This window comes from Pimephales promelas, chromosome 15, assembly GCF_988280905.1.
Source record: "Pimephales promelas chromosome 15, fPimPro1.hap1.1, whole genome shotgun sequence".
Lineage (NCBI taxonomy): Eukaryota > Metazoa > Chordata > Actinopteri > Cypriniformes > Leuciscidae > Pimephales > Pimephales promelas.
Window position 1 is genome coordinate 15956862 of NC_142783.1, and position 61351 is coordinate 16018212.

Sequence of the window (61351 nt, forward strand, 5' to 3'; positions counted from 1 at the left end):
CAGGATGTATCTAGGATGAAGAAACTATTTTTCAGGATTATTTAATGAATAGAGAGTTCAAAGGAGCCGAAATTATATAAAATATATAAAAACTTTTAAGATTATAAATATCTATTGAACACTTCGCACACTCTTGCATGCTAAATAAAAATATTAATTTCTAAAAACGTGCGAACAGTGTATATAGTAGGCTACTATAAAATACATTTTTGGGTCCTAATGGGTTGGACATTTTTTTTTTTTTAAATAAAATAAATAGTTAATTTAACTTTTAATAGTCAATAGTTAATTTTCTATTTCATTTAAATAGTCTCTAATAAATCAACGTTTCAGCATTTTTGCTTCAGACCAAAGCAGTGAACCCCCATGTAAACACCCAGATCTTAACCTCTTCTGCCACAGCGCACCAGACGCCACCTTTGCAGAATGTCATTGCTACGTGTTAGACATGTGACGCAGGCCTCATCTCTTATCCTGTGGAAAAGCTGCACCTTCCTTGACCTGACATTTCTGTTCAGAGCCATCCATCTGCCATAACCAAGAGGTGTTGACAGCGCTGAATGATGAGGGTCCTCTGCATCTTCTGTCGACTGACACCATTTCTGCTCTCTGCAGCTGTGAGAAAACAGACCGAGAGCAAAGACAAACAAGAAATACCACATGATCTCTTGCGCATCCTGAGCCCTATTCCTTTTTAAAACTGTGCAATCATTTCCTACATTCAAAGCAAGCATCAAGTAAATCCACAGAGAGTGAGTGATAAATACTCTAGAGGTGTTTCGGGTTTTATAGTGCGCTACGCAGTATGGGATAAAAGTCGGCCTTATCCTGTGCTCAATTCATCCATCAGTGATGACTCATCATTGCACTGACACCTTCTCGTTTATTATTGTAGTTTTATTGTGGAGGCCGCAGTGCTACCAGGGCTTACGCTGTGGAATCGCACACTTGTGCCCCGGCATGTGATGGGCAGAAGGAGACGTGGAGCCATGCCAAAGACAGAAAAGTCAAGTCCAGGGAAAACACAACCAGCACACATTCCTGTACGCATCCCTTGGTTGTTAGATAAGAGCAGTGTGCTTTTCAAATATTTATCCAATGCTTGATTTAGGTTCTCCAAAGACTGCAATGCTCCTTAACACAAAGGAGTCTCCGAGTCCGCATGGCCCTATTGTTGTTGTTTTCCTTTATTTTCATATCCCCTACAGCAATTTTCAATTACTGTTGACATTGGTATGAGCCCCAAAAGTTTAGCATAAAATCACTCAAGCAAACAGCACCAGAATAAATATGAACAAACATCATCATTTACATATGAGGAACTGTCTTTACATTTGCATGTTTCACTTACACTTTTGTTGTGACATTTATTATATTTACATTGTTTCTTTGGGTGGTAAGATAATTTTTCCCTCTTGTTAGTATTGTGCTATAATATATTCATATGAGGACCACCAATATATATATATATATATATATATATATATATATATATATATATAAAATGAGCCTATTTCCAAAAAAAGTGAAGTATCCCTTTAATGACGACTCTTTTTGGCCTCTTTTTAGGAGACAATAACTTTATTTATCATGCACTTCTTTAAAACAGCAGGCATTTGACATTCACAAACAGCTATATTACACACTGCAGGAAAGGGAATATTAGCATAGTAGAGATGAATGTAATATGGCTAAAATAATTTATAATCTTTATGTTCTTATAGACAGTGATAAATCTTTAAGTAATTACCTTTGTATTAGTCATATATTTCATATCTTTATTTGTCCTAACAGTCCTGCTCTATATCACTCTCTATTTACTATAAACTAGAGTTTGGAAGGAAAATGATCCAGCATTGACTTCCTTCATCAGTCGTGTGTCATCACAACAAACACTGGATGGAGGAGTCGCTACAAACAGGCCCGTCCTGTGATCTTGAGATGGGGATGTGTTCCCTTTGCATCTACCGCCCTCCCGTTTGTTTTTCCCCACCCCTTTCAGTTCCTCCTATAAACTTTGTAGCGTGTCCCGAGAGCCTGTGTTACGACATCCAACATTTTCCTGCTGGTTCACACTTTTCCTTATATTTGAAAAGGACTGCTTCTTTCTTTGGCTGCCATTTAGCGGGTAAGAAAAACACTTTAAATCAAGTACATCTTCCCTTCAACTATTCACTATCACAGCTAAAATAATATTTAAAAATTAGGTAAAATATTAAAATATTAAGATTTGCTAGTCATTGCATGTGGTTAGCATCAGAAAATAGAGGAAGATATGAAAAATATCAATGCCGAAGGACATTGAGGATGATCCGTAGCAAGAACACCGAAAACATTTGCATCCTGTACTGGAATCCTTCTCTCATAAAATTTGTTTGCATGTAAATCAGTAAACAGAAAACAGTCGGTCAAAGTCAAACAATAATTTGATGTAGAAGAACTGTAATACGCCCTTAAAAATAAAGGATCTGTAATGATAAGAACCATTTTGGTCCTTCAAAGAACATTTCAGTGAACAGTATTTAATAGTGTTAATTTTAATAATGAAAATAATCTTTTTCCACTATAAAGAACCTTTTGTGAAATGGAAAGGTACGGAAAAGAACCTTTGTTTTAAAGAGTGTAGGTTCATGGGAATAAAAATGTGCGTTGATGATATTGTATTTATTTTAACTGCACCACTTTTGTATAGTCTTTTGAAATTGAATTGGCAAATCTAGTTGCTTTTTATTCAACTTCAATACAGTGAGACCACAGACGCTAGTGTTTACTTTACAGCTAAGCGGTTATAATAGTCTCTGGATCACAGGACTGGAATGCAAGCCCTCCCCTGATAAATACTGACTTTTGGTGTCTTTAAAATGAGATCAAGTTAAGTCTTGACCCACTCTGCTTTTGTTGTGATATTTCTATTTTTGTCATCTAGCTAATGTTTGTTTATCCAAAGGGCTGCACTTGAGGTCTCAACGGTGATACAGGGTCTCTGTAATTCTAGAGAGACAGATAGAGACAGACACCACCATGTCTTTTTAATGGTCAATTAGCTTTTTTAACAAGAATGTTGTTCCTGGAAAATTATTCAGGACTGTCTTATTTGGAATTTAATAAACCCATACATCAGTACATGAGAATGAGCACCCGAAAGAATGTACTAACAATCTGTAATTTAAGTGTCAACATTAAAGTGACGCGATTGACTGCCTGTAAATTTTGGCCACATCCAGATCATGTGCATTTTGTAATTATTGAGCACATTTATCTGGAGACAGTTGATAAGAGTATATCGTTAGTTGTCAGACAAGTGGCTGTCACTGACGGATACATGTCCTTCACACTTTTAACACGAGTGCCCTAAAGAGGGTATAAGAGTACAGCAGTGAATGCTCTTTAACAGTCGAGTGCTGCTATAGTGTGTTCATGCTAATCAGATCACTTTGGCAAATGGCAAATATGCAAGACAATTATGAATAAAAACAATGACATAATCTGATTGTAAGGTTCCCATTGTTATTGTTATTAAAGAATCCCTTATGAATAAAGAGCTACGTGGTAGCCTATTTGTGATATCTACAAGGCATTTTTAATTTCCTTTAATATTTTTGTAGAATAATTACATTACCCCCTCATACATGAATTATAAATTGTAATGTTAGGAATAAAAATAAAAGGGAAAAATAAATGCTTTATGTTTTGGGAAAAAAAATTCAGTATGTTTTATTTAATAATTATATATATATATATATATATATATATATATTAAACTTTTCTCTTTTTTCTAAAAAAATATTTTGATATTAAAGGAATAAATTCATTAATGTTAAATAAATAAAGTACAATTATATAGCACAAAGAAATAATTGAAATTTATTATAATTTAATAAAGATAAAATGAAACAATATTTTTTTGATAAATAAATTAGATTTTCTCTTCCCAAAAATATGTATTTTAATCTTATATGAAAAAAGTAGCTTCATGCTTATATAAAAAATACAGAAAGATTATTTATTTTATGGATGTTTTTACTTTTTATATAAAAGTAAGCTATTGTTTCCGCTGCATTTCCTCAAAATTATGTATTTAAAACATGTCTCTATTGAGTGGCAGTAAATATCTCAGTGGTTTGATGCATCACTTTCATCAGCCATTTTGATTATATGTGTGTGTATGTATGTGTGTATGTATGTGAGCGTGTTCTGCAATGGGGATGTTCTATAGTCTCACGCCTTCATTAGGGGCCAAGCAACGAAGGTGCGGAGGCACCCATTTTAATCGTTGGCATTCATTCTGCTTCTTCCACTCGTATTTGTTCTGGATTGTGCTAGATTATTTATTTATTTTATTATTTATTTAGTGTGATAAAAGTCATAAGGTCTTGGACCACTCCAATGAACACTCAATTTAAAAAAATAAATAAAATATCTCAAATTAATCTCGGGTCAAAATGACCCAAGGAGAGGATGAGGGTAAAAAAATACAAAGAGCATGAGGGCAGTGATATAGAATTGTGGTAAGGCTGTAACATCACAACCTGAAAGGTTTCAAAAAGCTTGTCTACTGTATGAACATGCATCAGAAGGTTAAATAAAGACAGAGCCTCCCACATCAGGACACAGATAACCCTTACAAGTCAAATCAGCTGTTATATTGTTATTTTTAAAACTTATATCATCCTCTTAAAATAGAATTTCTTTCTTTTCCCATAAAGCACCACAAGAACGCCACAACACCACCATCTCCATCCATCTTTGTTCCACTACTCTGCAGTCTTTACATCAGGATGGAGAAGGTGCAGCACATGACGCGGTCAGCGATTCGGAGGGCGTCCAACATCGAAGTGAACCCGCAGACCAAGCGCAACCTACAAGATCTCATCATCAACTTCTCCCTCATCCTCATCTGCCTGTTGCTCATCTACATTATCGTCTTGCTCATGTGACACCAAAAGATGACAACCGGCCAATCACAAGATGAGCTGTTCAAGATCTTGGACGATTTTAAGGAAATGAAAATGTCCTACCAATGACGATGTCAATTTCCTGATGATATGAGGGCACTGTTCTTTCTTTTTTTTTTTCATTTATGTTTGTTGCATTCTTCCTACAACAATAAGCATATATTTTCCCAATACAAAATTAGGTTCAGATTCATGTTTTGTATATGAATGTAGACCTCCCATAAGGAAGCAGTCATCTGAACTGTTCAAAAAGACACAAAGAATTAACATCAAAATGGCTGTAATTACAGGCTAAAGTTTTTCCCAATGGTGGGCTACAAGAGGATAGCAATTCCTCAGTCATTTATGTAAATATCCCCATAAAAAAAACTAAATTTTTGTAATTGTTGTGTTGAAATGCAAAATTTATAGGTCAGTCCCAGAAATCATATATTATTCACAAGCAGAGGAACAGAGCATGTTGGCACCGAGGTGAATTACACTTAAACGCTCTGTCTGTTTACACTTCCTGTAAACATGATCTGGGAGAGAGAGAGAAAATGGGGAATTTTAAGGATGTTTTTAAATGTGGACAACCAATAAAGAGAATGTTTGTTTTAAATGTTCTAACTGACTGAATTTTTTAAACAAAAGTTGTGAGAAATAAGCCATGTGCAGATCCTGTTGAAGTCACTGAAAGTACAGTGGAAAACCATAAAAAGTGCCGTATTAAGTATTTAAAGTGCATTTCAAGTATTTTAAATAATTTATACTCTCCCTCCTCACAAACCTGACTTGAGACCCCCCTACCCCCACCCACCTTCTCATACACCGATAGTTCATCTGTTCCCATGACTTCAGAATAATTGAAATATAATGCAAATATTGCTGGTACAGAAACAAATGATATATATTTTTTTAGAAAGACAAATAAATTTGTTTGGTAAAATATTCCGTTAACTCTTTTCCTACCAACATTTTTTCAACATTTGTTTTGTTGTTAAAAAAATTGCAGCCACCACCAGCATTTTGATCATTTTCACAAACTTTTCATCACTCCCAAAATACTTTGTCATATGAATATTTGAACATACAACATATTTACTGTATTCTGGCTTTCAGTGTTTTCATCTATTAGGCATTTTTTGAAAGAGTACTGAATCCCCGGATTAAAACACAGGCAAACACGAATCAGAAACAAGCGGTAAAAACTTTCAGTTCAGTCCTGTTACCCATACAATTACTGGGTAATAACTAGTACTAACCCTGAACCTACCCTTAAACCTACCCCTGTTCCATGTACTTACCTTATATTAGCCAGTACTTTCTAGGTAAGTACACTGTAAGTACTGTACTGTAAAAGGAAGCGTTACCAAAACTTTTTGGGGGGTTCAAAAGCAGAGGATGTTTTTTTTTTCTTTTGATATATTGCATGTTCAGATATTCATACAAAAAATATTCTGGGGGCCATGATATTTAGGTGAAAAGTATCAAAAATGCAGGTGGTTGGAAAGAGTTAAACAAACGAACAAACATTTTATTCAAGCTTCATGCAATCGTTTTTTAAAATCAAACCTTGAGAAAATTTCGCTTTCGTCAAAGACAACGTCCGGGTTGGATTTAGAGCATTAATGAAAACAGACCAACTATATCAACACCCCCAAAGCTCGCACAGTCCTATACCTCTTCATGGGTCGACACATCATTCAGTAAACTCAGGCCGTTTTGATTTATATGCTGTTAAATGTTTGATGATCGTGTCTTAAATTACGGAACGTCTCGTATGGTCAAAAGACATCCCAAGATGACGTCTTGGGACGTCTTTTGACCATACGTCAACATCCGCCTTTTTAGGGTACCCTTAAACGTTGGTTAGATGACGTTATCGGATCCTAACCCTACCCCAGACCTAAACCCCTACCCCGTCACCTACGCTGTCACCTAACCGACGTTAAAGGTAAAGTGTCAGTCGTATGACGGCCCGGGATCGTCATGTAACCGACGTTTAAGGGTACCCTAAAAAGGCGGATGTTGACGTATGGTCAAAAGACGTCCCAAGACGTGAGTTAAATGACTTCTTGGGATGAGACTGTGTTAAAATTGCGGGAAAAAAGTTGAAAGACATGCAGTCCTGTTACCATGCTGGGAACGCATATATTTATAGATACACTTATATTTATTTAAATTCTTTTTTTTTCTTTTGCAGTTGATGACGTGTTATTTCACAACAAGACAGTATAATACAAAATATATAAGTGTCTGTGCAATTTATTTCAAAACTGGCAAGACATTGGTATTCCAACAGTTTTAGTCCATCCAGAAAAGACTTGTTATTTATGAATAGTATATGAAATGAATGTGCATCTCATTTTAAATCAAGTATCTGCCCATATCAAAAGGGAAAATAACAAACTCACAGTGAGATATCAAGAACAGACGAATGGATTATTGAAAACTGCAGTTTCACATGCTCTTCAGTCGAGTGTCTTGAAAAATTTAAAAGGAGAAGTACTGTGAAAATAGCTCTTGTGGTTGCTGTTCTTTTGGTGCTACAGTTGAATCCTCAGTCTTACGAGGGCTGCACAAAACACAGAAAAGTCAAACACAACCAGTTACACTGCAGCAGCATTAAAGGAAAGTGTAGTTGCAAATCCTAATCAAACACTTCCACATTGAGTCGCCACTTTATTGCATGAAGATACTATCTAAGAAGAGCTATACTTGTGTACAGTGGCCGCAAAAAGTATGTGGACACTTAAGCCACACTTTGAATGGCAATGCAATAGATTAGTGGTGGGATTTGTACTAAAGAAAGATTAAAATATATTCTAAGAATGCTAAGTTAACATTCCTTCTGAATGTTCCCTTAATGTTCAAAATGTCCAGTATTTTAAAATGTTTTTTTTCTTTGGTATACACATGAATTTTTTTAGAAAGAGAATGTTACTTTTGAATGTTGTGAATGTTGAAAAAAAAAAGTTAGTGGAAAGTCCAACTAAATTCAATTCAATTTAATTTTATTTAAGTATAGCACACTTAAAACAACCAAGGTTGACCAAGGTGCTTCACAAGATAGATACACCACAATGCAAGACTCACACGATAAATAATAAAGCACTAAAATATTCTATAAATAAGTAATAATATTTGCATAAAAGATAAAAACAAAGATTATTATAAAATTGTCAAGAGGGTCAACTAAAACGTTTCAGAAAAACATAATTCGATGTACAATGCATAAATTATGTTTTTGTGCTAACATTTTGAGAACATTATTAAAGACCTGATAACTTTAATGAACGAACATTCTATTAATGTTACTGAAAGAAGGTTTCTTCATATTAGAAAACCTTGAATGTTTTTATGAAATGTTTTTTGAATGTGTTTTTACAATAAATAAGACACAAATAGGCCATATTAAATACATTCTTTAAAACCTTAACTTTGGGTCAAAAGACATTGCATACACTATTTCTGAAAAATAAGTTAATTATGGAAAAAAAATATATAATTTCATTTTTTTCATCTGTGATCACATTCAGACAGTTAAAAGTGTGGCAATACATCCAATTGTTATAAGAGTCTAAATACTTTTGGTGGCCACTGTAAATGTGTATTTCCATTATTTCCATTTGGTAATCATTGTTTTTTTGTTGACATCAAAAATAATTCTAAAATTTGACATCTGTAACTACCACAGCACACATTGCAGTGTCTCTTGACCAATAGGAAACTGCCCTCCTTGTTCAAGCATCAAAGAATCATATGCCAAGCTGAACCGTTTCCTTATAAATAATAAATTAAATATGCCCCTCTACCAGAAACGCTCTAATATTATCTCCCGTCTCTCAACTGTGCACAACACCTTCCTATTCCTGATTTTAACGTTTTCATCATAGGAATAGCTCATTTTAAAACCACAAAACAACTAAATGCATGAGATGTGAAGGGCGGAGTACAGCTAATGGGCGGAGCCATACTCGTGACTGCTGATGACGTGATGACATCAACCGCATGCTCGCGTTGACATTCCAATGCCATTGTGTGATCACACACTGCAGTTTACGTGAACTTTCAGTCCGATTTGTGATAATATTCTTGCCACAATAAGGACATTGAAACGCACAATTGATCATGCACACAAAGTAGCATAAAATTATGTGTGCCTTTCACAGGCAAGATGCATTAAAGAGTGAGACGAGCATACCCACAATTCACTCCGGACACAAATGGCTGTGTTCTCGTATTGAAACGTCTAATCAACACAACAGACTGACGGTTTGTCTACCATTACTGCAGGACAGGACTGAGACTGTGTGATCCGACCAATGGCAAGACAGAGTTCTGTGGTTTAAGCATGTCTCTCGTGAGGACAATCTCACCTCCGGGTGGAGTCGGTTGGAGGGGGCTGAGGTTTGTTAGACCTGAGCTCATGGTGGTGAATGGGGGAGTTGGGGACAGACTCTAGGCAAGCAGGCGGGACGGAGACGCCCGCCATCCCTTCTGCCCCAACAACGCTTAGGTTCGGAGAGCTGGCGAAACTGTACGCAGGTTTTCTATACTTATGCTACATTAAAAGGACACACACAGAAAGGGATTGTGGCGAACTGTAGCTTCAAGCTAAATGATGATAAGGTAATGGACATCATTTTGAATGTGGACAGGAAACAGAAACGGCAGATTATAGCCCTGTTACAAAACCTAGTGAGCTACCCAACTGGACGGCATTTTAAAGCATCACATGTAAGGTAAGTTAACCAATTTTGCTCAAATTTGATAACTATTAAATGAATCAGTTTGTTTTGTTTTACTGTTGGCACTAGTACCAAGGTCATGGGTTTGATTCCCAAAGAAATTGCTAAAGTGTGTGTCAAATGAAAAAAAAAAGATGATGGATTAGGTGAAATAAATGTTTATTATAAATAGACTTATGTTTCATTAAATACAAAAAGCATTTGTGGAAAATAGAACAAAATAGTTTGATATAAAAAAAATCCTGCTGTTATAAATAATCTATATATCTATACCATGGATTTCCACAAAATTTTAAGCAGCACAACTGTTTTCAACATTGATAATAAGAAGAAATGTTTCTTGAGCAGTAAATCAGCATATCAGCTGAAGGATCATGTGACACTGAAGACTGGCGTAATGATGCTGAAAATTCACCTGTCATCACCAGTTATTTTAAATTGTAATACCATTTCACAATGTTACTGTTTTACTGTATTTAGATCAAATAAATGCAGCCTTCATGGTGAGCATAAGTAACTTTTATTCATTTAAAAGTTTGGGATAAGATTTAAAAAATAAATATATCAAATATATCTCTCTCTATATATATATTAATAAATAATTGACTATCACAGTGGAGTGTTGCAGCGTTAAAAACATGCTAATGTCAATTTCTAGTGGAACTGGGTAGATGCTAATGGATCATTTTCTCAAGGTATTATATAGATCTTCTGTGTGGAACAATTTTTGTGTGTAGCTCTGAATGGATCATTTGTATTGTTTTATCTCGGTTAGGATGGATGCTGCCTATGTTGAAAGCACATTTGATTTTGGAACAGAGCTTTAGACTTGGAAAGCAGGGTAGAACTTAATGTTTGAACATGGATATAAGACACAGACAATGACAAATGCACAAACACAACTAATGCAACAGAAAAAAAAAAAGTTATAGAAACTAAAAGAACAGTAGAAGGCTATTAATAGTCTTTGCAGAACATCCCATTCCAGCGGTACCTGTGTAAAATACACTTCCCATATGGCAAAACCTTTGAAGAATTCTTTTATTATATTCATGGATTCCATGAACTGTATAGACGGAGTGCTTTTAAAAGGTTTATGGTTTGTGCTTTTTTTTTTTACTATCAGATCAAATCCAGTTTATGTGGTACTTTATCAGTGTGTCTGTATCTCTCTCTAACCTTTATAAGGGGGTTTATGACTCCAACATTGGGATTGGTGTTGAACACCTTGTTGAAGCCAGGCTCTCGATTCACCAGCTCCAGTTGGTAAAACTTCTTGTCATCCTGGAACAAAGGAGGCAAACACAGTCAGAAAGGCCCTGTCCAGAAAAGTCAATCAACTGATATTGCTTTGGGACAAAAAACAAACAAACAAAAAAATAAATATATTAAGTAGTACAGTAATACACATATCACCTACCACAAGCTTCTTGACCAGGGTTTCTCTCTCAGACACCATTTCTCTGAGATCAGCAATCACCTGGAGGTCCTCCGGTCGGCTTTCTCTATTCCTGAACTTCTCCTCCGTACCTTCCAACCTGCTCACCCCGCACACACACATTAATAATTATACTGGAGCAAAAACAATGGCTCTGGCATTAAACCTAGCAAGCTGCCCTCCGAGCCAAAATGATCAGGCACTTCTGGCAACAGTTCAATCTACTTTAACATAATATTTTAAGTAACATGCTAACATCAGACTCTAATGCAATCAAAACGTCCATCGTTTGTGGGCCAAAAGTGACCCTATCTGTTCCTCTAAAAAATGACATGGCCAATAAGTTATAACAAATTTATTTCAAATTTTTTTCACATAACTTTAACTTTAGCATAGCAATTTTCAACTTTTTGTTTTTGTATGTTATACAAGATGCAACTCATTTTTTTAAAGTCGGTAATGTAATTTAAGTTGAAATGACTTAAATAGCCAAGTTGATTGTACTTACAAATCTAAGGCATGATTTGGTGGCTAAACTAATGGCTCAATACTATAATAAGCATCAATAATACTTAGAACTTCATGTGTGAAGTGCTGAAGTGATCTCATGTATAGCGGTTACGTTTGAGGTAACGTTTTAGCCTTAGACGACCTTCACTGTACTAGACAGCAAGGCAGCTCGCTTGGGTTTGGAACAGAGCTATAGTGATTCATCAAGCTGTCTTTGCTTCTGAAATATTCATAAGGATATTACATTAAAACGATGTGTTTTGAAATTCAATTTAATTTGAAATTCAATCTGAAACTGAGATAAAGGGACTCACAGAATCTGCAGAGCAGAGATCTTGTCTTTTAGCAGCTCCTGAGCTTTGTTAAAATCTGACAGCATGATCTGGGTTTCTCTGTTATGAGAAGCGTTCAGCTCATCAATCTCCCTCTCAAATCGCTTAGAGAGATCCTGTTCGTGAGCCCTGTGTAGAAACAAAAACCTTTAACACATGCAAAATAGTGTATACATACACACTCTTAAAAATAATGGCATCTATGGTTCCTTGAAGAAACTTTAACATCCATGGAACCTTTTCATAGTAAATGTTCTTTACACCAAGAAGACTTTTAAGAAATGTTCACGGAAAGGTTATCAAAATGATTTTTCTAATAGAGAAAATATGGTGGGCAACAAATATATTCAAGTGTATTTCGCGCTCTCCTCGGATACAAACAAAACTAACAAATTATTTATTAGAACAAATTCCCTCAGTTCCCCAAAGAAACTCTTCTTTTCATGTGCCATGAATTAGATCCTCATTTGAATGAAACCAAAGGAAATTTGTTTGTTTGTATCAGCTAGACACCTCCACTGACCTTGATACTTCTATACAGTCGGAACAGAAGAATGCATATCGAGCGAAGAGAGCTTTGCCTGAAGGCATTGGGCTCCTGCGTGGGAAACAGATCCATCCGCTTCCCTCTTATATTAAATTAGCTTCTGTTTCAGCTAGACTGACCTTTAGGATTTTATCATTTAAAAGCTTGTGAAAGCCAAAAAAGATTTTGCACACACAGAGAGAAGATGTCTGTTGCTCGCTTTTGCAAAGAATGAGGCTATTAAAAACTGGAATAACGGTAATGTTCACCGTTTGTACTCTAACCTTAACATGAAAGTATTACAATGAGCGCCGCAATTTCCTGTTCATTTTTATGTTTTTGGCATTTTATTTGGCAAATATATGGAAAGTGTAACGGTAAGTCCAAAGATGATGTAGGAAAAAGGTTGTAAAGGTTCTAATGAACAGAAGGTGTTTATTTAAACAAAACAAACACAGGTAATCCACCGATGAGAAGGCAACGTGACAGCGTGAACACAACAATACCAGCCAAAGGAACAGAAATCCATGAGGAACTTAAATACACAGTGATGATGAACCAACTACAGACAGGTGCAGGTTAATTAATGTCCATGGAAACAGGTCACTGAAGAGAAATAAACTAAGACATAAACTCAATTTTCAACTAAAAACTTTCGTTAGCACAACAACAGAGGTTTGGGTGCATAAAATCGCAAACTTTGGAAAATGGTTTTCAAAGTGCACATTTTTGAAAATGGCCTCCGTGTAAACAATAAAAAAAACAAATCTCTGAAGACGATGACGTCATGCACATGTGTATCACAGGTACATGTTCAGTCTATGGCGTTTCATCGGCATCTAATGGCCTGGCAGCAGAATAAAGCGTTTTTAGTCGTTTTCGCCATTGGCGTAATTTGCGAGTGGGACGTGTGGGACATGTCTATACCACTTTTTGGCAGGGTCGATATTGTCCCCACCACTTTTGAAACATCTTGCGGCACTGATGTAACTAATACAAACAAATAAATCATCTCCAGTTAACTAACAGAGCATTCATTTCATCCGTTTGTTAAATAAGAGGCAACCCAGACAGCAAACTGACATTGAATCAACGTGGAAACGACGTCTCTCATGACATCGAAACAACGTTGATCTGGCATTGTTTTGCTCATCGAATTAATGTTGAACCAACGTCAGACACGTCATTCTTAAAAGCTAAATGAAAAACGAAGCAATTGGTTTGCTTTCCTAACGTTGAAACAACGTTGATTTCAAGTTGATTTTCCGTTAGTTTTGAAGAATGACGCGTCTGACGTTGGTAAAACAATGCGAGATCAACGTTGTTTCGATGTCATGTTTCCACGTTGATTCAATGTCAGTTTGCTATCTGGGAATCTAGCACGCTGAAATGTGTTGTATCTGAAATCAAGTGATCAAAGGGCTCATTGACTGCGATCAGTGGCGCGGATACAAGTGTTTTCTGTGGCTTCACATGGATGTGCGCGTTAATCCTTTGCGGAGACTCTCTATTCGTTCCGGTGAAATAACAAAGTAAAATGCACACAAATGTGTCCCTGCTTAATATACAACCACTGATAAACATAACGTTTTTGTAAAGTTGCAACTGCATTTTGAATTCCGCAAAAAGTCATGTCACGCATATTTGTTTACATTATTAACCATGGTTGTCACTAATTATAATATAATATGTATTATATGTAGCTGTTATGTTGTAATGCTAAATATTTGAAACAACCTAATAAATTCATTCAACATCTGACCTTTGGGGATTTAAAATAAGTTGGAGGTTAAGAAGAAAGTCTAATTCTTAAGTTTTGTCTTAAAATGTAACGTCCTCGAATTCCAACCCACTTTGTATTGGTACAATGTTTCCACTTTTCCTGGAATGAGAAATTAACAGTTACTTTGACAACTCCAGGGCTTTTCGTGAAACAGCAGTCTTTTTAAGTTGTTCCCCTCAATTTGGCTTAAAGCTGTTTTTCAGATTTTCCATAGCAGCGTTCTCTCCATATTTATGATTCTTTAAAGCCTTTAGCCGCTCCCTACAACATGCTGGATCCTTCACTGGAAACCAAAAATCACTCCCGCTAAATCTTTACTCTCTGAATTCTTGCACCCAGGAACTATACAAGTTGACACCACTATGAAATGTTTGCCTAGAAGTATTTCCTATTAAAGCAAGGCGGTATTTGACTGACTCTGGTCAAGCATATCCATAACAGACTGGTGGGAGTGGCCTTGGATGGCAACATGCCTAGTGCATTATGGGTGTTGAAGTTTTCCTACCTATATGGCAAAAGGGAATTCAACAGCCCTTTTCCCTCTGTTTTCTCTAATCAGGTAGCATCGGTTTAAAAATATATATTTAAAAAAACTATACATGAAGAGTTCAGATGCAAAAGCCTCTAAGTGCCATTTGAAATTTTCTTCTTTAATGATGATTTTTTATCAAACTTGTATATTTAAGTTCAGTGATTTCACTTAAATGGCAATGAAGATTACCTATTAATTGTTATTTAAGTTAAATTACTGAACTTAAATATACAATTTTGATAAAAATCATCATTAAAGAAGAAAATTTCAAATGGCATTTAGAGGCTTTTGCATCTGAACTCTTCACATGCAGCCAAGTTTGATTGATAACCCATTTTTTCAGGTTGTCTGAATAAGTATGGCCACTTCATGCCAACGAACAGTCCTGTAATTCTAGAAGTTTAAAGAGGCTCATAAAACACAAATATATTCTCAGAAGATGTTAAAAAGTTGGTACCTGATATGCATATTGGCCTCACTGCGCACCCGCAGAACTTCTTTCCCTTTGAGCTCCAGCTCCTTGGTCAGGGTGCTGATGGTCTCATTGAGCGAGTGGATTTCATGGTCCAGATCAGCGATCCGGTTCCTTCTGCAGCTCACCTCTTGCTTTAGGTCAGATAAACGCTCTAGAAGGTCATGTTCCTGGAGAGACAATCCACAAGAGCAGATAGACTTTAACAGACGGTTGACTGTGCGTCTTAAGAAGGGAGCAAATGCAGTTTTCACAAATCCATTGCATTTGAATGATTCTCTAAAAAAAGCATTAGAAGATTTTGTACCAGACCCAGGGGCTTTCAAAATATGCATATAGGTCACATACAAAGAGATTCAATTGTGCTAAAGTATTAGCTGAAGTGAAACGAAAATGAGAGAGTGAGACTATGAGTGAGAGTATTAGAGAGACAGACAGGGAGAGAGATTATAAATCAAATATGAAAATGGGAAAGGGGTGCAAGTCACGGTAAGAGCTCTCCCATAATTCAGAACTCAGTACCTCATACTTTATTCATTGTGGTTATTCTTCAAATTTCTGTAAAGTGCAGCTTAGCTTAGAGACATTTTATAATGGCTTGACATCCATTTCAAGCCTCTCTATAGTTAGAAACCATAAGTGTCTTGAAACCAAGGGCACCAAATATGGCATCTGGTTTTATCAAGACAAGAAGCAAATTCCTGGCCCTCACATCTGTTGAAATTTTGGTATTCTACTTGTTTTTTATTAGTGGTTACTATTACTTTTAATTATTTTTCAAAAATAATTCACCTTCATGTTGTTTCAAACCCATATAATATTCCTTTCTGTGGAAGATAAAAGAATAAATTTTGAAAAAGATTGAGCTCCAAACAACATTAGAGCCAGTGACTTTCACTGTATTGTATTGTATCCAAAATATGTTCCAAAGGAGAAAATCAAACAGATTTGTGACCAAAGTAAATGATGTAAGAGGTCTGAACAAACCACTAACTCTAAATTATATTCTTTTAGTATTATTTCAGTACTATTATATTATAATATAATATATAATATACTATAATATTAATAAATATTTTGAATTAGCTTTTATTTTTATTTTTTTCAGTTTTAATTTTAAACTAATATATTTAGTACAACTTTTTAGATTTCATCATATAATTTTAGTACTATTATAATATTAATGAATATTTTGAATTAGCTTTTATTTTAATTTTTCAGTTTTAATTTTAAACTAATATTTTTTTTAAACGAAAAAAAAAATTGTAAACTAAAACTTTTTCGATTTCATCATCTAATTTTAAGTTTTAATATGTAATATTTATATTTTACTTTATTCACGCTTTATTTCAATTAACAAAAACAATTTCCAAGTTTTAGTAAAAAACAAAAAACAAAAAAAAACTATACGAATAAACCAACAGACTCTTCAAATTTTTACAAGAATTCTACGAAACCCTACGAAACATAAATGATCTCTAAAATATTCTACATCTATGGGAAAAAAAACCACATACCTGTACATGCATGTATATTCCCATTTGTATATACTGTAGATTTAAATTTTAAAAACACTGCGACTGGAATTTGGAGAAGATGCATATACTGTATGGTGGTCTGTGTAGTTTTGCTCCGGTTCATAAAAATATCAGAGGTTCTCATGTGGTTCTCAATAAATCAAAACATCTTTCTCATTTTGTAATGAATCAAGAGTCTACATCCATTAAGCCAAAAAATGGCAATTCTGCCTGTTTGGTTTGACGTATCAAGGTTTGTAACTTTCAAAAATGCTCACATGTTCTTTGCAGCGCTCAATAGTGTCGTCCAGCTCTCGTTTGGTGGCATTGTTCTCCTTCAAGTGGACTTGTCTTAGGTGTTCGATGGCAGTGGCATGGAGATGATTGAGCTCTGACCGCAGGGAAGCTATATCACACACACACAAAACAGTACAAAACAAATCCTTCTTACAGTTATTTTCTTGCATTTAGAGCCTACTAAGAGGCTAATGTGGTATAATGGCTCTGGGGTGGAGAACAAAAGGTTGTACTGTAGGTTCAAGCCCCTATTATAATCATACCCTTGAGCAAACAGATTTCCCCTGTAATAAGTGCACCGTGAGTCGCCTTAGGATACAAAAGGCTGTGAAAATGACTATTTACTTTCACGATAGCAGTGCATATGAATATACTGTACTACTAGACTTTAATGACCCCATAAAAGGCACAAATCCTTTAGGCTGGTGTGTGTGGTGATGTAGTTAATTTGAGTGCATGACTCACCCAGCATGGCTTTGCCTTCATCCTCCAGCTCAAAGCGCAGCGTCTGCAGCTCCTGGTCCGACTGCTGCCGAAGGATTTCCAGGGTCTGTCTGTGGGCTTCTCTCAAAGCCTGTAACTCTTCTCTCTGTTCCTGCTTGAGGCGATCCTCGAGATCCTACAGAAACACAGAGGAGATGAAGAATTAAAAAGACTGAATCACACATGCAATGCATAAAACAAAAGAACATGTTTTGCATATGGATGCTGCATGATGCGACGGGAACAAACGGTGTCAATGAGGAAACTAGATTTGCATTTAATGAAGGAAATAGTTTTTGAAAAGGTTTTTGAAATGGCTCTTTTTTTTGTGTGTGTGTATGAAAATATATGTACAGTAGGCATACCATTCAAAAATTTGGAGTCAGTAAGTGTTTTTTAAAAATGTTTTTGAAAGAAGTCTCTTATGCTCAGAAGGCCGGCATTTATTTGATATAAAATACAATAAAAACAGTGAAAATCTGTAATATTATTAAAACATGCTGATTTGATGCTCAAGAAACATTTTTTTATTAATATTAATGTTTAAAACAGTTTTGCTGCTTAATATATTTTTAGAAACAATATTACTAGAAACTTCATATTTTTGATGAACAGAAAGTGTAACAGGATTTATGTGTAAAATCATAATTGTCTTTAATATCACATTTGATCAATTTAATACATTCCTTGCTGAACGAAAATAACCATTTCTTCCAAAAAAAATCTTACTGACTAACTTTTGAACTGTCATGTACATTTAAGTAGGAAAGAAAATACCAATTAAAAATGTGCAAATTAATGTCAAAATGAACATCAATCAGTTTATAATGTTACGATGACATCATCACTGTTACATCTCAAAGGCTGAACATTCTTATCATTGTAAAATTCTGAGAAGAATCATGATTATTTTATTCTTTTAAGAGCTCTTTCATTCTTTTTACAGTTTAGTTTTAACTGTAAAACCTAAAAAAATGTGATATCTAATATATTGTAAAAGAAATTGTAACAATTGCTTTTGTTAATTATTTAATAGTATTTAAAATGTTATAATTATAATATTATTCTTATTTAAACGGTCCACCCAAAAAGTCACTCAAGGATCGACATAAAAGAACGGAGATGAAAGCAACTATTAATGTTACTTGGTAATCCGAAATGTGGCCAAATCAGCTTAAGTTTCTTTCTTGGCCGCAGCGCAAGATGAAGAAAAGCCTCTGCATCACGTGTCTGCTTCAAATGTCTGGGCTTGCCATCTTAAAATATTCTGTGTAACGCACAATTTTTAAACGAAACAACGGCTGCAGTTTCCTGGATGAGAAACAAGTTCTCATATTCATGTTTTAGGAGTAGACGGACGGTAGACAAGGAAGCACAAAAAGATGGGTAATTTACCATCTGGATGTCATGCACAGTGGAGATTCTCAGTGTGGGTTACAATGCAGGGGTGACAAATCCAGAGAGTAAGGGAAACAGACATGTACTATGAAGGGGAAGAGGACACAATGAAGGTGACAATCAATACAGGATGACAGGCAGGAGGCATCATGCCTAGATGAAACAGGTAGTATGCACTACTGTGCAAAAGTTCGGAATCAGTAAGATTTTTACAAAGAAAGAAATACGTTTAATTCTTTTTCAATTTCAAATAAAGGCTTTTCATCAAAGAACCCTGTTTTTTTATTTATCAGAGATTCCACAAAAATAACTGTTTTCAACAGTGATAATTATAAGAAATGTTTCAATATAATAACATGATTTATGAAGGAACATGTGACACTGAAAACTGGAGGAATGAAGCTGAAAATTCAGCTTTGCCATCCCAGGATTACCTTTAAAAATATATTAAAATACAAAACAGTTATTTTAAATTGTAATAAAATTTCACAATAATCATTTTTAATGTATTTTTTTATCAAATAAATGCAGCCTTGGTGAGCATATACTTCTCAAAAACAATTAAAACTCTTACTGACGCCAAACTTTTTAACGGTAGTGTATAATCAATGAGCTGTGTGCATGTCTGTGAACAGATATTCATTATATGAATGATATAATATGCTTTTGTTATCTGAAGGGCCACAAAAAGCTTTTATGCATAGATTATTTAACTTATTAACTATAAAATTCAACATAATTTTATGAATATAAAGTTATATATAATGTTAAAAATTATTCTCACAAAACTTTCCTTTCTGATAGCTGATTTTAATCGCATACGTTAACATTGACAGCCCTAATACTATTGAAAAAAACAGAGTATTTCCAAAAAGACCACAGAGCCAAAGGTGTATTTGGGAAACAAACTATTACAGAAACTTTACATCTCAAGTTAAGATCTGACAAGATAATTTAGGATTTTTCACAAATGTGTATTACAGAAGCTAATCTTAAATTGATTTAGGATTTTTATCCTATCTTAAAAAAATCTCATCTTATCTGTAGTTATGAAGTCCTAAACCCCTCCATCGAGTTCGGTTATCAACTCTGAGGTATGTTACCGATGCACAAACAGCTGCAGTGAAGTAAATATTAAAAAACAAAATAAGTGGTGCTTTTTTTGTTCTGATAAGATTGGTAGAAAAATCAAAGCCTATCAGTATATTTCTTTTTTTTTGTCGTCAAACTGCAGCACATCTTTTGTGTTTTCTCAAAGTCTTTCCATCATCAAAAATCACTGTTTACCTTGTATCATCAATAAAATGTGACGTCATTCTCAGAAAGGGCTATTATTAAGTGATTTTTACAGTTGGCTATAAATGATTTTGAAGTTAGGACACCAGTGGGGACAGACAGTTTTTAGGATTTTCTGTCGAGCTAGGATGCTTCTGTAATACCCATTTTCCTATCTGTAGTTAGGATTATGCACTTACAAAAAGTCATTTCGTAATATATATTTTGTCCAAAATTAGGTTCTAACTGAAATTGCTCTGATTAGGATCTTTGATCTTTGATTAGCTGTGTTTGTATGTAATATGCAGGTACCCTAAGCTCGATCTGTTGTGCGTCCTCCATGTCCTGCAAGGCGCAGCAGTGGGCGTCCTGCAGACGGCACTCTCTGTGCTCATGCTCCAGTGCCAGTTCCTGCAACTCCTGCGCCAGGTGCTCGCGCTCTTGGCTGGACTGCGCCTGTAACTGCTGCAGCGCGCTTTTCGACTGCGACATCTGCAGCTCCAGGCTCTGCTTCAGCAGAGAGATCTGACACAACAGAAACACAGAGAACAGCTTCAAACCACTAAGATCCCTCAGACATGCAAATTCTAGAGTGTGGATGACATAGATTTGGATGAAGGTGAAGTAGACAACAGTCAGGGGAAAAAAAGCTGATATTTTGAATATATTTTTATTATTATTAAATCAATCAGTATGGGATTCAAGAGTCAATAAACTGAGACAATGCTAAGAGAAATCTAAAAAACAATCCTTTCAGAAATTGCCCTGTTATACAGATAAAATATGACGTAAACCGCATGTGATTTTGACTGCTGGTGTGACCTTTTTATTGAGTTTTATTTGTTTTATGCTAGCAAAATATATTAATTCAGATCTGCGGTGTAGTATTACCCCAGGGATACCCTAAATGAGAAAAGTAATATAATCTAAACGGATTATCTACCCAAATAATACGACTGATGCATAGAAATGAGATAAGGCCTAATAAATAAAGAGAAATAATAAAGGGATGTCTTACTAAACACCAAGAAAGAGAATAAACAGGAGATGGCGAGCACATCTCCGCATGCAGAAAACAGCAGGCCAAAAATAGACATGGAGGTAATAAAATGAGAGCAAAGCAAGAGTCTTTTACTTCACAGTGCCTGTACTACACTGCACATGAATTCACACACTGTCGAGGGACTTATAGGTCACAGGATTATTTGAGGTTGAAAAACCACATGCACTGAAGTTGATTTCAAATCCAAACTGTGACCTTACTGGTACAGATGAACTATGAAGGAAATAGTCTCTCAAAGAATTCGTTGCTTTGGGATGCACCCTTAATGGAAATTTTGGCTAATAATTATTATCTATGGCCAATTACCAACATAATTGTTTGTACCAACAAAACATTGTACATACCTTCAAGTAGCTTGAATGTAACTCTACACCCTTGCTTCATTTAGTATACACAGAATTATATGAATATGCTAATTAGCCCCACCTCCACTCACTCACACCAGCTAAGAGACTCACTCAGCCAACTTACTTAAAAATGACAACGCTCTTTACAACAACGCACATATAATGGCAATTCATATGATTAGCCTTTTCTTAACCACATTAGCAAACTGCTAATAATATGTTGATAATGTTACACATATTAAAAACACCACATAGACATAAAAACAACATTAAAAACTTGATTTTCACCACAAGGGGACTTATGAAATATATATATTACAAAAAGCTGCTTTAGAAGTCAAGTCAATATACAGTTTTTTATTTCATATTATTGAACATAAACTTATCACTGTCATAGCATAGTCATAGCAGTATGTTTTGCAATAGAGCTGTAAGAGTCATAATGATTAATGGTGTTTTTTTTTATATAATTAATGAATTAACTGTTTTAAACGATTAATGATTATGTTAGTCTGATGCCAACAACAAAACAATTAAAAAATGCATACATTGGTCACTGATAGTATAGAGATCCCTTTTGTTACATGATATGAGGGGCACTGACCAGAGGAAGCACCAAAGACAGACAACACACATCTAGAGATGCTGACAGATGTCTGACGCAGCAACTTTTGAAGGCTCTTGACATAAGTGTGAGTCTTGAGAGCGATAGAGAGACAGAGTACAGGAGGCGGTCTGTCATATTACATGTAAAAACCTCATGTGAAATGAGGCTGCACACAAGAGACTGTGTTTATATTTGGAATATCTAGAAATTTCAGTCACGCAAGTTTGCGTGATATTGCACAAGACCAAAAGAGACTTGACAGCATCAGAATTTAAAAAAGGACCCTCACTTCAATCTAAACTAAATGACTGATGAAAGTTGTTGACAGTTACTCAAATAAGAACAACATCTATGGGAATTCTTATGTTCTCAAATGTCATACCACTCCAAATGAATATATTCAAGGAGACATTTATGATGGAAAACAGGAATTTCATTGATCTCTTCAAATAAATAAAAAATGGTCCGGTCAGACCAAGCTGCAAAATTTGCATAAATGATACATTCAGAAATGTTCATGGTATTGGTGTCAGAAACTAGCATGGATGCCAGCCCGAACCCCACCCCCAACATTTTTTGGTCGGGAAGTTCGGTCTGGACTCGATCCATAGCTGCCTAAGTCCCTTCCCTTCGCTTCCGGCTCATATTACCTTATTTCGGAAACAATATGTATGGTAGTCAATGGCGAGAGACAACTTATTTTTGTGCCCTGAATTACACGTATGATGTTTGTCAATTTAAAAGATAATTATGAAAGTCAAGAAAGTCGGAGTTTGTCATAGAACAGAAGAGTATCAGGTGCAGTATCAGGTGGCAGCCATATTGCACCAGAATGCCCACCACACATTGGTGGAGAGGAGACAATATATACTGACAAGCCAATCAGAATATATGGTGATGATTAGGAGGCCAGAATGATGCGTTTAAACCCCTACTCTTCTTTCAAAGGACATTATGGTTTTTTTAATGACCACAGAGAGTCAGGACCTCAGTTTAATGTCTCATCCAAAGGACGGTGCTCTTTGACAGTATAGTGTCCCCATCACTATAATGGGGTGTTAGGACCATGGACTGTAAAAAATATGGACAAAGCGTCTGTGATGTCACTCATAGACTCTCTGAAGAACGGGGTTGAAGCTGTTTATGGGGGGTATGGGCGGCGCCATACTGGAAAATACAAAATACAAAAGTTTCAGAAAGGATACAGAGGTGGTATGATGTGTTGTGTCAGATCATGGCCGATCGTCAAATTGTTTTAAATTATACGTATAATTATTAATTATAATTATTGACGATACGTCAAATTCACTCGGCGCAGCCCGTTATCAGCTGTCAATCAAAGTTAACCGCCCTTATTTGTCATACGTTTTATATCTAAATATGATCTAAACTAACGAGTTAGAAAAAAATCGCCCCCCCCCTCCCCCCTCACAGTTGTCAGGCACGTGGAACATATTGAAGATTACAATAAAAGTCCATGGGACCAAACTGTAAACATGAATTTATGCTGTGAAAACGGACATTATAACATGACGTCTATGGATATTTGCTCCCTTTTGGGACCGGCCTCTAGCGGATTTGAGATGTATTGCAGTTTATCGCACTTCCGGGTAGGCTTCATCTTTCAGATTAGAATGTTGCCGCTTGGTTAGGACCCACCCAGACCTCAGGGTGAGCACCCCCTGCTGGCCTCACTAACACCTCTTCCAGCAGAAACCTAGTTTTCCCAGGTCTCCCACCCAGGTGCTGACCAAAGCTGTGTTTCCCAAAAGCATCATAAGCCTAAGTTGGTCATAGAGACCATAAGCCATCAATTTAGGCTTACGATGCTTTTGAGAAATGCGGCCCAGGCTCAACCCTGCTTAGCTTCAATGTGTAACCAGTCTTGGGCTACAGGGTGATATGACAAAAAGTCACCTGAGTGACCTTCTGTTACCTGTTCCAGGAGGTCCTCCACCTTCCTCTGCCAGCTCTCCCTGGCTGCCATCATCTCCAGTTCTTTCTGCTGGGAAAGTTGTGTCAGGGCCACCTGTCTCTCTGCCTGATGTTCGGCTGTAAGCTCTTCCCGAAGACCCTTCAGCTCATCCCTGAAACCAATAAGAGAAAGAGAGGGTGAAACTGAAACAGATTCAAGGATGCATTACTTTAAAAGCATGGAAGTGAGATATTAAATGTTAATAAGATTATACAGTAAGAACCTCACAGATGTCTCAGTAACCTTCAGCTCACTGTATATTGTGTGCTGCTCTGCGATTCGATGTTGACCTCTTACTCTTGTAATTAGCATATTTTAATCCAAATGCATGCCTGTGTAAGAGGATTTGTCACAGGCTTTGATGCAGGACAGACTGCACCTCTTTTAGATTTGATTTGCCATGTGAACACTCTAAAAACCAAACACTGTGTACAGTCACGGTTTATTCAATTTAACGCACTGTGCACAGAAATGTCTCGCTCTGTTTTTAGCTCCATCATGTCTACAGTAATGCAGGAATGTATGTTTTGTGCAGAACCTTAGAGCATCGGTCCACTTGAGATCCAGCTCTTCTGTGATTTTGTCCATTTTCTGTTTCTCCTCTGTTTTGATAGTGATGACCCTGGCTTCATGTTGCTGTTTCTGGGATTCTATCTCCTCCTGTGAGTGGATAATGATTCATCATGGAAAAAAAGGCAAAGAGAGAAAGCAGTTTCCAGTAGAGCTGATTATACAAATGGCATCTTTAGAGTAGACATGCAGGCTCTTCCTGCACTTCGCAAGCTTTAGTGCAAAACAAAAGCGGCTGTTTTGGGGTGTCGTAAAAATTGAATGAGGCTTAATTTTTCTTTTGAGATCCCTGTCATGCTCTATTATCCGTCTCCTATTGCAGTGATTGCCACACCGAATTCCCGCTTCTCCCTCTAAACGGCGAGATGCGTCAGTGGTTTTCACGCTTCTAAAAGCGTGAAAGAAGTTGAAAATTTTATATCAACATCTCTAAACGCTTCTATTTTTCTATCTAACGAAAGCCTGACTCAAAAAGCTCGTAATTCATAATAGATTTAGTAAAAAAAAAAAAAAGTGGATCACTTTACTTGTAGATCTGTGAGCATATTGCTTGTCTCTCTCACTCTCGCCCTAGTGGCATCCAACTCAATGAGAAGCTTTTCCTGGCTGTCTTTAAGACAGGCGATGTGGCTCTCAGCAGAATCCAGATTTTCTTCACTGTCCTTCACAAGATCCTTTAAATGGGACACCTGAGAGAAGACACAAAGAGACATGTATAAAATCAAAATATATGGGGCACTATGCAGTACATTCTCTTACAAAAGGCAGTATTCTTTTTTGGTGGAAGTCTTTTTTGGTGGAAAAAACAAGCATTAGCAATGAATTCTGTGGTGTTTTGGCTTTTCTCTAAACTCTAAAGCCTCCCATCCTGTCTGCTGAAAAAAATAAATCTTTAAAAAAATAAATAAATCAGCAGTTATTAGGGCACGATAAGCCATGCCAACACGGCTGAGAGCATCGTCCCAGCTGCAACCATGAGCAATTAAAGACATTTAAAGATTGTTTTAGGCTAAGGGAATTTGGAACAAAACTGCACAACAACTCCTGCTTTCCTCCCAAGCATCTCCATCACAAGCAAATGCCAATAAATGTTCCTGTAGGTAGTGAGGGTCAAAGCCGTTTTTATGAAGGCATCCTAACAGTGATGGCCTTTGCTGTGGTCCCCTGCAGCTCAATCTGTTCAAAAAATATTGTGTCATTTCATTGGAAATAGCTGACCATTCATCAATGAGCACACACAATTTTCTTTTATTCATCACTATCATTGACTACCTTCTTTTTCATTTCAGCTGCAATGTGATCCAGTATGAGTTTTTAGGGTGCAAAACTCTGCCCATCTTGATACCATTTAAGACTTGCAACTGGACATCTATCGGCATGTCTTTAAAGGGTTGCCCGTGCTTGCCTATCTTATGAGCTGTTCTTAACACATTGCAAGTTGAAGCGTAGTCAGCCTTTCCCATATCTTCAATGTGTTTGTGCTTTGTATTTTGTGTTGCCTTCTATTTTATTAACTGCTTCTTGTGTTAAATTGAGTCTCTGTGCTCTTTTATTTTCTTTCGTAGTGAGTTTTGTTGTGCAGCCTTGTCCCTTCCAAAAGACGAGGTTAACCACCCACTCACTTTCTGACCTTGCTGCATGTCCACGCGAGCACAAACTTGACTACACACACACACACTTACAACCCAACTTTTGATTTTGCTCATCAGCCACTTATAATTTGTGGAGAAATACCGGACTTGTGCTTGGGACCAACATTCTAGTCACTCATGCTCGCTAACGCGGCTGCTGTCATCGGTAGAAGTGGTGTCACTCTCCTCCTCTTCGCCACATGTGAGTACCTCATGGACAAAACTTTAAATATATCCCACAAACTTTAAAAATAAAGCACTAAATAATCATTAAAAGTCTAAAGAGTTTATGACTAGCCTACATATGTGTGAAAGAGAAAGAGACAATGTGTCATTTAAAAAAAATGAAATAGAGAATGTTTAAATACTAAATATCAGCTTCCGAGGGAAACGGAGGCGGAGTTAGTGGTGCTTCGGAGGCTGAGTGCTGGAGATGATTCGGGAGAGGACCGTGCACCTTTACCGATCAGAGCGCGCACTGACACGGAGAAAAGCCTTGTTTATACTTGGCGCGTCTGCACGAGCGCGGCAAAAGTGACAATTTGGGTGCGCAAGACCGGCAAGACCTCATTTCGCTTGGTTGTGTGCACAGCTTTTTTGTAACAGCGCGCGCGGAGCCGCATCTGAGGATGAACGACTTCAAGCCGAATCTGTCCCATGCTTGTACATCTCACACAATCAGAGCGTATAAATACGGGATATTTTATGGGAAAATACTAAAACGGGAAGACAGTGGGAAAAGAGCTAAAATACGTGAGAAACCCAAAAAAAAAAAACGAGAGGATTGACAGCTATATAATATAATATAATATAATATAATAGGTAATTATAAGTAGTCATTTTAGACTGGTATTGGAAGCAGATGATCAATATCAATACATAAAAACATTGTAAAATATAAAAAACTATTCTTAAGCAGCTACTTGGGATAAAACACAAAATTAAATGTAATTAATTTAATTTAAATTGCATTATATTTCAATGAAAACACTTTTCTTTTTTTTAAGAACTATAAGAACACTGACTTAAAAATCAAAACAAGGCCCACCAGCTAGATATGCAGCTGAAAAATCTAGCTACCATGAGATGAGATGAAGCAGAAAAGTTCATCTAAACCAAAAATATAAACCATTGTCAATATAAACCTCTTGGTTGGCCATGTTGAGCTTGGTAGTGAGTTCCTCTCGTATGGTCTCCAGTTGCTGTTGCAGGTGGTTTCTCTGCTCTTCCAATGACAGACGCCGGATTTCAAACTGTTGTCTCATTTCCTGGGAGAGTAAAAATGACAAAGAAAACATTAGAAAAAGCCATAGCAGAACACTGAAATGAGAGGTGAATCCAGACAGCAGGACAATCGGTCGAAGACAGATGGAGTCTGTTTCAATTTAATTACACAGAAAAGAGCTTTGTTGAGCACGGACACACTTTCAAAAAATAAATTGCTGTGATTGTCATGAGATGACAAGAAGATTAGTCTCAATATTTGTCATGATTGAGAGCATGATTTTTATGGAGCATCACAAAAACAGTGGGAAAAATATCAGTCAATTGTCATCTTTGCAATGAGAAACGGCTGTTTGCATAATCAACACCACTCAATGAGGAGCAGAAAATGTTATTTGGCATAGCTCTCAGGGTTTCAGTAAATGGTTTGGGAACAGTAATAATCCACCAGTCTTGTTTAATGGGACTGAATATTCATATTTCTCATTTGTTTTGCATTAAGACGTTTTTATTAAACAGAACACAGAGGATAATAAAAAGCAAAAGAGAACACAAGAGAGGGAATATCTAAAATGAAACTGCTAATAAAGCAAAAAAAAAAAAAGCTCATAATATATCTGAATATAATCAAAGCACTACATCCATACGTATATGTTCTTACACTGAGCAGCTGGTTCTTCTCTCTCTCAGCGGCATTGCGAGCACTTTCCTGCTGGACTCTGTGTTTCTCCTTGAGTTCTTCTAAGGATTCTGCCTGGCTCTCTTTCAGACAGGCCGTTTCCTCCTCGTATTTGTCCCTGATTTGTGCCAGCTCCATCTCATAGCTCTGCTTTTCCTCACGAAGCATCTGCCAAAACAGCACAGCTTCATTTACACTTTGTCAAGTCCCGATATTTTGTGTTTAATACCTGATAATTGTTTCCAGTTGGCAGCGACTGACTTCAGAATGCTAGCAACAGTTTGTATCCATGATATATGGCTTGTATGCTTATATAGATCCAGTCCCAGGGATGTCACCAAACACTCAAGATTAGGGGAGACTAAATGTAAAAATCGAGTAATCTTGATCAAGAAATAATTGAATATTGGAGGGAATGTGTCATAATGCAACAATGTAGCCTATTTTAGGACATTAAAAGTTAAAATACATTAGCATACAAAAGTCTAAGGGCTGGTTACAATTTTTTTAAGAAGTTTCTTATAATCACCACAACAGCATTTAATTATTTGATAAAAAGTACGGTAAAATAATATTGTAAATTATTATTATGATTTAAAACAACTTTAATATCATTATAAACAATGTTAAAATGTAAGTCTTCTCTAAGTCAATTCAGATAAAAAGCACCTGATTTTTTAGCAGTCTTCAGTGTCATGATCTTTCAGAAATCATTCTAATATGCTGATTTGGTGCTTAAGAAGCATTTCTTATTATTATCAATGATGAAAACAGTTGTGCTGCTTAATATTTGTGTGGAAACTGTGATCCATTTTTTCAGGGTTCTTTGAAGAATAGAAAGTAGAAAAGATTTGAAGTTCATTCAATGTCACTTTTGATCATTTGAATGTCTCCCTGCAGCATAAAAGTATTCATTTCTTTCAAAATAAAATCTTACTGACCCCAAACTTTTGAACGGTAGTGTATGTAATTACTATGTAACATTTCTGCAAGTAATAGCTTCCGAATAGCTTTTCAGTCCTGTCTCCCTTCTGCCATTATAAAGAAAAAAGAAAAAATGAAGAATGACTTGCCTTCTCCAGATTGAGGATCTTCTGATGCTGTTGTTCTTCCAGTGTTTGAATCTGTTTCTGAAGCCTCTCTCTCTCCTCCTCCAGCTGTAGGATCTTCTCCTTCAGGCGGTTCTGCTCGGAGCCCAGGTCTCTGATAGTGGCCTCGTGGCTCATTTGGGTTGCTTGAAGAGATCCAATCTGACCTGTTAATAAAATACATAAGGTGTTTTGTTAGATTAATATACAAAAACTGAGCAGCAATCAAGTGAAAATTCAGAGCTAAATCAATCCCTGGCTGCCAAGCTATCACAAAACTGTAACCTCTCTCTAAAAAAAACAAAAAACCTTGCATTGCTGCTTGAGTGATTCAGTCATACACTGAAAAAAATGTAATTTGGTCTTGACATTATTCTCACTGGCTTTGTGAAGGATTTCATTGGCCTGCTGCTGAACTCGATCTCTGCTTCCATCAAGCTCATATTCTGTATCTTTCAGTTGCATCACCCAAATCTCTCCATCTTGTATGGCCTCTTCCAGCTGCTTGTGTAACTCCTGTCAAAGAAAAAAAAAACTCAAATTACTTTTTTGAGATTCATTATTATTTCTTATAAAGCACATCTCAATGTTGTTTCTTTTCATTTTAAAATAAGCACCCAATATATTTGAAACCAGCACTATGCAGTTTTTTTTTTTACCTTAACTGAATAGCTTCGGAGTTATTGCAGTGGTTATATGCAGTGTTGGGAGTAACGCATTACAAAAGTAATACATTACAGTAACATATTACTTTTTGCTGTAACGCAGTAGTGTAAGGCATTACTAATCAATTTTCAGTAATATTTTACTCGTTACATGTTCAGTGAGGCTTGTATTACAGTTGTATTACAGTGTAATGTCTGCTTTTACTTCTTAAAGGCAACAGACTATGTGAAAGTTTTAAAGCAGTCTTTTAGTGCCAGTTCAGAGCGGTCGCGTCTGTAACATTGTTTTTTCCTCATAAATGCGAACACGAAAACTAAAATAAAATGAATATTTTAAGTTCTATGGAGACTGGAGAGCCAACCCTTCCTCATCCGATTTGCGCAGTGTAATTAACAGAATTACAAAAAATGTATTTTGCCTCCTATTTTTTTGTCACGCATGAATGTGTGTCTTTTCCCTAATATTAAAAATAAAACATAGACTGATATTTGTCTAATGTCTGGAGTCCTTTAAGGAAGTAGCCTATATACGTTTCAATTTTCTGAGAATTTTTATTTCAAGTTTTGACTGCAAATGTCATGTCCATAATGCTGGACTTCCCCAATTTTAAATAATTTATCCTCAGCTAGTTTTGTGGTGTAGGTCTACGTATTTTATAATGTTAACTTCAAATAATACTAATAGTCTAATTTAAAGATAAGGCAGCATTGGATCTGGACGGTAAGGAGAATAACGCTGGAGTTGGAAGAGGTGTGTCGCGATTCTGTAGGTTCGTGAATGTGGCGAATCGCGATTTCGGTTTCATATTGCATATCGTTACAGCCCAAAAGTTAAGTTCTACTTAGTTATTTTGGTGAAAGTAACTCAAAAGTAATACATGAGTAATGTAACGCATTACAATTCTGGGACAGTAATATTGTAAGGTAATGAATTACTTTTAAATATCAGTAACAAGTAATACCTAATGTATTACAGTTTGGAAGTAACTTGCACAACACTGGTTATATGACTATTTCGGGTTGAATGTTGAGCAACTTTGAGCTGGCGGGCCGCAGCATCAAGAAGTGTCGCGTGATATCAGGTCTCGCGATGTTACGAATTGCTTAACAGCAAGAAAGATCTGCTAAAATGAGCATCAAACAGAAATAACCCGGCCCGTATGTGGTGTTCGAGGCGCATACAATACAGACTGCCGACAGTTCAACAGGGCGCAGCTCTTAAAGGGGCCACACCTTATTTCCACTCATTACAGCTTCCATCTTACTGAACAGGTATCGGTATACAGGGCGAGGGGATTAGGCCGTGAGTGCAGAGACATCTCTGTGTGAGTGCTATTTACGACAGTACAAGACACTAGGGGTCACAGTTTGACAAAAACGGAAATCCTGCATAGTGCTGCTTTAAAGAGTATTGCCACTTTTGGTAATGCTTTATGTAATTTGGTCACGAACAATGCACAGAGTACTGTACATAAACGCATGCATCATGGGAGAATTCTGTAATTTTTTTGAACCATGTGGGGTACCGAGGGCACCCCAAATACTGGGATGTGTAGGCTCACTGACTTTAGGTGGTGGAGGTGGAAAAGACGGTTACCACAACTCAATTGGTTCCAGAAAACAGAATAAAGTTTATTTAGATTTTAACTCAGAAGTCAAGAAAACAAACAAAAAAATAAAAAAAATCAAAACAGCATAATGCCTCTGGCGTTCACCAATATTACAGCCAACACTTTGTACATAGCCTCACAACAAGCTAGTACTCCTCTCTCTCCCAAAAGCAAAATGAGGCTCTCTTAAATAGGCCAAAGCATTAAGCCAAATTGGACCATACCAACAATCAGGGTATAACATTAAGCTTAAGGCCACAAATAAGCTCTAATCTGAATAGTAAATAAACATTACATGTAAATAAAATAATAATCATCATATCACCATCATTTTATACCTCATTGATACCATCTACTCACACCACCGACATACATACAAAACATTATTACAAACAAACACCCCTGTGAACAATGCTCTGCACCCTCTGTCCCATGACCCGGATAAATACTGCCCCTACAGCGGCGCGCGCATCCGCATAGGAATCAGTTGAACCGGACCGGGATGCAGGAAATGCGTGAGTCACAATATGTATGAATTTACTAGGATTTTAGACAGAAACATTGAGTAAATGGGACATGAACTAGTGGGTACCGCACTATATGTCATGTAGATGGTAAAATAGGAAATTATAAGCAGTGACAAATTAGGTTTGAGTTTTATGAATGAAATTGCGGACTACCCACGTTACAAACACACCAACTCGAATGAGTTAACGGCGCCTAGCCTCGCGCCAGCCTTCTCTTTACACACACCCCTCCCGACCGTGTTCACTAGCGATCCTTACACCTTCACAAAATAATATAATTAGCCCGGCATCATTTTTATCTAGGAGCATGTGTGTGTGTGCAAATGTGTATGCAAATGTCCAGAGTCTCTCCCGCTCTCGCGTATAATCCTTCAGTCAATGCGGGAGCGCGCAACAGTGAGAAGTGAGGTTCACTTTCTCACATTTCCCTCCCCCTTTGGAGTCTCGAAAACAGGGTGGCGAGACAGAAAGTCTGCAACAGTATTCTGCTTGCCTGCTCTGTACTGCACTGTGAACCGGTAGGGCTGCAGGGCTAAAAACCAGCGGGTTACTCTAGCATTGGAGTCCTTCATGCGCCCTAGCCACTGCAAGGCGCGGTGGTCAGTCTCTAGGGTGAAGTCTCGACCCAGCAAGTAATATTTCAAAGTGTCAAGTGCCCACTTCACGGCCAGACACTCAAGTTCTATGGCCGCATATCTGGTCTCCCTCGGGAACAGTTTCCGGCTTATATAAGCCACAGGTTTTTTGTCGACACCCTCTCCTTGGAGCAGCACCGCCCCAAGACCAACACCAGATGCGTCCGTCTGGACAGTGAAGTGCTTTTCAAAGTCTGGGCTTTGGAGAACTGGATTTTTGCAAAGAGTCTCTTTTAAATCCACAAAGGCTTTGTCTTGCTCCTCCCCCCATTGGAGCTGGGTGGAGCTTGACTTCCGAGTCAAGTCCGACAAGGGAGCTGCTCGTCGAGCAAAGTCCGGCACAAATCGGCGATACCAGCCCACCAGCCCCAGAAATGACCTGACCTCCTTCTTTGTCTGGGGCCTTGGACAGTCTCGTACTGCCTCGACTTTGTCCTTTTGAGGCCGGATCACACCACGACCCAGAACATGGCCAAGGTATTTGACCTCATCTTGGGCTATGGCACACTTTCTTGGGTGGATGGTCAGGCCCGCTCGCTGAATGCGCTGCAATATCTCACCTAGATGACGCTGATGCTCTCCCCAAGTGGCGCTGTACACCACTATGTCATCCAGATATGCAGCAGCAAAAGAGTCTGTGCCTGCCAACACAATGTCCATAAGTCTTTGAAAAGTGGCTGGCGCCCCCTGCAGGCCAAATGGCATTACCACAAACTGGAACAGACCCTGCGGGGTCCGGAATGCCGTGTACGGCCGGTCTGTCCTGGCCAACGGCACCTGCCAGTATCCCTTGCATAAATCCAGAGTAGTGATGAAGGACGCTTTGCCGAGGCGCTCGATCAAGTCCTCGAGCCTAGGCATGGGGTAAGCGTCAAAGTGGGACTGAGCATTTATCCGCCGAAAGTCAATACAAAAGCGCATAGTGCCATCCTTTTTGGGCACTAGAACCACCGGATTACTCCACTCACTGGAAGAACGCTCAATCACCCCCAATGCCAGCATCTCCTCCACCTCGGCTTTGAGAGACGGCAGAAGACGCTCCGGCACCCGGTACATCCTTTGGCGTATTGGAGTCGTATCTTTGAGTGGAATGGAGTGTTCCACCACAGAAGTAAATCCCGGCTTTTCCTGAAATAGATCAGGAGGGATGATTGCTTCTAGCTCCCTCTGCTGGTGGGAGGTCAAGTGTGATACCTCCAGGGTAGCTGCGGCCTGACTGGTGGGAAAGAATTGTTCGGGGCTCTCCTCTTCCTCCATCACCGCCTGTACCCGAAGTTGTAATCCTGGCTGTCCGGCCCTCTCGTGCCATTCTTTCAGGAGGTTGACATGAAAGGTCTGCCTCCGCTGTCTTCTGGTTTTCCGGCACCTTGTTTTGGCTGGAGGGGTATTCTCCCCCTCCAAAAAGGGCAACTCTAACAGGCTATTTGGTTCAGTTGACTCATCTATCTCCCTTTTCTCAGGGTCCTGTGTTTGGCTCTGGGATCGAGTAATGACCATATTCACTGGTCTGCTGGACTGCACTAACTCTGGTAGCACAATAATGTCCTGGCCTATTACAACAGGATGGCTCAGCCTCTCCACTACACCAACCATCATCTGGTATGTCTGTCCTCTAATATATAGGTGTACTTCGGCTGTCGGATACTCATGTGCATCCCCATTGACACACAGAACCTTCAGCTTCCTACCCTGCACAAAGTCCCTATTCTCCACTAAGTGGGGCTGCACAAGTGTTTGGGTACTTCCTGTGTCTAGTAGGGCAGTAGCATCTTTACCATTCACTTGAACCGGCATCGTCTGTAGCCTTCCCCTCACGCCCTCTTCTGGACGAGGAATACAGCTGTGGCTGGAGTGCTTTGGTTTCCTATTCGGACATTCAGGCTTTATATGTCCTTCCTGACCACAAAAATAGCATACCACCGGAGCTCCGGTTCTTGGATCTAGGCTATCTCTGGGTTTAGTTGGAACAAAATAGTTACGGGCAGGCATTCGACTGGGCTCACTAACTTTTGCACCACTCCCCGGACCAAAGCCCTCAGACCTCCCACGGGCTACCGATCTTGTCTGTGACTCCAGACGGAAGTGTTTGTGGGTCTGTCGGGCCGCCATGAAGTTCTCTACCAGTTCAGCCGCCTTCTGACCATTTTGGGGATTGTGCTCCTTCACCCAGACTCGAATGTCTGGTGTCAGAGTGAGGAGGTACTGTTCCATTATAAGTATCTCAGCGATCTCTTCGACCGACTTATTTGCCGGCCTAATCCACTTTTGAAATAAATCCTTGAGGCGGGTGTACAGCTCACGAGGGGTCTCTCCCGGTCTGACATCCGGTTCACGGAACCTCCTCCGGTACACCTCCTCGTTGATTTCATACTTGTACAGTATTGCCTCCTTCACCCTGTCGTACTCCATCGATTGATCCATACCCATGGCCACATAGGCGCTACGGGCCTTCCCAGTGAGGTATGGCACCAGAACCACTGCCCAGTCCTCTCTAGGCCAGCGGTAAGCTGTGGCCAGCCTCTCAAACGTAGTGAGGTACTGTTCAATGTCGTCCCCTTCCTCGTACCTTGGAATGGCTGATCTGGCCCAGGCCGCTGGAGCCGGTGCTGGTGCTGCCGGCTGCGCTGGCACTCCTGGTTGAGGCCCCGGTGGAGCTGTAGGTGGGGACCTCCTTTCTGTCTCCACGTCATCCCTCAACTGGTTCAGCTGCATCTGCACACTCCTCCAGCGCTGCTCCTGCTTGTATGCTTCCCTCTCATGTGTCTGCAGAGTCTTCTCAAGGAGCTGACGTAGGGTGGCTAGATCAGTACCCTCTGTCTGCTGGTCTCCGCCCAATGCTTGGGCCCCAGCCTCGCCATCTGGGCATTCATCGGTATCTTCAACCTCCTTCGGGTCACCTTTGGCTTTCCGCCTGCATGCCATTCTCTCCCTGGACTGGCACCGTTTTCCTCCTCTATTAGCCAGTGTCGGTCAGCGTACCATCCCACCGCTGCCACCAAATGTGGGGTACCGAGGGCACCCCAAATACTGGGATGTGTAGGCTCACTGACTTTAGGTGGTGGAGGTGGAAAAGACGGTTACCACAACTCAATTGGTTCCAGAAAACAGAATAAAGTTTATTTAGATTTTAACTCAGAAGTCAAGAAAACAAACAAAAAAATAAAAAAAATCAAAACAGCATAATGCCTCTGGCGTTCACCAATATTACAGCCAACACTTTGTACATAGCCTCACAACAAGCTAGTACTCCTCTCTCTCCCAAAAGCAAAATGAGGCTCTCTTAAATAGGCCAAAGCATTAAGCCAAATTGGACCATACCAACAATCAGGGTATAACATTAAGCTTAAGGCCACAAATAAGCTCTAATCTGAATAGTAAATAAACATTACATGTAAATAAAATAATAATCATCATATCACCATCATTTTATACCTCATTGATACCATCTACTCACACCACCGACATACATACAAAACATTATTACAAACAAACACCCCTGTGAACAATGCTCTGCACCCTCTGTCCCATGACCCGGATAAATACTGCCCCTACAGCGGCGCGCGCATCCGCATAGGAATCAGTTGAACCGGACCGGGATGCAGGAAATGCGTGAGTCACAATATGTATGAATTTACTAGGATTTTAGACAGAAACATTGAGTAAATGGGACCTGAACTAGTGGGTACCGCACTATATGTCATGTAGATGGTAAAATAGGAAATTATAAGCAGTGACAAATTAGGTTTGAGTTTTATGAATGAAATTGCGGACTACCCACGTTACAAACACACCAACTCGAATGAGTTAACGGCGCCTAGCCTCGCGCCAGCCTTCTCTTTACACACACCCCTCCCGACCGTGTTCACTAGCGATCCTTACACCTTCACAAAATAATATAATTAGCCCGGCATCATTTTTATCTAGGAGCATGTGTGTGTGTGCAAATGTGTATGCAAATGTCCAGAGTCTCTCCCGCTCTCGCGTATAATCCTTCAGTCAATGCGGGAGCGCGCAACAGTGAGAAGTGAGGTTCACTTTCTCACAAACCATGACGAATATTTTCACAACTATTTAATTTTCACCACATCTCAAATTATGTATTGTATTTAATAGCATTGTGTAATGCAAATTTAAACCTTTTGGAATATAGATGCATCGTTTGTCCCGATAAGCCTAATTAGCTAGCGTTTTATATATTCCAAATAAACAACTAAATATTATTTTTTACACTTTTGCAAAGTTACATTTGGAAAATAATGCACAATATCTTAATTGTTTATTGCTCATGCATCACATGACTACTATGACACCCTACTATGTCTGATTTTTATCTGGTCATTTTTGCTTCTTGGTAGACTTTTTTTTAAAACAATTTTATTAGGGTCAAAATGATGATATTATTAACCTTTGGGGTCAGTACGATTTTTTAAAAAAAAGAAATTAATACTTTTATTCAGCAAGGGTGCATTACATTAATCAAAAGGTACAGTAATATATATATATATATATATATATATAATATTTACCTGTCTATTTATCCCAAAAACCTGAAAGTATCACGGTTTCCAAAAAAAAATATATTAAGAAGAATTATATCTTAAAATGTTATATATGAATGTAATATTATTGTTTGTTATTGACTGTATTTATTTGTTATTGTTGAATATTATATATATATAATATATTGCTTTTTACTATATTTTTGACAAACTAAATAAAGCACTGAATGGTTTATGAATGGTGTACATTGAATTGTTTATTTCATTTCTTAGATTATAGTTTTTAAAAATGTGTCATATTTATGATAGATTAAGAGATTTAATAGATTTATATTTTGGGTTTGGAAAAAGGGTAAAACAATCAAATCTACAATAATCAAATTTTTAAGATTAGTAGAGATATTATTTTAATATGACTTGAATAATAATAACTAAAAAAAAAAAAAAAAACACCATAAAAGTTCCTCTCCATTTCTCCATTTACTGAAAGTGCTCAAATCATTACCGTAATTGTGACTTCTGCATTGTTAAGAGATGCCTGCAGCCTGTTGGTCTTATCCCGGCTCTCTCGCGCCTCATCCTGAGCTCTGTGTAGTTCGGCCCGGAGTTTACACAGGGTCCTCTGAAGCGCCGCCTCCTGCGCCTGAAACTCCTTCCTCAGTTCCACCTCCGTCCTCCTCCAGGCCAGCAGGTTCTCTGTGGTGAGCTGCTGCGTTCTCCTCATGGCCTCCAGCTCGCGTTCGTAGAACCCTTGAGCCTTGCTCAGCTTGGCCTCGTACTCCTCCACCATCCGAACCTTGTCCTGCACCAGCTCCTCCACACGCTCCATGAGCGACTCCAGCTCTGTGCGGTGCAGGTCGGCCAGTTTCTCCTGTTCTAGGCTTGAGGATGCGCTCTGGTTCTCCTGGCTCTCCAGTAGCTCCTGGACTTGTTGCCGGTGAGCTGACTTGAGCTCCTCCAGCGCCCGCCGTTTTTCCTGCTCAAACTGGGCTTGCACCTGGCTGAAGGAGCGCAGCTTCTCTTCGAACTCGTGCCGCATCTCCTCCACTTCCCGGGACATGGAGACCACGCGTTGCGTGTGCTGGGCCTCCGTGCAGTGCTGCGTGTCCTCCATGCGCTGACGGTACATCTCGAACTCTGCCAGCGCTTGCCGCTTCATGTGTTCGTGCAGCTCCACGGATTCCTCCAGGGACTGCAGGCGGCGTTTCAGGTCGGCCTCGTCCCCGATCTTGCTCTTGTAGTGAAAGATCTTCTCTCGGGTCTCCGTCAGGATGTGCTGCATCTCCTCATCGTGGGCCTCCTTCAGAGACTGGATGGCGTCTTCATGCTCGTCGTTTTTCGTGTTGAGGGCGTAAATGACCTGTGGGTGATGAAGAATCAGTTTTTATACAGCTGGAATGTTTTCATCAAAAACCTTCATTTCTTTTCGACTGAAGAAAGAAAGATATGGACATCTTGAATGACATGGGGGTGAGTAAATTAAAGTGAGTAAAGTGAACTACTCCTTTAAGGTGAATAATGACACTATTGTGTCATGAGCTTCAGAATTTGTCTCGTATTAGATAAAGTTTGCATCATTGAATCTGTAATATTCCTACTGTGAGCTGCTTAGAAAAGACTGGCTTTGTATAAAGTGCCACATATAAAGCTGACATGGCTTGACTTAAAGTGCCAATAAATATTTCCTCCAAGCCACATTTGGAAGATGTGTCTGTCTTGTGCACCTCCAAATTGTGCATCACTGTCACCAAATCAGACATAAGAAGATTGCAACAAACAGAGGAAAAGTGCACTCCAATCAAGGCATATATTCACATTTATGCAGTTTCAATGCACTATATCCAAGTTGCACATTCCTGTACAAATATTTAAATGTTTATTTTATTTTTTTGTTATGAACCTTCTTGTATACATAATATATGCTCTGAGTCCTCAGGGCTCCTGTAAACCAAAACAAATTGCTCGTATTTCTATAAAACTCTTTCTGATTTAGACCAAACTCTTAATTTCACAAACAAGAGTCTGTTTTCCTTTTGAGTGCCAACAATTTTTCCAGCCAAGCATTTCATAATTACGACCCTCTTCTGTGGTTAAAGAGTTACACATCAAAGCAAGCCGTCTTCACTTGCTGCTCGCTCGCTCCTGTTCTCCTTTTCATCTTTAATTGATTCCTTTGTCGCATCCATATTATTAACATACTGTAAGCACTCTCTATTCTGCACAACTGAGGTAGGCTAATGCAAAGTAGCTCTACCTAGTCTAATTAGTCAGTGTATTACATTCCCTGTCAGTTTAAAACACATGGAACTATGATTTTAAACAAAGCTCTTGATTTAGTTTTCATAAAAATACCACATGGACTAGATTATGTGCATTTAAAATAATCTGACATGGAGTCTGAAAAAATAAATAAATAAATAAAACCCTGAGGGCATTTCAATAGCTTGAAAACATACCTAACATTTAATTATCATGTTTATACTGCATGGATTAAGAGAAACATATGATGTAAACACATGCAATTTCAACTTCATAATATGCTCCAAAAGTCCTTACACTAGGTTACTTCTGGGTCTCATAAATGGGAAAGAAAATCAAAACATAAACAATATTACTAGAATGAAGTCACATTTCTATGAAAAGATCTGGTCTCTGCATGCCTACTGGATTTTGATTACATCGAGAGAATAAATGAAAATCATTTGAAAGGGAAAATAAGAGGTTTGTTGTTTTCACGCATACATCATTCTGGGACCCAAAACAAAAACAGCGAATGGAAAACATGCAATGTCTTGAATTAAAAGCAAATACTGGTGTTGGGCACGAAGAATGAAATCAGAAGTAAAAATAAACAAGGCACGCGCATACTGATAAACGTGGATGTTAATTAACTGTTTATCTCAGCATTAAAGACTCATTATATAAAATACGTTGTTTTTGTAGAGATTAATTATTATGGAGCTTGCGAATATTGTCTGGGATTAAAAACAGATTTTTGCAGGGGGAGGAAAACAACACTGCGGTTAAAAAATTGCAATAAGTAGGGCATCATCTCTATGGGGGATAAGGATTAAACATCACGCAGAATACAGTGTATTAAAGTTGAGACACTGCGATCAAAATGAATTCATACGATTTCCCTAAAATATGAGCAATGCGATCATACCAACCTTAGTGAGTTGTGCTATTTTTTTACTCATCTTCAGGTGCAGATCTTGAGAGTAGTCCATGGTCAGTGCAGATTCGTAGAGTAAATGGCTGGATGTGGAGGATGGACTGGTGCCTGATCCAGAAGCAGCAGAAGCAGCAGCAGCAGCAGCGGGAGGATTGATGCTGTACGGCGGCTGCCAGCCCGTCCCAGTCGCCATCTTCACCCACTCTGCGCGATCAAAATTCCTGATCCTGCGCCATCAGTATACCTGTCATCCATATGAATTCATGTAAACCCATCATCCTGTTTCCGTTTCTTTGTACGTGTCGATCACTGTTTGCAGATAGCTTACTGTTCACCTGACTCACGAGTCACTACACAATCTATGTTCTTAAATGTGCGATTGATGACAGACGCGGTTATCATTGGTCTAGCCTACATCAGCCAGCCGAAACAAACGCATGACATTGAACTGAGCGCAACAATGTAACATTCGAGCATCATCATCATCACATACACGCACTCACGCTGATGCAGAGCGAGGAGAGAGAGTTGTAAATGACGTCAGAGCAGTACGGATTCCTCACACATTGCTTTTCTGCTGCAGATACGTGATAGAAATACAAATGGGGTCTATGAAAACAAATAATAACACGAACTAAAGGCATAGCTCATTTTAGCATGGTTAGTTGTGTCTGTACATCATATAATATAATATAATACTACTCTTGGTATAGTGTATATGGAGTATATTACTGTAATTTCTTAATTTTATATAATTGTATGAATTCGTATGCAATATTATTATATTGTCCAATATCCATCTATCATTCATTACATTACATTGCATTATATTGTATTGAATACTAAATATATTCTATTTATTTTTTATTAAAATAATTAGTTATACATGTTATACTTTTTAATTATGTGATTTATTATGCATTTGATCTATACCTATATACTGTACACATATTTTTATATATTTTATATAATGTAATTGATATAATGTAATACTCTGGTATAGTGTATGGAGTATATTCTCTTTATTCTATTTATCTTAATTGAATTAAATAAATGTGTTAACATTCTATGTAATATAATATAACATATGATAACAAACTCTGGTATAATGTTATGAAGTATATTCTCTTGGTTATATATTTTTTTAATTTGTATAATTTTATTAAATTAAATTTGTTTAGTTGTGTGTGTGTGTGTGCATAGGCTATGCTATTATTTTACCTATTTTATTATTTTACCTAGCATAGATATTATTTTATCTATTGCATTATATTCTAGTGTTTAATATAATTTATTTCATTTTATTTTATTAAAATAGTTTTTATTATTTTATAATTATGTGATTTATTATGCATTGGATCTATAGATGAACTCTCACATAGGTTGTTGTCATGTTATATGAGGATTTTACATAGGCTACATAATGATTTTTAGACTGTACAAATTGTATATTCTATCCCTTAACCTACTATCACAGAAAGCTTTCTACATTTTTATATTTTCTAAAAACATCACTTACTATTATTTATAAGCTTTTTCCCTCATGGTGACAACAAATAAATGTAGTTCGTTGGTTATCTGCAGACATAGCATTTGATTTATGAAACCTCAAGTCTTTACCGAGTCCATAAGTGCTTTTGCTGAGTAATTACTGCCATCTACTGGAGTTTGAGTGATATGTTTTTACTGATGATTACTACACCCAACCCATTTCAATAAGTAAAAAGTAAGGGATTTTTTTCGGGCTTCTGAGCTTCCATTAGCTGTGTAATGGCCAGGAAAAGATTTATCTAAAAGGTGTGGTGTGGGTGTGCTTGTAACATTGTGCTTTCAGCAAACACACCCAAAGTCAACTGCAAGCGCACCTAAAAGAAAGATCCAAGATACATTTTGAGCTCTAAAACTCTTGTTGTCTTTTCAAAATACCCTTCAAACTAGCAAAGCATTTGTTAATTTGTCTATCATCTCCCCCATGCAAACTCACACAGTCTCCTAAATCAAACAGGAAACCAGAAACATTATCAAGAAGAAAGATGATAATCTCACCATCTTTCTACTTCACGTCGAAGGCTTCAACCCATCTACTTCCTCTTATTTGGCCTGTAATATTAAACATAATTTTGCTGCAGAAAAGCACGTCGGAACTTGAATCAGGCTGTCAACACGTGACTTTGTTGCTTAATAATTTAAGGATCAGGAAAAAGAAAGGTATTTTTGTTTTGATTATCTGGGTCATGCCAATTTGTTTATATTTAGCCTAAATCGATCATCTGACATAAAAGTTTGTGTTATATAATGTGTTTGTGTGTCTTATGTTTTTTTAGGGGAGCTCATAATCATTAAAACAGGGCTATATTTACCATGTGGATCGTATAACAATAACAAAACGAGACTATTTTAATATTAAAATGCAATAAATAGATTTTCACCTCTGTATTTGTCCTGGTTCAGGGATCTAACGTTAGGTAACTCCTGAAGGACATGTAGCTAGGGAAACATTAACTATTCTCAAAATAAATGTTGACATATGACGTCACATCGCACCTTAGCTTTTTTTACACCGTGTGAATGTGAATAACTGTGACAAAAGTGCAGTCTCTTCCTCGAGCACACGGAAGCTGTTTGTGTGTAAGGCAGGAACGATTTCATACGGATTGAAAGTGTTGACAGATTTCTTATTTGAGGAAAACGTAGTGGTTTGCTGCTAGCTTACCTTGGAGGAAAGTGCTCGGCAGTTTGTTTTTATTGAACAGGATGAAACAATCAAAAAGTGCATCGGAATTGATTGACTTGAGCTTTCTGTCTGCTGAGGAAGAGGCAGCCATCCGACAAGTGCTTCTGAGAGATGAAGATTTAAAGCGACTGGACAGTGGACGAGTCAGGTACGAACTGGATGTTTGATTGATCTACACTACAAGACATTTTCTTGTCTTATTGAACACTGCTAAAAATATTTTCCAAAGTTTTAAATAAAACGAAGAATGTTTGTTTACAAAAATACTATTGTTTTCTACTTTTAATATAACCTATTTTGTTTTTCTTGTGCCGTTTCTTTGTAGTGAAATGTAGCAACCTCTGAGTGAAGATTGTTTTGTTTTTTCTTCAGTGTACAAGTATTGAACCCAAATAATGATGATATTTTCCTGTTATCCCCCATGAAAGTTTTTTAGGAAGTCACTGTTATTCTTTTTTCTAATTTAATTTGTTTATTTTTTATTGAATTGCTAAATTTGAATGTTTTTTTTATTTTATTTAATAATTGTAAACAATTTGTGTATTCACGCATTTATTAATTTCAATGTTGGCTTGTTTTATTTCTAAAAATGTTGGTAATTAAGACAAAATTACAGTTCAGATACTTTCTTGAAAGATTGTTAAGTTTGATGTCAATAGGCCATGGCATGGTGGGACATAGAGATTTTAAATAAATATATACCATTCTGCAACTTCTTGTTATGATAAGCAAAGTGTGAGCACCAGTTGACCCATATTTACTGAAAAAAATATTGACAGTGGGTTTTTTTTTTAAAGTGTGCTTACTTAAGTATATTAATAATAGTAATAATAATACATTTTATTTGTAATGCTACTTTCATACTCTTCATGTGATACAACATGTTATAGAATGACAAATAACAAATAATACATAGTATATTATGACAATAATCACAATGATAATTACAGATTAAAAACTACTAAAAGATGAAGAGACGTTTTGAAAAGTTTCTTAAAACAATCAAAACAAGGAGTCATTCTTAATCAAGTTCCTTAGCAATGCAAGAAAGCCCCCCCTTCCATGATTTTGAGTTTACAAAGATAAAGAGATTGAGAACCAGGCGAATAGAGATAACAAGAAGGTATAGATGATGTAACCAACTCACAAAATGTATAAAATGTAGCCAACCCATGTACTGCTTTTTCAGTTAAAATCATTAAAAAAATTTTTTTTTTAAACGATGCATGATTGACCTGGGAGCCAGTGTAGTTGAAGAAGCACAGGGTAATGTGTCGGCATTAAGGTGTATAAATCAAGACATGAACTGAAGGGGAGATTAGGCTATTGTCCATGGTAAGTTGATACATTTATTAACATTATTTGGAGTGCCGATTAACAACATTTTAGCTTTAGAGCAATTCAATTTAAGAAAGTTATGTTTCACCCAGGCCTTTATTTTCAACATACAAGTTGAGAGAGTTAAAGAGGCAGAGGTGAAATCAGGCTGAGTGCTAAAATAAATCTGGGTGTCATTGTCAGCATAGAAATAATATAGAAACTAAACCGAGTAGGACTCAACACTGACCCCTGAGGGACACCCAGTTGTAATGGCACAGTCTCAGATCTATTAATACCCAATTGGACAAATTGGGAACATTCTGTGAGATTAGATGTAAACCTGTTCAATGCGGTGTCAGAAAGTCCAATCCACCTATGTAGTCTGTCCATCAAATTAGTGTGACATTGTATTGAATATAGCACTAAGTCTGCTAGGGAACCCTAACCGAACCAAAGCTTATGATAAATAACTAATCATATAAATATTTTTTTATTTTACAATATATGTTATAATGATTTTTGCACACTTTTCACTGTTTGGAATCCTTTCTTTGCTTTTTCTGTCATACCAGGAAACTGAGGCAGTCAGTTCCTGACCTTCAAAAGCTGAAGACACTAACAGGTGAGTGGTTTGAAGATCTCAGAGTCAAGCGATACGGGCTACAGACGGATGTCACCGCAGTGGTACGGACCTCCATGAGATGGAAGAAAACAGCAGGTATGTAGGAGTTCCTTATTGAGCTGAATTTTATCTTTGAGTACACACACCACACCTGTCTGGACATTTCAAACTTTCTGGACTCTGAGTCATTTGAGTCAACATGCTCTGCATTGTTCTTCATTGCTGTTACCGTAAAACTACCTTTCACTGTTAAGTGAATACAAACTACTTTGCTTCTAGATTTGAATCAAGAAGTTTTGTGTATCTCAGAACTGATTACTGTATATGTACTCTTTCTTTTTTTAACTTAGCCCATAAAACCAACCCTTTCCTGAATGACATAGTAGACGAGAACAAAGAGCATGAAAAGGAGGAGCACAGCACACCTACAAAGTAATGGGCTTTATTTTCACAGAAAATGCCATCAACATGTATTTTGGGTGGATTTTCAATTTATAGATTTTCAATATGTAGGCTAGATTAAACCAGCACAGACAAAGCCTTATATTATTGTTATGAATACTGCATACAAATTAATATTATGCTACATTTTTTCTTTCCCCTGCAGTCCATTTGCTGACCCTAGATTAATTCATCCGGCCCTCAGTAAAGAGGTTTATTACATACTGTATATTATCTTGAGTTTTTCTCTACATATTCAGAAAATAAGTTAAATTAAATATAAAAAATATATATATTTATTGTATTTTGTTTCTATTTATTCACAGACTCATCATCAACATACTGATGCTGACTTTACGGATGATGGTGAGTTTGAATTACATGATAAAACATATTTCCTATTTATATATGAATGACTGATTAACCAAGTAAATCAGAATTTCGGTGCATTGTAGGGAATTACACTTGCGTTCAAAAATCTGGGGTTGTTAAGATTAAAATGTTATAACAATTTAATATTAATATATTTTGAAATGAATTCATTCCTATTATGGCAAATTTTAATTTTCAGCATTATTACTCCAGTCTTTAGTGTCACATGATCCTTCAGAAATCATTCTAATATGCTGATTTGTTGATTTTCTTATAATCATCAATGTGGAAAACAGTTGTGCTAATTAATATTTTCTTGGATAAGGTTCAAAAGAACAGTGTTTACTTATTAGAAATATAAAAACACTTGATAAAAATGTAAAGGTCTTACCTGTCACTTTTGATCAATTTAATGCATGTTAATTAAATGCAATTTAAATTCAGTTTAATGTTGAATAAAAATATTAAAGGAGTAGTTCACTTTAAAAAAAAAAAAAAAAAAACTTTTGCTGATAATTTACTCACCCTCATGTCATCCAAGATGTCCACTTCTATCTTTCTTCAGTAGAAAAGAAATTAAGGTTTTTGATGCTTGATGATAAGTTTTATATGCACAAATGCTCGTTTTGCTCTGTTCTGTGATTAACTCATTTGTGACTCTCCTGTTCAAACTGGTTCATCAAAATGAACAAATCTTTTTTCGAGTCATGACTCGAAGGGTGCTAGATAAGACCCTTATTCATCATCTGGTGTTGTTTAAAGCCCTTTGAAGCTGCACTGAAACTTTTATTTGGACCTTCAACCGTTTGGTTCCCAATGAAGTCCATTATATGGAGAAAATCCTGGAATGTTTTCATCAAAAACTCTAATTTCTTTTCGACTGAAGAAAGAAAGACATGGATATCTTGGATGACATGGGGGTGAGTAAATTATCAGCAAAAGTTTTTTTTTTTTTTTTTTTTTTTTTTAAGTTTGGAAAAAAAAAACCCCAGATTGATTTGTTCATTTTGTATTTTTGATGTTTGTATTTACAGAGGCTTCATCCACTCCAAGAGTGTCTGATAGAAAAATAAAACTTCAAGCAGAAATTGATGGCAATCATGTCCTCAATGGCAATGACCCAAAACACAATTCAACAGAAGCACAACCCAAACAGCTCTCTGATGACCAAATAACAACCATTTTCCCCTTCTCAAAAGCAGTTCAAGACACTAAACCCGAAAGAGGCCCTGCAAAACATGAAACAAATCGAGAGCCAAGGCGAAAAGTTTCACTCCCTCCAGCGCTACAGAAAGATCAATCGTTTGAGGAGAACTGGGTGAAGATTTCCCTCGAACCGAACGCAGTGAAGCCTGTGCATGATGAAAGCAATAATGTTGAACCTGAACTAAAAGAGGTAAAATCACATGTTAAAAACACAGAGACCCAAGAGAAGCAGAACACATCAAGTCCGTCTTTAAATTTCATGGATCAGACATCATTTCAAATTGAATCTCTCGACTCAGACTTTAACCAAGATGTTTTCTTAGAAAGATGTTCATCGACCAAGTTTCAGAATCAACCACAGACTTCCATAGTTTTCACAAGTGATGGACCAGAATTCACTAGACACTCAGATCATGAAGGTTCAAAGAAGTCTTCTAATGCTTTCCAAGATAACAAAGACAGAGATCAGCAGTTTTCAGCTGAATTTATAGTTAGAGAGTCTGAAACGGATAAACGGAGTCCCTCAGACTCGACTAATGCGCATGATAAGAGAAGGATGGTCTCTGGTGATTTTCTTAATGATGAAGCAAGTTCAGACAGGAAGGGAGGTGGAGGAAAAAACTTAATCACTGGTTTACATGCCGAGACAGATGCGAATCAAATAGTTGAGGAACAAATCAATAAGCATTCCTCTGCTGAAGAAGCATTCCAAAGTCAGTCATTAAAATGGGAAATTGAAATGAGTTCTCATGAATTTCCTTCTAACACTCTGCAGGGAAAAGATGCTTCCACTGATTCTGGCGATGACGTCCCAGTCGAGACCAGAAAGGATAAAACGTCTAATAAAAAGGAGCCGTTGTTGCAGAATAAAACAGCTGATGTTAGTGTGAATACGATACGAAGTGTCAGTGACAAAACTGTGCAAAGACTTCTTGATGCCCTTGAAGGTAAAGAAAAAACAAAGTTGGCAAAAGATCAGAACTTACCAAAAGACACCCACACAAGAAAATTAAGCCAAGAGTATCTTTCCGTGATAGATGATGGGAAATTAGTGCACATCAAAGATGCTGGATTGCATGTTGACTCTGAACATATCGACAAATCATCCATTGAACCAATTCAACCAGCTAAATCTACAAATGAAGATGATGCCGGACTTGGTCAAGGTTCTTCAGAATTGAAAGATGACGAGGACAATCAAAGGGCAAGACTGCCTGTCCTGCAGAGGATCACCACAGAGGAGCCAAAGCAGGAGATTAGAGATGGTACAGTTCCCACAATAGTCATTATACCATCTAAATCTCCAGATCCAACAGAGTTGAAAGGTAATGGTTATGATATCTAATACTAGAGGCTTAGTCACCATGTTAATACAGTGGCGTCTGATTTCTGAAGTGCCCTTTAGGGCTGATATTCGAGAAAGACACTCCCAGTATTGTACATGTTCACCTAAGCTCAGGTTTAACCTGTTCGATTTCTCCCCGTAGATTTTCATGGATTTACATCTGGTTTGAGCTTTGCTTTATTCTTTGATGTCTTTAGGAAGTAAACATGGGGTGTCCATTATAGAAGCTTTACTTGAGGCTTCCACATGTAAAACACCTTCCTACACTGCAGATGCTTGGAAGGTGAGCTACTGTTCGGCCTACACTTATAATTCATTCTTTTTCAATCCTCTGCAGTGACTATAAAAAGTAACCTTATGTTCTGCTTTGCTGTTTTTGTTTATATTATCTTCTATGTTGCAGGATGAAGGAGTCGATTCAGATGACGATGATGATGATACTTCACTTTCCAGCTATGGGTCTGATCTCTCCGGCAGAAAAGGCTATTCAGCTAGCGCATTGTCTCTTACTGATGTAAGCTGGACTTTCTGTTTTTAACATTGTTCCAAAGGCTAATTTACCATTGCCCGGCCTGGCTTGTCAATTGTCCGATAAACACTTTATCATGTTGAGTCAAAGTTGACTTGCTTGGAAAGCACCATAGAGGCACAGTGTTGGAAATGAATAGATGTTTATGCATATTAAACATTTAAAAAAACAAAAAACAAAAAAAAAAACAACAACTTTTGAAACACTTTTAAATAGACCTTAAAGGGATAGTTCACTTTGAAATATGTTTTAGCTTACTTCAAGGGCATCCAAGATGTAGGTGTCTTTGTTTCCGCAGTATTTCCAATTTTGATATTTTTAGGTCAAACCGTTCTTGTCTGTCAGTCATATAATGGAGGTATATGGTCACCACCTCTAAGAGCATGCACAGAGAAGTCCAAATTAAACATGATTTAATGATTTGTAAATGTAAGTACACATTGATGGCCTAAGACACAAACTAGCGGTTTGTGTGAGAAAACAAACAGTATTTATTTTGATTTTACCTCTTGTAGCCACAGCCACGTCCAAGTGATCTGAAGGCACGGGCGCTTCGGTCTGCGCAAGCGCCGGAAAGCGCCGGAAGTGATTTCTTGCTCGGTTGCGGAAAAGAAATCAACGTTGTCTGTTGATATATCGAAATCGTCTTCCATTGCAATTTCCTGTATATCTAAATATATTTAGATCCTCACAGTGAAAGGTAACGCTTCCGAAATCTCTGTGTAAACAATGCTTGCGCAGGCAGAAGCGCCCTCGCCCTCAGAGTACTTGGACGTGACTGTGGTTACAAAAGGTAAAAACGATATAAATACTGTTCGTTTTCTCACAGAAACCGCTCGTTTCGTGTCTTAGGCCATCAATGTGTACTTACATTTATGAGTCATTAAATCATGTTTAGTTTGGACTTCTCTGTGCATGCTCTTTGACGTGGACCCCATATACCTCCATTATATGACTGACAGACAACAACGGTTTGACCTGAAAATATCAAAATTTAAAATACTGTGGAAACAAAGACACCTACATCTTGGATGCCCTTGAGGTAAGCTAAAACATGTCAAAATTAATTTCAAAGTGAACTATCCCTTTAAGTGGTATGCTATGAAATTACTACATTGCATAATGTCATTAAATGGTGTTTTGCTGTCTGGCGCACATGCTTATGATACAAGGGCCGTTGTGCTCTAGTGGGGCGCAGGTTTAAGTATTCATTTAAATTCATCTGCAACATTTCCTCAATCCAAGTAGAAGGCATTGAAAGTCCACAAATAAAAAACATAGCCTTCCAGAGACTTATCCCTGCTATTTTTTCCCCCTCATATAAGCGCACCAATAGTTTGCTGAGCGTGTACAGCGACGCGGGGGATTTTGGGAATGTTGAGGTGCAGGGCTCTGTGGAGTTTGCAGTGATGTACAGCCCTGTTGGAGAGCTAATCATTATGATTGAACAGTGTCAGGATCTGGCTATTGCTAATCCTCGTAAACACCGCACAGACCCGTGAGTTATAAATCTAAAATAAAACATATACTAATGAAATACATTAAGATCTATCTATCTATCTATCTATCTATCTATCTATCTATCTATCTATCTATCTATCTATCTATCTATCTATCTATCTATCTATCTAATCATGAATAATAAACTTTCCTTTACAGTTATGTGAAGACTTACCTCTATCCAGATAAGTCTCGCCGCAGCAAAAGGAAAACTTCTATTAAGAAACGGACCGTGAATCCAGTGTTTGTGGAATCTCTGAGAGTATGTTTCTCTGCAACACTAAAATGATAGAAAAATGTATAAATGAAAAATGTAAGATGTGTACAGTATATTTGATATAACCTTTAATCTTTTCTGTACTGCAAAACTCTAATCAGTACAAAGTGAGGCGCGAAGAGCTTCCGGAAAAGACTCTGAATCTGTCCGTGTGGCACAATGACTCCAGGGGCCGAAATGTGTTCCTGGGGCAGGTTGAGATTAGTCTTAAGACCTGGGACTGGGGACATGAAGCCCTCACCTGGTACAACCTACAGTCAACGGTGCACCTTCTAAAGATATTTGTGTGATTAGGAAAGCTAAATAACATTGAGAGTTTAGGAATAGAGCCTTATTTCATATAAAGTGATGTCTCGGGTCAACCGAGTCCTCTTGTATAACAGAATATTCTCTTTTTTATTATTATAGACTGCAGAGAATCAAGAATCGCAAGAGTCTAATGGATTTTTGTCAGTTTCACTAAAATATGTTCCTCAGGAGTCCACAGGTACAGTTTCAAATATTGATGTTGCTTCTGTGTATTTCATTTTTATTCTGTACATTTAATTTGAGGAATATTGCTCATGACTAACGAACTGTATTTGCTCTGAAACCTTTTATTTGATTTCAGGTGGGTCGAAGAACAGCACTGGGGAGATTCATGTCTGGCTGCGGGAGGCAACAGAATTACGTGGCCTTAAGCCTCAGGGAGTGGATTCTTTTGTTAAGTGGTGAGGGTGTGCCTGTCATCTGTTACGGATCTGACTTTCAAAGCAGCTGAAGCCATTGTTCCTTCTCTCACTCTCTCCCCACCTCTCACGCTTCCTCTTTGTCATGTTTGAAGCGTCGTGTTTTTGCTTTGTTTCCATCTATTAAAATGACATGAGAAGAAAGGAAATAACACAGATGACCCATTTCATTCATTTTGTTTGGTTTAGAGGACAAAAGTAAAAATGGCAACATTTTAACATCCTCATTTTACATGGTCAAATCAAAAGTTTGAATATAGTTAAAGTAGTTTAAAATAACTGTTCTAGCACTTCAAAAAGAGGAAAAAATTATGTTATGAGTTATTGTAAGTTAATACTATTTTTGTTATATAATTCATTTTCTTAATACAATTTTTGAGGCATGGACATACACTCACCGGCCACTTTATTAGGTACCCCATGCTAGTAACGTGTTGGACCCCCTTTTGCCTTCAGAACTGCCTCAATTCTTCGTGGCATAGATTCAACAAGGTGCTGGAAGCATTCCTCAGGGAGTTTGGTCCATATTGACATGATGGCATCACACAGTTGCCGCAGATTTGTCGGCTGCACATCCATGATGCGAATCTCCCGTTCCACCACATCCCAAAGATGCTCTATTGGATTGAGATCTGGTGACTGTGGAGGCCATTTGAGTACAGCGAACTCATTGTCATGTTCAAGAAACCAGTCTGAGATGATTCCAGCTTTATGACATGGCGCATTATCCTGCTGAAAGTAGCCATCAGAAGTTGGGTACATTGTGGTCATAAAGGGATGGACATGGTCAGCAACAATACTCAGGTAGGCTGTGGCGTTGCAACGATGCTCAATTGGTACCAAGGGGCCCAAAGAGTGCCAAGAAAATATTCCCCACACCATGACACCACCACCACCAGCCTGAACCGTTGATACAAGGCAGGATGGATCCATGCTTTCATGTTGTAGACGCCAAATTCTGACCCTACCATCCGAATGTCGCAGCAGAAATCGAGACTCATCAGACCAGGCAACGTTTGTCCAATTTCGATGAGCTTGTGCAAATTGTAGCTTCAGTTTCCTGTTCTTAGCTGAAAGGAGTGGCACCCGGTGTGGTCTTCTGCTGCTGTAGCCCATCTGCCTCAAAGTTCGACGTACTGTGCGTTCAGAGATGCTCTTCTGCCCACCTTGGTTGTAACGGGTGGTTATTTGAGTCACTGTTGCCCTTCTATAAGCTCGAACCAGTCTGGCCATTCTCCTCTGACCTCTGGCATCAACAAGGCATTTCCGCCCACAGAACTGCCGCTCACTGGATGTTTTTTCTTTTTCGGACCATTCTCTGTAAACCCTAGAGATGGTTGTGCGTGAAAATCCCAGTAGATTAGCAGTTTCTGAAATACTCAGACCAGCCCTTCTGGCACCAACAATCATGCCACGTTCAAAGTCACTCAAATCACCTTTCTTCCCCATACTGATGCTCGGTTTGAACTGCAGGAGATTGTCTTGACCATGTCTACATGCCTAAATGCACTGAGTTGCCGCCATGTGATTGGCTGCTTAGAAATTAAGTGTTAACGAGCAGTTGGACAGGTGTACCTAATAAAGTGGCCGGTGAGTGTATACTTTACTGAGATTCACCTCTTTTTTTTTTTTGTTAGCTACATTTTACCAGACACCAGAAAGAAAAGCCGCCAGAAGACCCGTGTTGTGAAAAAGAGCCAGAACCCTGTGTATAACCATGCCATGGTGTATGATGGGTTCAAAGCTGGGGAAGTCAGTGAGGCCTGCTGCGAATTGACCGTTTGGGATCACAACAAACTCTCTAATCAGTTTCTCGGAGGTCTGCGCCTCAGTCTTGGAACAGGTACAGTAACAAAACCATTTCCTTTACTGCACCTCTATTTTGCACTTAAATCCTGATTTAAAAGCCAACAGAAGGTTTCTTGAAGCCATTTCATTAAACTGGGTCTCTATTTAATTGCAGGGAAGAGCTATGGAAAGAAAGTTGATTGGATGGATTCACTGAATGAAGAAGTTCAAATATGGAAAAGAATGTTGGCCAATCCAAACTGCTGGGTTGAGGGAGAGCTTCCCCTGAGGTCCTCCATGACCCCGAGGAAATGAACCTCCTGATCTTGAATGTTTAGTTGTGAGAGAAAAACAATTCTTGGTTCCCAAAAAACAAACCAAGCATTTACAATGACCAAATCAGTTTCTTCATTTAAGTCCTGCAAAATATAAAGAGTATGTGCCGGGAAATATCTATGTAGAATATGCTTAATCATAATAGATAATATATCTTTATGTAATAAATTGATATATGTAAGTATTTTAAGAGATGTGATTTGTTCCAGAATAAAAAAAAAGTAAAACAAAACTTGTGTCTTTACATAATCTCACCCTTCAATTAATAAAAAAAAAAGATACAATGCACTTTTTTAAAAAATGGAAATTTAATTAACATTTTATATACATAAAAATGTGTTCTGTAATGTGTTCTAATCTACACAATCCCCTGTAGATTAAATGTACTTATTTGTTACATCAATTGAGCTTGTTAAATGGAATGCTTTCATTAATTTACCTAATAAACTTAATTTACAAAAAAAATAAAAACAAAAACTCCAAAATATTAAACGAGTAGTTCACTTAAAAAAAAAAATATATATATATATATTTTGCTGATAATTTACTCACCCCAATGTCATCCAAGATGTCCATGTCTTTCTTTCTTCAGTTGAAAAGAAATTAAGGTTTTTTTTTTTTTTTTTTCATATAATGGACTTCATTGGGAACCAAACGGTTGACGGTCTTGAATGTTGCAGCTTTGATGCAGCTTTTAACATGTAATTGACTTGTACTCACTGATCCTAAGTGATCACTATTTGTTTTACTGTGTTTTTATTGTAATTTTTGTACAGCACTTTGGTTGGTTGCCAGCCGGTAGTAAATGTGCTCTATAAATAAACGGAACTTGAACTTCAACTTGAAGGTTCAAATGAGAGTTTCATTGCAGCTTCAAATGGCTTTAAACGACACCAGACGATTAATGGGGGTATTATCTAGCGAAACGATCGGTCATTTCAAAAATAAAAAAAAAACTTAAGTTTTATAAGCTCAAATGCTCGCCTTGCTCTGTTCTGTGATGAGCATTCGTGACTCTCCTGTTCAAACTCGTCCATCAAAATGAACAAATCTTTTTCCGAGTCATGACTCGAAGAGTGCTAGATAAGACCCTTATTCATCGTCTGGTGTCGTTTAAAGCCCTTTGAAGCTGCACTGAAACTCTTATTTGGACCTTCAACCGTTTGGTTCCCAAAGAAGTGCATTATATATGGAGAAAATCCTGGAATGTATTCATCAAAATGACTGAAGAAAAAAAGACGTGGACATATTGGATGATGTGGGGGTGAGTAAATTATCAGCAAAAGTTTTTTTTTTTTTTTCTGAAGAACTGACGTGACTTTATTCACAGCAGAGCCATCCTTGATTTTTTTTTTTTAAACGGGAATGAAAGCGAGGCTGTGAGGGATAAACTAAAGATCTCTTCAGACTGTTTATTTAATGTGTTTTTGGATTGTTCTGCTGACGAAACACTGCAAAAATATATTTCCAAGAAATTTCAGTCAGCAAAAAACTAGACAAGAAGAGATGTGGAAACTAAAAGTGATTTAGGACCTTTATATAGCTTTTACAGCGGATGGCAAGAAAGTCTATCCCTTACATCCTCGCTTTCATACCTGTCGTTGTCATGGTAACAACAGATGAACAGTAATTAACATTTTAAAGCCAGTTTGCTTCTGTTCTGTGTCGTGTTACTGATTCTATCCTACACCAGATGGCGGTAATTCCCAATTTCACGGCACTCTCCTGTTCCAGGCCATTTTCTCTCAAAAATATAACGGAGTTGGAGACGTTCTGGAAGTCCAAGTTTGAATCAGCTGACGTTTAACTTTTTTCCTTTCTGACTCAATCCCTCCGACGGATGATATGAGGGAACATTCGCCGTACGTAGGAGAACTTAATTTGATATCGAAACTAACTTACTAATAATTAGGAAATGTATGATTGAAATGTGTTACAGATCGTCATCGTACGTTAACTGTCAAGAAGTTTTGGGGTTTTAACGAGTTTCCAGGTAAGAAATAACATTCGTTCAACATACATCTTTGAATATATGTTTATACTTAAAACCGCATGATAAAACTCGGCATTTTTGTATAGACTAACGGATTAGGTCTAGCTATATGGTTATGTTTTTGTTGTTTTGAAGCCTATTAATTTTTTTTAATGGCGTCATTTAGTTCGTTTGGTTATGTTTTTCGAAAAATGTAAGTTAGTTTTGTTTTTAAGTAATTTCAATATCTTCTGAAACGTGATACAAGTGTTAATCCTGAGTAGTTTGCAATCCAGAAAAGACTATTTTTGTATACATACTATATACTTTTTTTCTTCTTTAAAAAAAAAAGAAAAAAAAAAGTTGTCAGTTAGTATGTGTTTTAGCTTATTTCCTTTGTTTTGATTTTTATATAGTTAAAAAAGCAACTTTTGTTTTTAGGTTAGCTGCTGAAAAGACAGAAAACCCCAGAACGTTCATTCAGAATGGAGATTGACCCATGAACATTTCTGAAGATGAGCCAAAGACTTGTGTTATTGTATTTGGCAGTGATATGGGGAGCGAGGAGACCACTCGGATGTGTATAACGGTTCATCTGTGTTTATAACACTCATTGAACTTACTCTCCTTTTCAGTTTGAAGCTTGGTCATCTGCTGCTCAATCTTTCATCATGGGTGACTGGAGTGCACTGGGGAAACTTCTTAACAAGGTCCAGACATACTCCACGGCAGGAGGCAAAATCTGGCTCTCCGTCCTCTTCATCTTCCGGATCCTGGTGTTGGGGACGGCAGTGGAGTCCGCCTGGGGAGATGAGCAGTCGGCGTTCAAGTGCAACACGCTGCAGCCCGGCTGCGAGAACGTGTGCTACGACAAGTCGTTCCCCATTTCCCACATGCGCTTCTGGGTGCTGCAGATCATTTTTGTGTCCATGCCGACTCTCCTGTACCTCAGCCACATCATTTTCCTCATTCACAAGCAGGAGAAATTAAATAAAAAGGAGGAGAAACTAAGAGACATCCAGAGCAAAGGCGGTGATGTGGATGTGCTCCTGCAGAAAATCGAAACTAAGAAGTTCAAGTACGGCCTGGAAGATCACGGAAAGATCAAAATGAGAGGAGGGATATATTACACGTATATAATGAGCATCGTGTTAAAGACTGTATTTGAAGTTGTTTTCCTGTTGATACAGTGGTACCTTTACGGATTCAAGCTGTCAGCAGTCTACACGTGTCAAAGGTTCCCTTGTCCGCATAAAGTGGACTGCTTTCTCTCTCGTCCCACTGAGAAGACGGTTTTTATTATCTTCATGCTGGTCGTTTCGCTGGTGTCTCTGGCCCTCAACGTCTTTGAGTTTTTTAATGTGATTCTCAAGAGGATGAAGGACCAAATCAGAGAGTCTGCGAAAAACTTTGACAGCACTTGTAATATCAAGCCCTGCCCAAGGAACCTGTCCAGTTACGACTATTACAACGACTGCTCGGCCCCGGCCCCTAATCTGGGGTACAACCTAGATAGGGGCGACAAGTCCAACTCCTCTGACAATTACGACAAGCAGGCTAATGAGCAGAACTGGACTAATTACAGTACAGAACAGAATCAGCTGGGTCGTACCCAGCGCTTTCCATATCCTGAGAAAGTAACTCTGGGGAAGGATCTTCTGCTGCTCAAAGAGCTTGAACCTCGACCCAGTAGTCGAGCGAGCAGTCGGGCCAGGCCGGATGATCTTGACATCTAGCAGAAGCCCTTAGACACAGGCCCATAGACAATTTCTTGAACATTTAAATAAACTGTGAAAAGGACACTATAACTGACACCCAAAGAATGATGGTTCAGCATATATATTTATTTTAGTAGTTTTTGCTATTGTAACTCATGCCAAACAGTTTTTTTTTATAGTGAACTGTATTTATGAGCCATGATTGCGAAAATCAGCTAGGTAGATGATGTATATGTCATACACTCATTCAGCTTAAAGTTCTGTAACTGGTCAGCATTTCTCCCTCATTTTAAACACCATTTTGCCTTTACCTCAATAGACAAATGGATTTTTTTGAAACTTTAAATAGATGTATATAATTTGCAATGATAAAATGGCTCTAGATGGGGTTCAGCATATCGTATCACCCAGGGTTATTCTTGACTAGAACTAAAACCAAAAGTACTCATATGTGATTTAGATACAGCAAACACTTTTATATTTATCAGAAAATAAGAGTTATATCAAGTCTGTTTTGGAGAACAAGAAAATCTATCAAGTTTAACCCTACTGGAATAAATTAAGACCATTCATTCTACTCCAGCAGGATCTTAACTTTTTTTCCATTATTCTTTTTTTCCGACAGCGTTTTTCCATTACGGGAGGTTAGCCAGCACGTATAAATGGAGCACTGTTTTCTGGAATCTTTACAGTAACTGTACATAGTCTTCTGCTGTGGGCCAGTAAATATCAACAGGAAGCCACCTGACTGCCTATCAGTGTTTTCTGTAAGTGTAGACATAAATGTCGGTTAACATATTCACACAATTCCCCAGTGCAAACGGACTCCCTCTGATTGACAAATGAAAGCCATAAAAGAGTCTGAAATTAAAATGAGTTAATTAGATTCACTTTTTCTTCTGTTCCCAGAGTTTCCTATTTATTTGAAGGGCTAAATGAAAACACATGCTTTTACTCAAGTCTGCCAGCCACATGTGGCTGAAGAGAAAAACTGTGAACTGTGTATTTGCACTTTACTCTAAAAAAAAGTTTAGGAATTATTTGCTATTTACTATCGTATGTAAAAAAAAAAAATATTGCACATTTTCAAAGGCATTAAAAAATGTACAAGGTAAAATTGTTGGCATTTCTTACATTTTTTATTTGGGTGATCAAATATGACCTTATTGAAATCTGGCCCTTGTAAACCTGAATGTTCTTCAGTCATGAAATGAGACTTTGAAGAAGGTTTAATAACCCAGTAAAACACTTATTTTTCAAATAAAACTCTGCCTCGAGCTTTATAGCCTGGATGAACCACCAGAGACCAACATGATTACACTATGATGTCTCAAAGTAAACTGGTTGAAATGTTTTTTTTAACTTACCGTAGTGGTATATTGTTTATTTCCCAATATAAACCGATAAAAACATCACTGTTAGTCATCAATAATTCTTTCTTTCTATCTATCTATCTATCTATCTATCTATCTATCTATCTATCTATCTATCTATCTATCTATCTATCTATCTATCTATCTATCTATCTATCTATCTATCTATCTATCTATCTATCTATCCACCCTAGCAACTGCAGAGAGAATAGAAAGAGAACCGCACAGAAACACCCTAGTTACCAGCCAAAGCACCATAGCAAAAACTCAGAACACCCTAGCAACAGTAATGCAACTACACAATAATAACATTCAAACTGAAAAAAAAAATAAAATAAAATCTTGTTTTCAAACTTCATACGGCCTAAATCTTCAAATGTCAAGATTTTTCCACTGAGGTTGTCCTGACAAACTTTAAAAACCTATTTTTGTTTTAAATTCCATTTTTTTTCTTGGAAAACCTAGAAAGTACACATCTAAAATGTAAGTGCAGCCAAGCTCATCTTTTACTCTTGCTTGGCTGACTGTAAGTTCTGAGGTGGCCGGACATACCTTTCAGCCTGCCAGTTTAATTGAAAACAGCAGGGTCTAGTTCTGTCAGTTCAGAACATTCTGCCATACCGATTGCGTTAAAACGTACCATATATAAATTTGCGGTGTCTAATTGTGTGTGACTTTATGGAATAGCACATGTTTGATATCATCAAACATCTTGCATAAATAACAGGGCCACAAACTGTGTAAAAATAAACATTTGGTTCTCAGTGTGCGGGGTGCACTTTTGATGTAGTACTTAAAGTCTTTGTAGAAACAGCTTGTCTTGGTGTATTAGGTAAACGTTACATGCCATGAACATCAATCTTTTTTTAATGACACTAAATATTCGCACTAAACTCATAAGCACCATGGTTACAACCAGGCCTCTTCTTTGGCAATACATTTGGACAAACAAGGGAGTGGTTATAGGATTTATGGTTTGTGGTGACAATGAGGTTTACAGACTAAAGTCAGCTCAACATTAAGTGGGATCATGTGATTTCCTCCAGGATTTTAAGCCTTTTTTTTTTAGATACTGTACTTTTGAGGGTGAATTTGCCTTCTGTACTAAGAATGAACGGGGGAGAGACTCATTTTTGGGATTATTGGGAAACAAAGGCAAAGGGCATGGCTAAAGGAGAAATCACAATAAGCTTCACGGTTGGCATAGTTTTCTCACTTTTATGTAACACAATCTCATGACATTGTTGTTTTGGGCTTATGACATGACAAATAACTGACCTCAGTTTTAGTTTTTCTCCCTGTTGTCCAGAATTGAGAGAGTCCATGATGATGCAATGTGTGTAGAGGACTCAAATGGAAGAAAACTTGAATAGTCCTTGTTAAAAGTTTTATAAAGCAAGAAATTAACCACAATTAAATTTAAGTTGGTATTAGAAGAGTTTAATTAGCTTACAGGGATCTTCGCCCGTGATGTCACGACGCGGTTACATGCGCTCTGATTGGCAGAAAAGTAATGGCCGTTTGCCAGCACAGCATTATACAGACATAAATTACCCCAAAGATTGGGTACTGTAAGGTGTATCATCTGTGTAAACATACACTTATAGATTAAGAAATTTGAAATAATTTTAATGACAAATTGCATCTCTAGAGTTTACATTAGTTGCAATAAACACATTTTAATTCATAACTGAAGCTAAACCCTATGGCTAAACCAGGCAAAACTTGTGAAAAAGGGGAAGAAAGAAACTTTCAAAATAGAAGCTTACCAATCAAGTCATCATCATCATTCATATCTATCGTTTCCATTATTGCAGATTTGCATATTATCATCTATCTTTTTTAAGCCGTAACTGAAAAACGAAAAATAAACGGTTGTTGTCTTTTTAAAACGCAAGTCAACGACAAGTCAAACCACGAACGTCGTGCTGAGTGAGCTGAACTGTGTGAAGTTCAGCGACCTTCTGAACTGTATGAATGGCGTTCGTGGTTTGACTTGTCGAGACTGTTTTTATAAGATGGCGCCGCCTGTATACACGAAGTGGACTGTCTTTATAAAGTATCTTCTTATTAAATGGTCCGTACACTTACAAAGTTCTCAATGCTTTGTTTTGCATGTATGGACACTCATTATGTAACTCTGTTAGTGTGGGGCTATTTTGAGCCTTGTTAGTGGTATAAACTAGCGATTTCTTTTTACTTATTATATGCCCCTATATACTAGCGTTACTGTATACGCTAAACAGTTTTTAGAGATAAAACTCTTTACATTCGATTATCATGAAAACAAATCTCAGAGAACGGTTGACTACGTACCGATGTTTTATTAGACCAAAAGGTTCATTTGCGCCAGAGTTCTCCTTTAAACTCAGTAGATCATCATTCGGACCCGGTCCGAAACAGCAGACTTGTAACGTTAGGCTATTAATAAATAATGGATACAGTACATACAAGCAGATAACAAATACGTTATAATAACCGTAATTAAACTACTAAACTACCTGTTCCATCTCTATACAGCACTCTGACTCTGTAGGCATTATT

The 61351-nt window shown here is 37.6% G+C and overlaps 4 protein-coding genes across 9 annotated transcripts; 3 read left to right on the forward strand and 1 right to left on the reverse strand.

Annotated features, from left to right (window-relative positions):
- Positions 1–388: 388 nt before the first annotated feature.
- Positions 389–43391, reverse strand: fam184aa (family with sequence similarity 184 member Aa). Of its 4 annotated transcripts, XM_039672144.2 has the most exons (19): positions 43260–43391; positions 40542–40790; positions 37877–38731; positions 29816–29951; positions 29421–29602; positions 28330–28515; positions 27590–27712; positions 25341–25502; positions 24782–24903; positions 24205–24355; positions 20564–20776; positions 17561–17714; positions 17077–17204; positions 15267–15451; positions 11951–12097; positions 11109–11226; positions 10868–10972; positions 9317–9501; positions 7187–7512 (listed from the first exon to the last, which is right to left on the reverse strand). In XM_039672144.2, the coding sequence occupies exons 2-19, from the start codon at positions 40737–40739 to the stop codon at positions 7431–7433; spliced, it is 3432 nt and encodes a 1143-aa protein (XP_039528078.2). In that variant the 5' UTR covers positions 40740–40790; positions 43260–43391; the 3' UTR covers positions 7187–7430. The 4 variants fall into 4 exon arrangements, with proteins under 4 accessions (XP_088976356.1, XP_039528078.2, XP_088976355.1 ...); XM_089120229.1 differs by lacking the exon at positions 43260–43391 and having other exon boundaries at positions 40542–41078; XM_089120230.1 differs by lacking the exons at positions 7187–7512; positions 9317–9501; positions 43260–43391 and adding an exon at positions 389–615 and having other exon boundaries at positions 40542–41077.
- pln2 (phospholamban 2) lies at positions 2002–5556 on the forward strand. The gene is made up of 2 exons (XM_039672196.2): positions 2002–2128; positions 4707–5556. Exon 2 carries the CDS (start codon positions 4779–4781, stop codon positions 4935–4937), a length of 159 nt encoding a protein of 52 aa, XP_039528130.1. The 5' UTR covers positions 2002–2128; positions 4707–4778; the 3' UTR covers positions 4938–5556.
- LOC120479548 (synaptotagmin-like protein 2) lies at positions 43301–53768 on the forward strand. Of its 2 annotated transcripts, XM_039672182.2 has the most exons (16): positions 43301–43428; positions 45173–45318; positions 45573–45654; positions 45830–45875; positions 45990–46029; positions 47070–47431; positions 48017–48566; positions 48784–48869; positions 48990–49100; positions 50441–50613; positions 50775–50877; positions 50994–51155; positions 51301–51379; positions 51503–51602; positions 53258–53463; positions 53584–53768. In XM_039672182.2, the coding sequence occupies exons 1-16, from the start codon at positions 43301–43303 to the stop codon at positions 53721–53723; spliced, it is 2514 nt and encodes an 837-aa protein (XP_039528116.2). In that variant the 3' UTR covers positions 53724–53768. The 2 variants fall into 2 exon arrangements, with proteins under 2 accessions (XP_039528116.2, XP_039528090.2); XM_039672156.2 differs by having other exon boundaries at positions 47070–48566.
- A 1721-nt stretch (positions 53769–55489) lies between these two features.
- Positions 55490–58731, forward strand: gja1a (gap junction protein alpha 1a). 2 transcript variants are annotated; one of them, XM_089120232.1, is made up of 3 exons: positions 55490–55606; positions 55684–55737; positions 56158–58731. In XM_089120232.1, exon 3 carries the CDS (start codon positions 56388–56390, stop codon positions 57450–57452), a length of 1065 nt encoding a protein of 354 aa, XP_088976358.1. In that variant the 5' UTR covers positions 55490–55606; positions 55684–55737; positions 56158–56387; the 3' UTR covers positions 57453–58731. The 2 variants fall into 2 exon arrangements, with proteins under 2 accessions (XP_088976358.1, XP_039528066.1); XM_039672132.2 differs by having other exon boundaries at positions 56352–58730.
- Positions 58732–61351: the final 2620 nt, after the last annotated feature.

Coding starts and splice junctions, on each gene's coding strand:
- LOC120479548 (XM_039672156.2), top strand. CDS start 43,301: ATGAAACAATCAAAAAGTGCATCGGAATTGATTGACTTGAGCTTTCTG. Junction 45,655..45,829: donor GAGCACAGCACACCTACAAA/GTAATGGGCTTT, acceptor TTTCCCCTGCAG/TCCATTTGCTGACCCTAGAT. Junction 50,614..50,774: donor CGTAAACACCGCACAGACCC/GTGAGTTATAAA, acceptor TTTCCTTTACAG/TTATGTGAAGACTTACCTCT.
- pln2 (XM_039672196.2), top strand. CDS start 4,779: ATGGAGAAGGTGCAGCACATGACGCGGTCAGCGATTCGGAGGGCGTCC.
- fam184aa (XM_039672144.2), bottom strand. CDS start 40,739: ATGGCGACTGGGACGGGCTGGCAGCCGCCGTACAGCATCAATCCTCCC. Junction 28,516..29,420: donor AGATCCTCAATCTGGAGAAG/GCAAGTCATTCT, acceptor CTGTTTTGGCAG/ATGCTTCGTGAGGAAAAGCA. Junction 7,513..9,316: donor CCAACCGACTCCACCCGGAG/GTGAGATTGTCC, acceptor TGTTTTGTGCAG/CCCTCGTAAGACTGAGGATT.
- gja1a (XM_089120232.1), top strand. CDS start 56,388: ATGGGTGACTGGAGTGCACTGGGGAAACTTCTTAACAAGGTCCAGACA.